The following is a 72,089-nucleotide window of genomic DNA, read 5'->3' as shown; positions in this document are numbered from 1 at the left end:
CCAGACATTAGGGCCGCAGTGGGAGTCAGTGGGGCATGCCGGCGTCTCCGCTTGTTTTGGGAAAGCACCAATTCTGGACCACCCAAACTGCCCCTTCTCCGGAGCTTACTTGGGAATCCTGACAAGGAGTTGGCAGCCTTTCCTGCCCTCCCGGTAACCCCCTTGGGCCATGTACTCAAGTACCACAAGTCATCACTGTTGGGACTAAGCTGGAGACGCCCAGGTTCTCCCATGCTGAGGGGAGACGGAGCTGCCATCCACTTTCCCACAAGGCTCTTGGCGTGGGTTGCACTGACCCCAGCCTAAATGGGTTTGCAGTAAGTCGGTCCCCTTCCTGGCCAAGCCAGGCGTCTCACTCTCAGCACGGCTGGTTCTGGGGTCTGGAGAATGCTTGCATGGGTCTGTGCTAAGAATGGCAGGGTGGTTTGCAGCTTCCTGACCTCTGTCCACGCGAGTACCATTCAACCATGCGACAGTGACAACCAGACCGCCTCCAAATATACTACCTGGAGCTGGAGGAAGAAGGAAAAGCACCTCCTCTGTCTGAGAATATCCTCCCCCATTTTGAATTCATTTTAAAACCATCATTTCATATAAAAATTCAAGCAATGATAAAATTAAAAGAATGAGTAATAAATCACACCCACCACGCTTTTCCAATAATTAACGATTATTTTGGTAATCTTTCATCTGTCTTCTCTCACGATGTCATCCGTTGTTTCTTCCATATTTACCTCTGTCTATTTGTCTGCTGTTTGAAAGCAAATCTCAGGCACCTTGTCATTTCTCTCATAAATATTTAAGCAGTTGTCCCTGAAAGAGAAGCTTAAAATGAGTGCACTATCATCACATCTGCAAGGGATTCCCTAATGTGATTGAGCACTCAGCCCACGTTCGGATCTCTGCGATTTTATCGCATTATGGAACCTTTTAGAAAAACATAGATTTGTTCAAATTGGATCCGATCAAATCAGGGAGTGCATTTCAAATTCTTTTAATCTTTGTTTTCTCGATTTTTTTTCATGCCGATGACACATCTTTTAGCTGCTGTGAGTGAGAGGTGCTGGGCCATGTTTTGAGGCAAAAAGAAGAGAGCTTCTGAATATTGGTATGAAATGTTCTTCCCAGAAGAATGTAAATTAATACTGTGTCCACTGGAGTGGTCTTCATAACTGACTGGGTCACTCCGCTGCCTTAGTTCCTTGTACATTAGTAGCTTAACTTCATTATCAAGTGTTTACATGCTCAAAAGTTAAATACAGCACAGTGTAGACTACATTAGGATATTCAGGACAGTTTATATAACTCGAGGAGAAAGGCAATCATACACTCTGAGTTTCTCTGGCGGGCTTTCCTGTCACACAAGGTCAAGTGGACACGGAAAGGCATCTCCCGGCTCCGCTGCTTTGCCCGGCTGTCCATCCAGATGTTTGGCTATCTAATGTAATTTGTTAGCTAGTGGTCCTCTTAATCAGGCATGCACTTGAGTTTTAGTGACATGTCTAGACTTTAGATACTGACTCCGTTTTTGTGTTTACAAATTTATTCTATAGCCGAAAAGAACAGGATTTATTTTCTTTGGGAAAGTAACCTCCGGGTGGTGGGAAAAATTATATACCTAGCATTGTTGTTTGCCTGTAGATGGTGCCGTTTGTTTTCCTCTCTTGAAATGTTTGCCTTCCTCGTGACATGGAAAATATTCAGAGATATACTGTGCGTGCACTGGCATGCATCTCTCCTTGCCCTTGGGTAGAAATCCAGTGTCCATGGAAGAATGTGGCATTTGATTGAAAGTCAGAAAGCCTGGTAGTTTTTCAACGCTCCAGTTCACAGTTCTGCCTGAAGTGAATGTCGCCAACTGTGGACAGTGTGCTTTCCTTGAGAATCTGAGACAAGTTGCTGGTTAATGTCTCTGAAACAGCCTGTTAAGACTGTTGCTACAAATTAGAGTCTGGATCATTCCAAAACCCAGATAGATTCCTTTCATCCTCCAGATGGCCGTCTGATTGGGAGCTGGGCAGGATCAGGTTTCAGGTTGTGACTTAATGATTCAGGACAATATTTATGGTTATTACTTGACAGAGGGCAGTGGGGAAAATTAAAGCACAGCCCCATGCTTCATTTATGACAAAAAACAAATTCATGGCAGGACTGCGGATTAGAGGTGGCATCTTGGAGCTGCAGGCAAAGCCCAGGTACAGTTCTAAGAGGGTCTGTCTGAGCGGGTGCAGTCAGACTGGCAAATCCAGACCTCAAACTCTCAGTGAAAGCATCACCCATGGAAAGAATGAAGTCACCCTCCAGGAAAGACGCAGCTGTGTGTGAGGGATTTCAGCTCAGAGTACAGCGCTGCTCTGCTCGTGTAGTGATCGCACGAGTTAACTAACACCACCTGCAACACACTTTTCACTTTATTATTAAGCTTGGCACTATTGACGGGAGAAAATAATTATGCTTGCCAGTTGTGAGCATTTTGTTTCTACAGTGTGCGATTTCTACATAAGCCTCTAAAACATGTTCTATATAATATCCTATATATTTCTTACATCGCTCCTGAATTTTGAGAATTCTTCAATTGAGTGATATTGGGGGGAAAAAAAGACAGGCTAAGAGGAGGCCTGGGAAGGGGTTAAGTAAGCCTTGATTCCATTCATGGAAGCATAGATCAGCTAGGGGAAAAGCCAGAGGAAAGTTTGCCCCTTTCCACTAACCCTCTGCTCCCTGTGGGACCTGAGAATATGCTCATATTCCTCTGTGAGGAGACAGAAAACTGAGCCGCACGCTACGAATGCATTTGACCAACTGTGACATTTTTTAAATAAGGTTTTAACTGGTTTTATTACACCAACTGTGTAATTTCAAAATGACTCTGTCATCTATTATATCTATTATAAACAAGTACTTTGTTTAACCAGGCCAATAATAACCTTCACCGACAGAGACGGCTGGGATTTGAGAGAACCAAGTTCTCTGATTGTTTAGATAAGGGGAGGGAGAGTCTTTGGCTAGGAAAAGCAAAGGAAGCATGGTTTTGAAAGAAAAAAAATTAAATATGTCATGCTATTCCCAATAATTTGATTTTTCCCCCTTTGCTGTGTGCAGGAAAGGTGCCCGCTTGCTGAAGCCCACCTCACATGAGTGCCATCTTGGTTATGGCTTGCACTGTCCATGGCTCCCAGCTTCCAAAGGCACAAACCTATGTGAATGCCATCCAGGGTGCTTTGGAATGGGCCATGCTAGACTCTTCCCTGTGTATGACCTGAGGGAGCTGTCGTTCTCCAAATTCATCTAGATGGTGGGAATGACAGTGCCAGTCTCATGAGGTTGTGAAGAAGTCTTGGTGACCCTGCATGCCTGAGACGTGGGGAAGTACTCCATAACTAAAAGCATTCTTCTGATCTCCATAGAGAAAACACACTCCGTGGGGCATAGGCTGTGCCGTCTATGCCTCAGAATACACAGTTTATAGCTTAACGTAGAATCTATAAACCCAAGGGTTCCCAGACACCCGCTGCTCTCTCAGCTATTGCCTCCTCCCAAGCGATCCCACTTTGTCCGAGTGGACCACACGTCTGCTGTGGTGCCGTGCTCATAATGTGCCTTCTTAACGTTGTCTGTGTGTTTTTCTGGAGTCACAGAGCAGACTGACAACTTGAAGCTTACCTAATTTAGCTTCTGGGACAAAGTGTCTACCTTCCTGGGAGGCTTAGAGGCTGTGTGACTTGGTAAAGACTCTTAAGAAAGCTTGAAGCCATCCAAGCCTCCCAACGCACAGATAACATTGGTGTATACACATGTGACTCTTACCTAAGCCTTCACTCCCAACATACACGCAGTCATGTACGTGATCACACTTACACACGCACGCAACCCACTGTTACACACTCACACAACTCACTCTCATAATACACATACTCATGCATACTCACATGCTCTTTCTCTCTCACACGCACACACACACACACACACACACACACACACACACACACCCCTCTGAGATTTAGAGTTCTGTGTAGATCTATCAGTTCTAGACTTTCTAGCATTCCCAGAAGGTAACTGACAGTTGTTGAGTCTTTTAAGAGCAGGAAAAGCTCTGGACATGTCAGCAAACAAACACGCTATCAAGTAGCCTCTCTTTCAGTTTCGCAGGCATAGCATACTGAGCTAAAAAGCAATATAGATAGGATTTTTATATTGGAAGATGAGTTGCACCCTGAATCGATGGCTGCTGCTTTCCTTCCTCATGGGCCTCGGCTATCCTTGGTGGGTGGGGGTGGGAGGGGGCTGGCATGTGCTGAGACACTCACACAGTGGGAAAGATTCCTTAGAACAGAAGACGGAGTATTTGGTGCTTTTTCCTGCAACACGGAGTGGAAGGATCCATTTAAGACAAACTGTCTTTAACTGCAACCAAGCTGGGGACCTAACCCTGCAGATTTTCAAGCCTGCTGGCGGGGGACAAGGCACAGACCCAAATGGAAAGCAGTGCAGAACCCTCAGGGAGAGGTAGACGCAGTGGAGGCCAGTTCGCCAATTAGGGAAGAAGCGAAACAGATGACGCCTGACACGGGCTGGAGAAAGAGGAGAGTTTCAAATACACACTGAATTCTGTTTTCTCCAAAGGTCAGCTTTAATCAAGTTCCCATGTAAATATTACCAATATAAACCAAGTAATGGAGGTTAAATGGCTGCTCTTGAGGTCACTGACTCTTGGTCAAGCTGGAAGATTTCACGTGAAATGGACCAGTTGTAATATACCTGGAGGGCCTCATGCCCAGCCATGAAACCTGAGCCCCTGCCTCCTCTGGCTGTTAGATGGAGTGAGGAGCGATGGGAAGAGGGGGCAGGGCAGAGCCCAGATGCACAGGGGCTCTGAGGATTTCCTAAACACGTAAGAGCTTAGACTCTGTGGCTGAGGGTAAAGGAGCAATCGCATGCACGTTTGATATATAGGTTAGTACTTCCTGTTTGCTGATGTCATCGTGGAGGGACACCTAGCAGTCCTAAGAGCACCTCTCTTTGGTTCTACTGGTCTTTCATGCATTTTTGACTACTTTGCAGAAGTGTTACAAGATCTTGCTTCAGAGGCAGAGCCTCTGTGTCCAACTAGAGGCGACCCTGGCCTGGAGGTCTCTATCCCTAATGTATAGGGGAGAAAACTGAGGTACCAAGGTCAGATATTTTGGCTAAGGCTGTAGGGTTGTAGGACAGGACTTGACTTCAGGTCTGATGTCAGTCTGTGCCTTTAGCCACACAATTCAAATACTTTCTCTAACTGGCATCCTTAAACTTGAATCTTCTCAGAGCGCACCGGGTTGACCTCTTTTGTTTTTAACTGACTTCTAAGTACATCAGCTTACCACCTAAATGTCAGAGTTGCTTCCTTTGATGGTGGTCTTCAAATCAGAGATGTGGAAAGATCCTCACATAGTTAAACCCTAGAGATAAAGCCATGTGCATAGCACACACACATCACAGACAGTGGGAAGGATGTTGGGCTAGCTCCTGAGAGTAGCAAGGGAACCTTCCAGCAGCGACTGCTTACTAGTTCTAGGAACTTCACCATTCCCACACACACTGCCTTGCTCACCCCTGAACGGCATGATGGGACAGTATGAGACTCTGGCAGTGTTTGCTTTGATGCCTTCTCTGCTTCTACAGGAAATGGCCTGAGGATCCGAGACTTCTGAAATGCTCCACCTGTCATCTCTATGGGCGTACCACACCATTAAACCCAGAGAGATAACTGTGTCATCTTTCTCAAGGCAAGAAGGCTTAGTAGGGCAGAGCCATGACACTGATGCTGTGTCTACAGAAGCTGTGCTCATCCAGCTCCACTTTCCTGGGACCGTGGATGTCAAACCCGATCTTCATTAAGGGGAGAAGTTGATGGTGTCCCCAGGAAGCCCTAAACCCTGTGCTTTCTGTTCTTCTGGTGCTGTTGTCTCTAAAGTTAAATTCTGCACAAGCAGTGTTTGCATGCCTAAATAAATCAACAACGGAAGCGAGAGCTCTTTATGACTCATACATGTCCTGCACGCAACAGGGATGAGAGATGATCAGTCACAGGGGATGGGGTTGGGGATTTAGCTCAGTGGTAGAGCGCTTACCTAGGAAGCGCAAGGCCCTGGGTTCGGTCCCCAGCTCTGAAAAAAAAGAACCAAAAAAAAAAAAATACCCAGGGGATGGAGACCTAAGTGGGTCCTGGTGTGACGTTTTGGGAAAATGGTTGGAAGGATGCCCTGGTTAAGAACTGAAGGTAGACCAGCAACTCAGAGGAAAATGGAGTGGAGAATAACTGAGAGAGAGCTGAGAGGCTCTCCTGGGGCTGGTGAGGTGGCTCAGTGTGGTACAATGATTGACAGTAAGCCTGACAACTTGAGCTAGAGTCCCCAAGACCCCGGGATTCACACTGTGGAATAATAGAACAAACACCTGCAACTTATTGTCTGACCTCCACATGACAGTCATATGTATGTTGCATGCAAACCTGTGTGTGTGCATGTGCACACAGAATAAATAGGCAAATGTAAGAATTAAAGAACTTCCTTTATGGGAGGTAGAGGCGTTTGCTTCCCTCCTCCTGCTCACAAAACACAAATGAATGATCAAAGAAAATGGCCAGGTCAGGCACGGTGTGGCCCACGAGGGAGGTGGAACTGGTGCTATGAGTTTGAGGTTACCCTGAAGTACCCTTGCTTCACAAAACAAAGCCAGAAAACCCAAAATAGCCCAGAGCAGCAGCATGAGGGGCTAAGGTTAGACAGCTAGCAGCTGTTCCTGTAGAAGACTGAACTACACAGACTCTTTAGTTCTGGTTCAAATTGCAGTCAGAGATGAGAGGTGGCAATGTGGGATCTTCTCAGGGGAAGAGACAGGAGAGAACGGGTCCCCGTGCTTACTAAGGACTCCAGAATTCCATGACTGTCCTTAATTATTAACTTGTGTGAGATTGGCTAAGTCACTTTGCACTGCTCTTGAATTCATTTTCCTCCTCCATAAAAACTGGTACACTGATCCAGAAAATACCTAAGGTTATCAAATGTCCTGTAGTAATTATTAACATCACACATCTCATTCCCAAATACCTAGGTTTAGAGCACACATTGTGTGGTTGCCTCCCTCACAGCCGTTACCATAACAACCTGACTTGAGATCAGTCAATGCTGATCCTCAGTACTGAAGAGACAGAAAGAGCCAAACAACCAGCTCTTTTTCTTCAAGAAAACAACAACAAAAATAGCTCTACTGTCTTAAACTGACCGTGCATATGGCTTCCTTGCCTGTTGCTTTCCAAGCATTAGCTAATGTGATGTACACGAACACTCTCGAGTTAGATACGGCTCTGGTACAACTGGGAACGCTGAGTCTCAAGAGAGTGGAATGTGGCTTGCGTAGATGTGAACCCAGGTCTTGAGATCTTGAGGTCGTTTTTCAGCTTCCTGTGATGCTGTGTTTTGGATGACGTGTTTTATCAACAGTCAGAGCACCAGTCCACCAAGGGCATGGTCTGGTTTTAGCAGCCAATCTTCTTGGTCGAGATAGCATTGTCCCTGTCAGTTCCAAACCACGTGACGCTGGTGCATTCAGATGAAATACCTTCCAAACTTGAGATGATTTTCCACGAGCACCTTTTTTTCCTTTCCTACGAAAACCTCTAGACACCTGCGCTACCGTTGCCTCTGGCACTCTTAAAGGTTACTATTTACTATACAAGGCCTACCTAGGGGTTACGGGGACATCACGATGTGATTAAATCACAAGGGTACTGTTACCCCAGCACAACAGCCGGTTCAGGGATAAGAGCAGCCCAGCACTCTGAGGTCACGCTCAGAACACAGGAAGGGCTGGAACGAAATGAAGGATCTGAGAACAAGGTATAAACACCTAAGCAGGGTTGCAAACAAGACCAGAAAGGAGGCGTCTGGGATCCGCTTCTGCTTCTGGTGACTTTCAGGGCAAGGCTTGAGGCCTCTTAGACTTTCAAAGGAAAGTAACCAGTGTCGAAAGAAGAGCTGGCCAACACAGCAAGGGCGTGGGTTGGAGCGGATTGTCCTCAAGCACTGGGAATGAACCGGTGGGGTGACCAGGCACTGTGCGCAAGTGCTTTTCACCTTTTGATTTTTCTTAAACGTTTTTCTCCTCCCCCTCCCCTCTTCCTCCTCTTCTTCCTCTTCCTCCTCTCCCTCCTCTCCCTCCTCTTATTTTTCTTCCTCCTCTCCCTCCTCTTCCTCTTCTTCCTTTTCCTCTTTCCCTCCTCCTTCCTCCTCAGCTATGTATGTCCTAGTGGGCATTAGCTGAAAACATTGCTGCCTTTTTATCTGGGACAGGCTCACAAGTAGCCTTTGGAAAAGCCACGTTTATTTTGGTTATGGTGTAAGTTTGGAAGGACAGAAGAGCTACATTGAGAAGGCTGCATGTTTATACGAGATGGAGAAAGAGAAAGGCTCCTGGAGTGCTCTGAGGACAAGTGAGTCCTGTTTCCTCACGCAGGATGAAGATGAAAATGTTATGACCTGGTTTACCCCAGTGCTATTTAGCACTTGCTGGCATGTTTGGGTTCTGAGCTATTGCTGTGCAAGGGCCACCATAGATTTTGAAGCAGTGTTTTTGCATGGGGTGGATTTTGTTGAGAGACACCGCATGCCTTCTGTGTTAGGAATGTTTCTCCATACTCACAACCCAGTGTCCCCTGCCACACCAGGTGGACCCTTGTGGGACTCAAAGCTAAGGCTCCCCGGAAGCTCTCCGAGGCGCACAGCTCTAGACCCTTCTAGAACAGAGTTAGCATATCCTTCTGAGGAACTGAACCTGACTCCCTGCTGGGTCGGGAGGAGCCCCTTCCTCCTGCTTCCTGGATGCTGTCCTTTCCGCCTTCCAGTAAATCACTTTGAACTTGGAGAAAACAGGAGGGACAGAGTACACCCAGGTGTCCTGAGTCATTAAGCACACTGGCTCCTCTGGGGGCCGACTAGATTCTCTGAGCTTTGACAGCGGTGAAATGTGACAAGAAAGTAAATATTCTTGTGCCCCACTTAACCGGAGGTCAGATGTCCCTCAACCTTCTGGAATTCAGCTTGAGGAGCAGGAAGGAAGCAAAACAGGCTGGAAGCGGCGGAAACACCAGTCACAGGGCGATGCACTTTAACTATGTCTAATTGACTCTTAATTAACGCACAGTCCTAATGAGCCCACTTATTTAGTCACTTGGGCCACAGCGAATTAAAAGCAGAAAATTGAGGGGGCTAAGGAAAAGGGAAAGAGAGATTAGTGGTAATCACACCAAAGGCGGTAGGAAATGAAGACAAACAGCTTGACACCAAAGGAGGAGATAAAAAGCAAGCTTTCAGAAAGAGGTCCCAGAATTAGCAAGGCCAGCAATCCTCAGCATCTGTAACGGGTCAAACGGCATTGCAAATCTGGAAAGCCCGAGGGCAACACCACCGCAGTGAATACACAGTTCCTGCCCTAAAAGTCAAGACATTGAGCGGGAAGGGGTTGAAGTATGGCCAAGTCCCCACCTCCCGAGTCCCACGGTTCTTCCACCATGGAATGATTTACCCTGGAAGCTTGTTGAAAATGGCTAGCACCCTCACAAGGCTCCACTCACTGTAATGCTGACTCAGAATCATGCTTTTGAGAAACGCTAACCCCTTCACCGTGCTGGGAGTCCTAACCTAGGCAATCACTCACCGCACTGGGCCTTGACTCATTTCAAACTAAAACTTTCAAGCTGCTCATTCTTCTGTCCCACAACTATTTCCTGGTCCGCCAAAAACTCTCTTCTAGTTTTCTGTTGACTGTGGGTAGCTGACTGGGTTCTGCCAAGGTCTTCTGCTTCATGGAGTGGCATCTGGTCATCCTCATGGGAAACAAAAGAGCTGGCGGAGCCGGTTCAGTCAGCGTCTCTCCTTTCTCTTAGCTATCCAGCCTATCAAAGACAGTGGGGAAGCCCCAGCGGATGGGCAGCTCTATTGGGCTATACAAGTGCTAATAAGCAAATATATGGCTTATGTCATAAAACACAAAAGGTGCAGATTATCTAATTTTTTTTTTTAAGGAAAGATGATTTCACTTTTAAGAACACTCGTATAAAGTTTAGGATAAGTTCCATTCCATCTATTTAAGAATATTAGCTATTTGGATACTAAATTTACTTCATTATAAGTTCTGGAGGCTCGGTATATTTTCCGGCTTATGGCCCAGAACTATTTTCAGATGAATGAATGGATGAATGAATGAATGAATGAATGAATGTCTTGGGATTTGAAATAACTAAGTTTTGGGTTTTTGGGGATGTTTATCTCTGCAGAATCTCCCTTCCTTTCAAGATGGTTAGCAATTACAGTACAATGACTGTAGAAAATAGGGGGTGAAACTGAGAAATAGTATTCATATTCGTCAAAACCACCTGTTAGGATTTAGGGAGTATGTTTAATATTTATGAAACTCAGAAAACCTCCTGGGCAAGAGAATGACTCACAGCTCACGAAAAGGTAAAATCATGTGCCATTGTGTAACAGGTATGTGTTAAATACCATATGTGTTCTTGAAGTTGTGTATGTAAAACATTCTTTAGGGGTCAGTAGTCATTTCCTTTACCAAGGATATTCTTTGTCGGATGTAATTAACTCAACTAACTTCTGTCTTTTTCTTTTCCATCTACAGGAAAGCAATGCTCTGAAAATTAATATTTACTAATTTATTAATATTTACTTTCTTTACAAAAATGCTTAAAATTTTGTTAGCTTCACAGATATGCAATCTGTGGCTTAGGCCCTGTGAAGAGTCACTTTGTAAAGTGACAAGCGTGTGTTCCTTTAGTTTCTTGCTCGCTGAAATGACCAAACCCCTACTTCTGGGATCTGCACAGCCATATTGGCACTCCATGCTCAATAGGGAGCTAAAATAAAGAGTCATCCACAAACAGACACAGTAGACCTTGGAAGACACAGAGTAGGGGACAGATGATTTACGTAGCCCCTTGGTTCCCAAACTTGCTGGTACCTCTTGGTACCTCTTCACATTCTTGATAGTTAGTGATGGCCGGGCTATGATTATAAACATTAATCATATTGTGCACAAATGTTCTAGACGCAACAATACAGATTATATTGGTCATAAAGATGATGGAATCATTCTGACTTGTTGTCTTCAGAAAATCTACACTCTACGTGAGTAGAGACTAACATTTGAGCCATTGTTATGAGGTTATTTTTAATATACCAACCCTGGAAGGGTCTCAGAACCCCCAGGTCCCCACACAGCACTGTGAACTACTGATATCACTCATTCCAGAGACAAAACACTCATCCACAGTAGTCTCCAGAGGAGCCTGGACAAGTGACAGAACAGTGACACTGGTTGGTGGAGGCTGGGGGAATTTCATGTGGGCAGCGTCTGCCTCGTGACAACTCCCGCCTGCAGTGCAACAAGCACACACCGTGAAGAGCCAGTGTGGGGGACACGGTATTTAGAGAGTGGCCTTTTCACCTCTGAAATACTTGAAAGTGGTGACCTTCTCTTCCTGAGATGACCCCTGACACAGTGACCAGTGTTCCAGTGCATTCTTTGTGGTGTCTACCTCTGGAAATCATTAGCTTCTGCGTGTAGTAAAGAATTCGGGGCTCAGTGGCTTCAAAGTTGCTTCAAAACTCAGTCCTTAAAAATCCATGAACTGTGTCAGATGCAGCACAAATCAGATATCCACTGAGAAAATGCTCGACTTTATATTGTTTAAGTTTGTAATCACTTGATGTTATAAATGTTCATTGAATGAACGACAACTAAAGCCTGACATTGACTATGACTTGCTATAGGCTTAGAGAAGCCGATCTTGTCTTAGGGCAGAATGGAAATTCTTTCCTCTTTCCAGTAGAGAGGGGCACTGGGTGGATTCACTCCTCATAGATAGTTGTTCTGAGATTGGTGCAATGGCTGCGGCAGTGCTAGCTATGGGATGGCATGAAAGGTAGGATGCCTTATTCCAAAAGCACAGAAGTGCATTTTATGCTTTATGAATGTGTTAATGGTTTTTTTAATCGCTGATCCCTTAAAAGTAAAGAAAACATAATTTTAAAATTGCTATCACAATCATTACTCATCATTTTTACATGCTATAGACCTGGTTTTAAATGCACATGTGTGTGGAATTGGTAACATTATACAGGTTTGTTTTCTCCTTCCTTCTCCTTTTATTTCTTCCCTTCATCCCTCTCTCCGTTCTTCCCTCCCTTTCTTCTTTCCATTTTTCTTGTTTTTTCAATTTTTTTTAAAAATAGAGTTTCACCACATATCCAAGGTTATCCTTGAACTCATGAATCTCCTGTCTCAGACTAGTAAACACTGTGGTTATTCCATGCTCTTGCCTATAATATGGTTTCACAGCTCATACATGTCCAAGGACAAAGTCTGGGACATCACCAACTCCCGTCAGACTACCTTAAACAGAGTCTAAAAGAGAGAGTCAAACAGGAGGCGCCACCAGAAGTAAGAATTTGTTGAGTTACATGGGATTGATCTTAAGGTTGTTCTTATGAGGCCCATTAACAGATAAGAATATGGAGAACCAGAGAGATAAGGAACTCACTGGGCTACAGTGCTAATTAAAGCTTGGTATTTTTTTTTAACCTTTTAGATTTCTTTTTTATGGGTCCAACCTGAAGAAACACTCCACATGGCCAAATCTAATATTGTCGCTAAAGCTGCTATGAGAAACTGCAGCCCAGCAGAAGGGAGTGGGGCCAGCAATTTCTTGGACCAGAGGCAGGGTATATAATGCACAATCAAGACCAAAGGCTACTGTCATGGCGGAAACAATCCCCATCATATTGTATGGGGCAAGATAGAGGGAGCTGAGAGGTGAACAGAGACTTCCAGCTTTGGAAATAGATCCACACAGCCTGCAGTCCTGCAAAGGGCATCCTTTATCACCCACAGCAAGCTCAAGGACATGAAGAACCTTACCGTGATCTCTTTGGTATTTACAATATCCCTAAAGGTGACACCCCTGCTCATCTCGCATTGCTAGCTCTATGGTTCTGAGTTGCTGGGACAAAGCCTGCTGGAGGGAGAACTGCCCCACTTCACATCCCCACGCTGGCTCGGACACATGCTGCAAATGAAGCAGCTTCCCACTGTCTATCCGTCTCCCACTTTCCTCATTTGGTCAAACCACACGCTCAGTACTGGGAGCTTCCGTTTTCTCCCTTATCTTGAACATCACGTACTGTTCCAGCCCATAGTCAGCCACCCAGGAAGCATGTTGTTCCTGGTCAGCCATATGGCCACACTGTTGAAAAGCCCTGTAAGTCATATTATCTGTACCACATTAAAAAAGATCTACGAGAACTTGAGACTCACAGTGTGGTTGGTTTCATCCTTATCTTTGGCCTGCTTACCTCATAATAAATGTGAAGAGAAAAACGGGTAAAGCAAGAGAGGGCATGTAAGGACACTGGCGGGGTTGGTGACCGAGCGGGGGCCTCTTCTCTTATCTCTATCAAGATTTCCTAGGCTCGGTTATAATATAGCAGTTCCATGTGTCGGGCTTCACTCCATTTGGGGCCAACGGGGAATCCAAACTTGTCAGTCCTTATGCTGTAATCAACTTGTTATTCAAAACAGAGTCACAAGCTTATCACTTTTAATATTACTTGAAACATTTTTATTTTCCTTTTTTAAACTCCAATAACATCAATTATTTTGACGTTTATATGCAGGCATAAAAAGCTGTTGCTGTAAATGTGTCTTTCATGGGGAAAGACAAGAAACACACGCGGCATGTTCTAGATCTTGTGTTTGTATTTTTTTTTGAGGTGTCTTACCCCCTCCCTCAAATCTGTGCTTTAAGCCAGCTGTTTACCTTGAATTAGACTGAGAGAACCAGGAAATTCTAATGAAAACGGGTAAAAACACTTATAAAGAAGGCCGTGATTTGGGTCTCTTCCACTTAAGGGGCGGCGTTTTAGCCTTCTGTGGTCAGAATGGTTAATGGGGTATAATGGTCAGAGGAAATTAAGATGTCCATGGCATAGGAAGAAATAGACTTTTTCTTGCTGTCCTAGGAAGTTTACAAAGACAACTGGAATCTTGGATGGTGTGCATGTGCATGCGTGCACGTGTGTGCGTGACTGTGCATGCGTATGAATACGGGCATGTGATGTGAGTAGAAAGAAGGGACACTTTGCTTCAAATTACAGCTCACCCTGCACGCTTGTGTCTGTGAGACTTGAGCTCTATTCAGCTGTGCCTTGGCCGCTCAGCGCTGCTCTCTCCTGTGCCTTGGGATGGGCTTGGTTTTCGAAGGACCACGCACAACACTTTGCAAGTTACTCTCTGCCTCTTCTTGTCAGCTATTTTGCTTTGGGTCCCTTTGTGTCCTTATCTTCTTGATTTTTGTTGCCAGTCTCCAGGAGTTCAGAAGGAGATGGAGTTTTAGCCTGGGCTTTTCGATCCGCCTTAACCGGAGCTCCTTTAAACTTCACTATGACCTTCATGATGCAGATTCTGTTAATGTTCCCATAGGGGGTGGGGGTGCTGAGGCTGAAAGAAAGGAAGTGACTTGTCCAAGAAGACACAATGTATATAAGGAGTAACAAGACTACAAAGCAGTTGCTTATAATCAAACATGTTCCCTGCGTCACCTGTCTGTGCCTAGACTGTTTGGGGATGGAGTGAGGTATGACTTACGGGGAGCATGAAGTGGGGCTTCTGTGTTAGAAATGACATCTCTTAGTTTTGAGCAGACATGTGTCGCTGTGGAAAAGTCACAGGACTGAATAGTTTGATTCTGTTATAACATGTATGTTATACTTCAATTGTCTTAAAATAGAGAAGAAGGGATGAACAAACGTGAAGACAAAGCAAAGTGTACAACCAACGATCCGCTGACAGCTATCTGCCTGGGGCTCAGTAGGTAGGAATCTACCACAGACAACACCTCTAACTCATGAAACTTGGCTCAGGCAGAGTGCCGGAAAGAGCATCCCAGTCAGACCATCCGGACTTGAGGCTGCCACAGAATGAGAATGGGGAAGTCCCATGAGCTCTGCCATGTTTTAATGTGCTTATCTATAAACAGGGATAGTTTAGTCCTTTGCTGAGCTAGGCTAATCCATGTAAGGATTTGGGTACGAAGAGAGCCTCTCGGTGCCATGGAAAGATTGGTAATTAGGTGTGCCTATTGGCACAGGCTGGGTAGGCAGCGCCATGGTCACATGGCAACTGTGATCCTGTTTTACCAAACCAAGTGTAGGGATTAAAAGCCTTTTTTTTGTTAGCAGGCCCAGGTATATCCCTTTTCCTGGTAAAAAGCTCTTTTCAAACAAATTGTATGACCAGATGTGTTAGCCAACTGACACTAATAAATCCACCAGCTTTCCTTGGCTCAGAGGGTGCAGACAATCCTAAGAGTACTTCCTTGTCTTTGGTGTAAATCTTGTGTTCCATAAGTACAATTCTGAAGTGAAAATGAGCGAGCCTCTATCACTCCCTGGAGTTTATGACAACGGTGAATTCCAGGAAGACACAAGGGAGGAGAGGAAGAAGTTAAAAGTCTTGGGTAATATGACAGGCACTGCATCTTCCCACTGGCTGATGTGTTGTAAATCCATGGAGTCTAAGTCTTGGTTGCATGCTCCACCATACAGGGCAAGCCCACAGTGCTTCCAGGATGAGTCCTTCCACTCTATGCGTCTATGCGGGATAGCCTGCCCTTCCTCACAAAGGCTCATTCTAATTGTGCCAATGGTCAGCTAGGCTTGCCATGATTCTGTCAAAGCAGACAAATTAAACATGTCAGGTGACATGTGGGGGAAAAAAAGGTTTTCTGATTTATTGTGGAACTTTTTACGGATAAGAGTTATTTCTTTTGGCTGGGTACCTACTCTCAGTCTTGGTCACATTTCCAGGGGCCGCAGCCGTTCCTCTCGGATACTCTGGATGCTGAGATGTTTGTGTGCTTGTGTCGGTCTGCCTGTTTACACACCTGGGTACAGTCGGAAAGTGAGTGGTTACAAAGTGTTGATTAGGAGATGAGAATTAAGAGGGAGATTTCAACCTTCGCTCAAACTACCTCAGCTGAAGAAAAAGACTCAGTATGACATTGTTATTAAAAAAAGGCAAATCTGAAGGTTATGTGAATTGTACTGTGCATTTAGAGTCACACAAAGGAAGCTCTGTCCCATCCCACTTGTGTTAATACATGGGACGTGGTTGCATCTTTTTCTCTTGAATGAGTGAGTGAGTGAGTGAGTGTGTGTGTGTGTGTGTGTGTGTGTGTGTGTGTGTGTGTGTGTGTACCTCGTGGTACAGGAAGGTCAGATTTGGGGTGATCCTTCTCCCTCTCGCTTTTCAGATGTCACAGCCAGATGAAGGATAATTTAAGAAGCCCCAAGCTGGGTGATGGGTCTTGCAGAGCCGTCCGTTGGTTAGACCTGGGTGAAAGCTTAGACCAAGCAAGGTAATTTACGACCCAAGGCGAGCTCAGCTCCCTGTAGGCAGCAGTCTAAGTTCTCCAAAGAACTCCTGGTTTATGAGAGAGAACTGTAAGGCTGGAGACAGGATAAGTTATGGCTTTCCAGTGGCTTCCTCCCTCCCCTGTTCCTGGTGATATTTATTATTTGTAGGCAGGGATGAGAGGGTTCACTTTGCCAACTTTTGAACCCTCACCAAATTCATGGTTCTGAGCTTGACGCCATCCCTGAACCTCTCCGCACTGGAGTTCCGGTTTCCTTAAGCATCCCGTGGCTTCTCATTTGGAAAGAAAGGAGAAGAAATCTACGAGCTTCACTTTAAACCTGGAAACAATTCCTTAAACATCAAATGGGTCTCCCCTCCTTGAAATTGCAAAGTATTTTGATGAGTTGAATATAAATTAATTGAAAACATAAGCTGTAAGAATTCCCCCAGTTTATACATCAAGTTCACGGCTGAATTGAGCTTATGTTTTATAAGCTTCAAAGTTGATAAGAAATCATGGGATGAGAGAAGGGCCCCAACACCTTTGTTCTTTTGCGTTTTATTTCTATTGCCTTCTTTTCCTCCTTTAACGTAAAATGGGCTTCGGCAGAGCGCACAAGGCTGGAAAGGGGAAGAAGGAGCAGGAGGCGCTCTTATGCAGAGTTTTGCCAAGAAGGAACTCTGTATTAGGAAACAGGGTATTTTGGCTACAGATTTAAATTCTTGATTTAATGACTGTAACCTTAGGAGGTCGACATAACTTTGAAATCTGCGTGGCTGACTCTCCACCACACTGGAGCAGGCTCATCTCCTTCACACCTGCGGCTCCTTTGGCAAGTCCTCCCCAAACTTCAAGCCCTGTCCTCAGGAACCCTGTGAGGTTATTTGGGTCTAGTACTTTCTATGGCCAATCGCCTCTTATCCTTTGAAAGGATGCCCTGTGTGTATGGAGGCAGCTGTGCAGAGGCAGCCTGTGGAGAAGTGGGGGTGCCTGCGGCCATTTTGATGTGCTGCGCTCCCCGGTGAATGATGTACGAGGCTGCTGCGATCTCTGGATGCTGACTGGGAGGGGAATAGGTTTTGAGGGATGAGAGCGTGTGCCATATGGTATTGATCAAGAAATTTCTGCTGAATGAAGCTCTTAGAATCTGGGCCATCAGTGTTCATTAGATGCCCCCGCCCCCCAATGTCATTCTTCTCTCTATTGTGTATGGCTGCAGGGGTTAGTCACAAGTTCACATACTAAGTGGAACCACAGATAGAGTGGAACGTTTCATTGTCTTGCCGTCATTTCCCCCAGATACGCTTGGGAAGATGGCTCAAGATATTCATTCTATGGGCTTGCTATTACCTCACCTGAGAAAGATGGTCTTGGGGTGACCATCCCACTCAGGAGTTGAATGTGGGGGAGTGAGAAAGTCCATGGGACTCGGGGACATTGGGTTCAAAGTAGGTACCCTTAAGGGGCACCATGCATGGAAAAAAGAGTTCTTGGAGCCTTAGATACAGATGCTCTGGGGCAATAGGTATGGTCTGCATCCCAGGAGCAAGCAGCTTCAAACCTGCTCTCTACTCACTTGGGGAGAGGAAAACACAGTTCTGCGATGACAGAATGTGCCAAGAGGAGACTGACAAAAAAAATCCCTCTGCCCAGATGTGGCCCCGCCGTCCTGCTGCCAGCTGGGATTATCCAAAGTGGGTGTCCACAGAGAACACAGGCATTCTCTCCCACCGCAGACCGTCAAACCTCCCTATTCGACTGTTTGAAAAGCTGCAGAGAATTAAAACATAGGCGCTTTGGGAGGGGGTGGAGAAGGTCCTTTGGGGGCACTTTATTTGGTTTGGTCTCTATCTCCCTGCCTGGAATGTAGCAAAAACTAAGAGAAGTCAGCATGCAGAGAATAGGCCTTGCAAGAACTGAAACCCTCCTGCCAAAGTGAAGGGCAAGGAGGGTTTTTTTGAGCTCTGGTTTTATAATCATTTCTGTTTATAGTGGGAAAGAAAGCTCCCTCCTCTTGAATTGAGCACATGGAGTCTTTTCTTCCTTGCTCCTTCCTTACACAAACATTATAGGGCCCAGTCCTTCAATGCGGTATTTTTGAGGAGCTAATGTTAAACACAGATGAACTCTGCCACTTGAATGGGATGCCTGTGTCCCTTGTGCGGAGAAAGCGCCACTCACATGAGGGAGGAGATGATTGCGAATGGTTGGAAGGGGGCAGGGGAGGGAGGGGAGAAGCATGACTTTCTATGCTCTTTTGAAAGTCTGAAAACTGGCGTGAAGGATGGGAGGACACCAAAGCTGCTGCCTTGAGCACAGGGTCCTTTATCTCAGAAAACCCAGTGAGGGGAGAATGAAGTGAAGGGGAAAAGGCAGAAGTATAGAGGTCGTGAAGGAGCTGGTTTGAAGAGAGAGTCCCAGCCCTTGGCTCCTGTGGATGAACAGGGCTCTCTCCTAGACCTTGCTCCTCAGCCTCATCCTGCCTCGGCTCATGCTGGGCTGCACCATCCCATGGTGATGGTGGCCATGCTGTAGGAAGAGGAAGCCATTCCTCTCTCACAGATGGGGTTTAGAGTTGGATCCACTAGCCCCATGAGGTGTTGCCAGTGTTCAGACACTGAGTCTCTTCCTAATCTACACTGAAAGAGAACTTATGAGAAATTTTCCTCTTTCTTTACCACAGGAGAAACGTGAAAATGAAAAAGTTAATATTTTTGATGGGCACTTATTATACTCAGGTTACAGATATGGAGATAATATGTTTATCATTATGGCTTCTGCCGTGTCCCTTCGTGCACATCCTTTTCTGTAATAACAACACGGTAGGCAAGAGCTCCTCAGGAGAAGACGACAGCACAGACCCCTGATGAGAGTATTGCTGGGGACACTTGGGACAGTTGTTTTAGATGATTGTTTCCTTGAGCATTGAGCATGTCTCACTCTTAAATGACAAAATCTGACAAGCTGGCTACCTGGAAAATAACCGTGTGAGCACGGGGGCCGGGGGGGGGCCGCTGAGACAGATTCACAACGTTTTAACTGATATTCAAAACAGTGCTAAACTTAACTGGCTCGCTGGTGTTTGAGTCCCTGGCGCTATGTGGTCAGGTAAACATTTGAAATGTGGTTAGTCTGAATTAAAACATGCACTGGCTTTTGAGGGTCCTATAATTTAGAAAAAGTTAAGTATCCCATTGATAGCACTTCATATTTATTACATGTTGAAATACTTTGCGTGTATGCATTTCTTAAATTTAACAACTGCTTCTTTTTGCTTTATAAAATGCGGGTACTGGAAGATTTAAAATCACAGATGTGACCGCATTTGTGGCGTGCCCTGCTCTTTCATTGCATAGTGCAGGCACAGCTTTTGTAGAGTCCACGAGGCTATGCTACCAGGGACTCAGTATCTCCTTCCCAATCATATCATCGGGCCGTGACTGGCCTGAACTGGTCCTCCTGTCGTGTATGTTGGCAGGGAAAGTTACAAAACACTTTGAAATTGACAGGAGAAGAATTCCCGAGTAGCCTGCCCAAGGAACTCCTCTAGCTGTTTTTATCTTTTATTGTTAAATAAAGAGCTATTTTATAATCACGAAAGCTGCAGGACACTGATGATGATGGTGATAATTCTCGTTTAAAGGAATGCAGATATGTGTTTGGAAGGATAGCATTGATTACTGCCTTATGGAGAAAAGGGTTTGCCCCTTTTTATAAACACATCTCAGCCTTCCTTATTGTAGATGCATGTGGTTTGACCCCATTACAACGTCTCTCTCACCCCTTATTACTTAACAAATAAGAACCCTGGAGACCAGCTGACTGCATTTTCATATTTGAATCATGATTTGACTCTCTCTCTCTCTCTCTCTCTCTCTCTCTCTCTCTCTCTCTCTCTCTCTCTCCATTTCTTACTCCCTCCTCCTTTCCTCATTTTGCAATACTAGAAAATTCAGAGGTTCATGATGGCTTTTAATTAACTGTCCCATCCTTTCCTCTTCCTTCTAACTTTCCAGTTCCTTCTCTGGCTCCTTCTCAGGATGCTGTGCAGTTTTAGCAGCCGGAGAAGGCATAGCGTGTGTTTTTCTATAGGAAATGCCTCACCTGTTAGCCGGCTACTGATTAAACACTACTCCTCTGCTTAGCCTTGTGGCGCGTGCCTATGACACCAACACTGGAAGAAGCAGAAACAGGTGGGTCTCCACAAGTTCAAGGCCACGAGATCCGTATAAAAAGCTCCAACATAGCCAGATGCAGGTGGAGCCCCACGCCACCATCCCCACCATCAGACCCTCCTGTTCAGAACAAGTGCACTCGTGGCTCGTTTTTTAATTTTCTGAGTCAGCCAGAGAATCCACCTATCAGGTGAAACCTTTGATTCTAAGAGAAAGAAATGCTGAATCCCAGATAATGAAAGGGAAACGCAGCCTGTGGTGTGAAGACTGTTCACTGTGGGTATCCACCAAGTGTCCAGCAGGTAAACCCCCCACTTAATGGCAATACAACTTAGAAAAAAATGAGTTGAAAGTTTTGACAGTCTTGTTTGGATCCCTGTTTTTTGTTTATTTTATTTTGGTTTTTGTTTGTTTATTTTTGTGGGCTTTTTCTTTCTGAAAAGAGATTGACTCTTTCAAAGCAAGGTTAGATAAAGTAGGACAGACCCCCTCATTATCTATTTTACAGTTTCATGTATTCTTGTGAATTGAGTGAAGAAAAAAAAAACAGAATCAAATTGAAACTATAAAGCCAATAATTTTATGTACTCAAAAAAACAAAAAGCAGTTTAGAAGCACCATAACTTGGATGATATGTTTTGTTTCTTTTCTTCATTTTTCAAAATGAGAATTAACTTTTCTGTTTACTTTGGAAACATCATCAATGTCGTGAATGCTGGCCTCAGGATTTAAATTTCACCAAACAGGAGCTTGCTGACCTTTGACAAGCAGGGATGTATGATTTTATGAGTCTGTGTTTCTGAAAACGAAGCTGTCTTTGTGCAAAGGCAGATCTCACATCAAAACAACATCCCTCATTAGCGTCTTATACATTTCCTGTGTCTTTAGGGAAATAACATAGACAACCAGGGGATAGACACTTCGATTCACTATTTTAATAGCACAATTTTTATTTGATGACACACACACACAAAAAACTAAAGGATATTTTAATATGAAAATAAGAATGTTTTACAGCCATTTTAAACATTAAAATTCATTTAAAACAATCGGGAATCATGAAACATCTAACTTGACTGGAGGTGCCTTAGATTTTTTTATATTAAATACTTTTAAAAGTAACTATTCAAGAAGAATAAGAATTTTTATTACCGTTTGTTTCAGAGTAAGAGAAGCATGCATTCTAAGAAGTTGATATGATTAAATGAAAATGTGCGGTAAAATTTGAAAGATCTTTATGAAGCCTTTGAAGTTTCTTATAAAAATGTTTAGGTGCCTCATAGTTCTCAAATGGGAAAGAAATGACTAGCATGGTATATCGTCCGTCATTACCAGAAATAATGAAGCAGCATGATCTGAAATGAGGGAACCGGACTTTGTCCGGAAAACTTACTTCCTATCAAAGAAGTTTAATTTGAGTCATTTTTCACCATCTCCCAAGTAGATTTCACGTGTTCCTTTCTCTTACCAAGTGTCCACTGCTAAATAGAGGCAGGGCTACATAGATTGGTTCTTGGGAGCCAAGAATTATGAGGTCTTCTCTAGAAAACAACTTTACTTCTTTTTTATTAACCTGAAAGTAACTGAAGGTTCTAATTGGGGGTGGGGGGGTGATGTCTTTGTCCTTTGCTGTTCAGGAAGGAGCGCTCCCTACCCATGGCTACCTTCCATCAATGCTAGTGGCCAAGTGAACGTTATCACACACCGTTATGACATACAGCTCCATACAGCAGGAGGGTCTCCCATGTCAACATCCACATTATTCATAGGGAAGGGTAAATTCAGGAGCTACAGACAGCTGTAGGGTTTTTTTTTTAAAGTACCCGGAGTACCTGGAGTTGTCTGGCGATGTTTCATGCCAGCTTTTTGTCTTGGTTGAGGGGTGTTTATCAAACCTTCAAAGGTACCTTTGACTATTCTGTCAGGAGGAGTTCCGAGCTTCCTGGGCAGCAGGATTGATAAAGCTTGCTATTTGCCTCTATAATTTCTAGACGAAGTGAAGGTTTTTAAGAAACACCCTATTTTGTCCAGAAATGGCTATGGTCTGAAGACTGCAGCTTTTCTGCAGAAATTGTCACAGACAGCACATGTAAACCCAGGAAGGCTCAGACTTAACCCACATGCTGGATCATTTTCTCAAAAATAGAAGGCTTCCTTTCTTTTTAGGGTCATGCTAGCTTGCATTTGGCCTCCAGCCTTTCCTCCCTCCTCCCTCTGAACCAACTGAGGGAGAACTGTGGTACTTTCATCATACAAAGGGTTAAATGCCCTCGACACCATGGGCAGAATGCAGCACTCTGATCTAGCTAAGAATATAATCAGTTTTTCTCTTACAATGCATCTGTATTAAGAATCAGATTCAAAAGGAATATTGTGCTGTTGATAATTTACAAGGTCACACCCTGTGTTTCTAACAAAAGTAGGAGCAAGAAAGTGATGCCTTTCTTCCAATCAACCACAACAGAGAGGACATTATCAAAGGCTGTATTTGCTAGAATCTGCACTATCTGGTTCCCCATTTCACAAATCGATCCCTGGTTCCTAAATCAAAGGCTTACGTGCAGTCAAGCAGGGGATGAATGCAGTGCAATGCATCCTGGGAGTCACCAACACACCAGGGAGGGGAGCCTAAGCTCTAAGGGAAGGTGCTGGAAGAGAAAAGGTGGCAGGAAGATTTTTCTCTAATGGTTTGAGGTTCCTCTGACAGCACTGTTTCCCTGATCCGAAAGCATATGGAAACCTGCTCAAGAAGTGGGGACATTTCCGAGGTAAGATTGCTGAGAGCTACAGAGAAAGAAGGTCTTCAAACGAGGGTGCCTCTCGCTTTCCTGGTTCCTGTCTCTGCATCGCCCCCGAGTGACAGCCCTGACAACAGATGACGACCCTTTTCCAGATGCTTTGGTGACTTTCTGACCTGCCCCCAAGAGTTAATAGTAACTACCTTTCAACTCAGACTTTCCTGTTTGAAAAACAATGAAACATTTATGTTTCACGATTCTGCAAAGTCACTGTTCCTGAGGTGAGCAAGCCGATTTGCACAGATAATGAACGAAGCTGAGCTCTTTTTCATAGAGACATAAAGCTGCAGAGCAGGGATTTTTAAACACAAACTACCAACCTCCAAATCCTCCACTTTTCTGCATTCGGATGACAGTGGGTTAGGATAAGATGTACATGCTTTAGCCCGCTGTGTCTGCCTTTCCGAACGGGAGGCTGGAGAGATGTGATGTGCTTTTTTGTTTTTCTTTTCTCAAAATTAATCTTTGAAGAATCCAGAGCACTCCTGCGTTTATGGACTTATACATTATTTGCACTGTTTTGAAATATTCAGGGAGAGAGGAAATATAATTCTTTGCCTTTGAATAAGCTAACAGCAGTAGGCAAGGAACGGGAGCCAGCTGAGGCAGCCTGATTGCTCCATACTCAGATGCTGGCGTTCTGAGAGCTGGGCTGGTGGGAGGAGGGCTCAGCATTGTGTACATTGTGCCTGGAATCAGCACCAGCCCACAGGGGCCCCAGGAGTTCCCTCCTGTATCACTTTATCCCATAGCCACTTAGGTGCTCTGGCGGGAACTCAGCCAGGATAACCAGTGCTTGGCTTGCCAGATTAATCCTGGCCACTTCTATTTCACAAGTGGAAAATAAAGCAAAGAAAGTTGTCCGATACCTAAACAGAAGAAAAAAATCAAAGGAAGATGTCAGGATCTTCCTACGATGCTAGTGGCTTTTTCTACAGAATAGCCTTATAGCTAAACTCAAAGGGAAAATTATTAGAGAAAAGAAAAGTTTGAAGTTACTTTTTATTGTTTTATTAAATATCAGGCTGCCTATCCAAAGGGGGAATTAATTCTCTCTGATACAGGATTTTCTTTCAATAGCAGATTGGTGTGTCCGTGGAAATGTGCCTTACTGGGTTGTTGTTGTTGTTGTTTTTCTGTGTCTTCAAAGATGCGTGGTTCTAACTGTCAGGGAGGGACCCCAAAATGCCAGTGATCTTTTCTCTTAACTGCCTCCCCTCCACCAGCCCTGATGTTTGAGCATCGGCGGTTCAGTTGTGGACCTCCACCAAGCCCAGCGCCTGCTCCATGGCGCTTTGCGGAGATTCATCAGAACAATAGGCCAGCATTTGGGAGAAGGTAGTCATTCTACAATTCTGCTTTCCTACCATCTGTCCCCTGATTTCTTTCAACTACGAGGCTAGTCACTGACTTTGGAATACGGGCAGAATACCAGGGCTCTGGAGTGCTCTGCGTGCAGTTCAAAGGAGTAGGCATGCTCGTGAACTCTACAGCTGCCTCTTACCACACGAAGTAGACTGCTGGGTAGAGATGCACCTCACCATTGTAATGGAAACACGTTAAGCTCTCAAGAGTTGGCCTGTGTTTCTGTGAGCTGGAAGGGAGCTGCCTCATGGCTCCATGGGAGAGAGAGGACATAGGCCTCAAAGGCGAAGGGGGGATGTCTTGTCAGTCTTCTCATCCAGAACACTCTTTATTCTCGAGAGAAGATCAGCAGTCTCGTCATCATCCTGCTAAGACTGCCCATCCTCGTCTTCCTCCAGTGTGTTCGCATGGTCCCTGAAGAGCCCAAGCCAGATGATAAAACCAGGAAGAAACAAGATGTCACATTTGGCCAATGAGTCAGACTTCCTGGCAGTACCTGAGTCACACCACTCTCCAGCGATTATTTTCTCTGTTCTCAGGCAATTCGTATTAATTGACACAATAAAGGTCTGAAAGCCCTAAAATGCAGGTCCAATTCCCACCTCTGACACTAAGGGGCTAAACAACCTGCAAGCGGATGGGTAGAAAAAGCGACAACAAAAATTTTCCATCTGCAAAATGCTTGCCACTGGGACACGGGGTGGCATTAAAAAAAAGATGTCTCCCAAATGCTAATTATTCACCAGTCGCTGTTCCAGACTGCGTCCCTTGGTATCCGTGGGCTGATTGCTTGAAGTCAATGATGCTGCTTTAAAATCTCAGTGTGTGCTTCAGAAGAGTAAAATTTCAAAAGGCATCAGAGATACAGAATAGAGGATGTGGGAAAAAAAAAAAACTCAGGCAAGAATCCTGACAACCTCTCCTTCGCTTTTTAAGAAGGAAATCAAGACCCAGAGAGATCAGTGACCCAATCAAGGTCATAGTGGGGGTCACAGCAAAGTCAATGAGGTGCTGTGCTTTGGTGTAGATCTGAATCCTGCTTCTTTCCATGTGCTGGTTTCCCACCACCGTCCCCTCGGAGGGCTTTCTCATGCTGTGAGATTCCTTTTCCTGGCCCTACACGGATGACTGGGGCCGTATGTAAGGCCCTTTTGTGATCTTGCTGGATCCCAACAGGTAGAAAGCTCATTTCTTGATGACAGGGCTGCCAATCCTCCTATCGGCTGCCAAGGCTGTGGAAAATGGAAATAAACAAAGCCCGACAACTCTGTTCCCGTGTTGTGACCCTGTCACCTCTCCTGCCATTTCCAACTTGGCTTCTCCCCGAGCAGCCTTCTGTTATTCAAGTCAGCAGGACTTCCGGGCACCAGGCAGCATGTGCCCGCCTGCCAGAGGAGTATTTGCATGGTGGGGTGCAGGTGGGTTTAAGTGCTGGGAAGTGCAGCCTGTGATGGCCACAGAAGGGACTCTGAGGCTCTTCAAGGTTTCTTGGTCTAGAGACTTCCTCCCAAAGATTCCTTCTCTCGGTTTTTAAACAGTCATGCCCTGGAATCACTAATGCTCTCACCCTGGTTGAAAAGTTGTTTCTTGAGATCTTCATGGAACCACTTTATTCTGGGATGTTCTTACCCGATAGGCAGCTTTAAGAAGAACCTAAGTAATGAATTTAAACAAATTAAATGTAGCTTAAGGATTATGGTTGGATGACAATAGACATCCTACCTCAAGTTGACCTACTTTCTACAGAGATGTTCACACAGCATCCTTCACAGTCTCGACAAAGGAAGAGCAGCACAGATAGATTGTCAGTGGACGCCTAGGTGAACTAAATGTCTTACTCTTACTCAATGAACTGGTGCCCAGCAATGAAGACAAAGTGGTGACATTTGGAATGTGGACCACTCTTAAAAGGTTATGCTAAGTGGCTGTCCCCTGAGAATCTCCACCCTAGCAGCTGACTCAGACAGATGCAGACACCCAAAGTCAAACAGTGGATGGAGACTCTTATGGAAGAAGAGGAGGAAGGATTGTGGGCCCAGAAGAGAGTAGGAACTCTACAGGACAACTCAACTAACCTGGACTATTGAGGCTGTCAGAGACTGAACCACCAACCAAAGGGAGAACATACACAGGCTAGACCTAGGCCTCGTCACACGCATGTAGATGATGTTCAGCTTGGCCTTCATGTGGGTCTGGAGCAACTGGATCGGGGCTACCCTAAAAGCTGTTGCCTGTACATGGAATATGGTCTTCTAGCTGGGCTGCCTTGTCTGGCTTGGTGGAAGAGAATGTGCCTAGCCACACAGAGACTTGATATGTCAGGGGGTGCGGGGCAGGGATACCCAGGGGCCTCCACCTGCTCATAGAAGGCGGTTGGGGGAAGAGTTGTGAGGGGTGGCTGACACCAGGCAGTGAGTGAGATGTAAAGTGAACAAATTAAAAAAAAAGGTTATGTTAAGTGAAAAAAGCCAGACAAAACAGACCACAGTCTGAGTGATTCCACTTCTGTGGAATGCCCTACAAGGGAAACAAGAAACAGAAAGCAGATTGGTGGTTATCAAGGGAGTTAGGGGATTATAAGTGAGTGTGAGGTTTCCTTTTGGGGGTGATGCAGATGATCTAAACAGACAGATATTGTGGCTTCCCCACTCTTTAAGTTCACTACAAGTTATTGACCCAGCTATGTTGTGTAAATTGTCTGGTCCGTGCGTTACAAAGAGCATCGCCCCATCAGATGCCCCATCGCCCAGCACGGAAGACATCTTTGGAGTACTTGGACACCCACTTGGCTCAGTCCTTCAGGTCCCCTCATCCTAACTGTCCCCCAACGGGAAGCAAGTGACCTTCAAATCAGGGCAGTGGCCTTGCTGATGAAGCAGTTTACCCTTACAAGGTGAAGTCTGGCGGGACCTTGATTCAGGGACAAACACATTTGGCGACAAGCCGTGGCAGCAATTTAGGTCTGCAATTAAGACACATTTAAAGTGTTTGGGACAAATGTTGACTCAGTTGTAAAGTCTTTGAAGACATAGCATCGCACAAGGCCCATGCACAATGGCCGCATGGTCGTATTTATTTATGCAATGTTACTGTCTGTAAAACACCCCCCCCCCAACTAGAACTTTTCCAACAAGTACCGGGACTCTCAGCAGGGGAGACTAGAATTGGGTCTGAATAATGCATTCAAGATAATTTCAGGAGAAAAAAAATTACCCTTTAACAAGGACCACATTCCTCCAGTTTTCCGTTATATATGATTCACTATTTTGCAAATGCTGATGTCTGAAGAATGCATTGAACGAGGCAAAAGTTGAAGATAGCCCCTGTGGATAAGACCTAATGGACACCATCCTGAAATAATATGGAGAGCTCAACCCCCAGACATGTGTCTTCAATTTAAAATAATTCAGCAATCATGTTCAACTAGAACCTGATTACACAAAATGGGACTTTTTAACTCCCAGACTTGGATCAAGTTTTGAGGCCCCAAATGCAGGAGGGGGATGGTATGTGACGTGTCTATATATCCCAGATCTTGTGATTAAGTGGTCCACACACATATTTAAGTGCTGCTTTGAGCTTATCAAGGTGCCCGGCACCGTTTCCCACCTATAAATATTAGCTTGCTTTATGAGAAACCAGGTGAAAGTCCTGGCTGAGATACAAGGGGAAGAAAACGGAAAATAACTAGCACCTCTTGGCTGACATTATTGTTTCCAAAATGCCAAACTAAGGTCTCGGTCTCCACTCTCTCAGAGGTTGGGGAGGAAAACCTCTGGCCAGCGTTCCTCAAGGTTGGTACTGGGTGACCTAGTACAGAGACTGAGCACACAGTGTCCCCTGAGCCTTGAAGATGGGTTGTTCCTTGATGAGTTTTCGCTTTGTTGCTGGCCGACTCTTCTCTCTGGTGACCGAGTAGGGTCTCCTTCCGCAGAGACACGTAGGCCTCTGTCTGTGTTATGACTGCTGAGATGCTGGGAGGTCCTCTCGAGCGTCTTTGATAGGCTGCCCAGTCCAGAGCTGCTATCGTTACTAGGTAGTTAGTTCTTGAAATCCCTTTGATCAGAAGAAGTCATAACCATAAAATGCTTCGTGAATCACCAGCAATGGCCGTTAGGGGATAAGACTGTCAGATACGGTACAAACACCCAGTACAATTTGAATTTCAGATCTACCACACATGTGTTCGTGTCACCAGGAGAGAGCGGTACATTTGTTTGTAAGCAGAGACCTTAAAGCCTTAAGATATGATGGTCTAAGAACTAGGCAGAAAAAATATGCTTGACAAGATATCTAGGCTTTGCTTTTTAATGGGCATGTACAGACGGTGAGTTTTCACACAGTGCAGATGGTTCCTTGTATGCCTTCATTTGCAGGGACTGTGGTTAAGTGTGGTTACCCATCACTCCCAGGTAGTGACTGAAGGACACACTCCTTCCTGCCACCTTTTAGTCTAACTTCTGGGTGCGATGGTGGTGGCCAACGAGTTCTCCCAGAAGGTGCACCAGGTCAGGGAGTTGAAGGTGGTGCTGAGGTGTCTGCAAACTGATTTGTTCCAAGAAGTTGGTTACTAAAACTAGAAGAGCCACCCATAAGCCAGAGAGGACTGATGCTCCTCCTGGTCCCTCCTAGACATCATAGGTAATCACCGGGGGAAAGGGTGGGCTACTGATTGCTAACCACAAAATGCAAACAGAAAAGCTGTCTTTCAGACAGCATAGCACCTTAGGAGCCAGGTCTAGCACAGCATTTGGGAAGGGGTGGAAAGAGCTCACACTCCAGCTTGTAGCCCAAAGAGGACTCACCTCTCAAGACGCTACTTTGTGCAAGAATCAAACTAAAGTGTGTAAGAATACGTGGACGGGAATATAGGTTGAAAATGGCAAGTGTGTAGAAATACATAACAGAGTACAATGTGCCTTCAACAAGCCACCTGGGCTTCCCAGAAGCACCGTTTACGCAGCAGAGAACAGCAGACGCATGGGACTTTGTACCCAAGAGCTCAGAGGAGCAGCTTGTAACTTTGTGTTTTTTCTCAGTGATGGATATGGGTGTTATTAGTGTTATCTTTTAAGGCTTCCTCCCAAAATCTAGCTAACTGTGCCTGGCAGAGCTGGTCAGATTGCTGCTGGTAAATCTCTCCCAGCTGAAGTCTGAAGACAGAATCTGCAGAGCATTTGGAAGTGAAGGGACCCAGAGTGACCCTTGAGTTTGACAGGGCACGTCCTCTAACCCCCTCGTGGCACAGCCTCTTCAACTTCTCATGGGGCCACAGAAAGCCCAGGTGCTGTGTCGAGAGCAGAGTGAGAGGTTTGTAACGGTGTGTACCCTTGACATTCAAGCCTTGCCTCCGATGCTCTTCCGAACATTTGTTTCTGCAAGAACATGGCAAGGATTTCACTCCCTATCTCCAGGCATGTCAGCTGACCATCATTATTAAGCTTTGTAACCAGAAGTGTGTGAGCCTCCAGTGGTGCTTTCTTAGGTCCTCACAGTGGCAGTTGAACCCAGCATCTACTCAGTGATTTCAACAGATCAACAACAATGGCAGCCAGTGATGCCTAGAAGCCCATATTTCTCAGTGCACCACACTGCAACCATCGGAGGCTTTGGAGTTATCTAAATTTGGTTTTATGCAATGCATTTGGAAGAGTGTGGGTGAGAAGAGTCACCCCTCTTATTTGCAGAGGACGCCTTCAAAGATCCCCATGGAAGTCTAAAGTCACAATAGTACCAAATCCTCTCCACTATGTTTTCCTATGTGCCCTGCAGCACTGACTCAGGGCAGCAGACACTTACTTCTTTGTTTGATGTCCTGAGACTTTCTCTGCACCACCGTGACTCATGAACTCTGAGGTTATTAAACAGGGGTTTCTTGAATACAGCACTGCTCAAATACAGTCTGATTAATAATCACGACGACTGTGTAGCTAATGAGAGTGGAAACACTGGATAAAGAGGATTCCCGTTCTAGGCAGGAGGCGGGTGCTGTGAGATCCCACCAGGCGATCCAGAGGGTTTACAATCTGAAACCTATAAACTGCTCAGAGACTTTTCCATTGATGCTTTCAGACTGTGGCTGGGTCACAGGTGACCAGAATCATATATGCTGGTAGTTGTAGGGTGAAAAGGGTGTTTAAATGAAGACGTATTGACAGAGGTAAAGTCAGCAGGCATTTCCAAACGTGTTTCTGTAGCCCCGGGAAGATTTGAAACCATGTACGATGTCCTAATTTCAGCTTAGAATCTACATTTTTTTAAATCATGAGTTGTAACAGCTATTCTGGACATAATTTTATTGTACCATGTTTTGGGTACTGACATTAAAACCTTTTGTGGCTGCTTCAGATGTAGCCACAGAATCTATTCAATTTGATGCTTTTTATTTTTTTGCATGTATCTGCATGTGTGTGTGGTGCGTGTATGTTGACACATGTGAGAGTACACATGTGTATGCTAGTGAGCATGTATGTGTGTGGAGGCCTGAGGCCAACATTTCGAGTCTTTCTTGTTCCATTTCCACCGTATTCTTTAAGGCGGTACCTCCCGATTGAGCCGGGACGCTGCCATTTCAGCACTCTGCCCTGCCAGTTTGCTCCAGGGTCTTCACCTCAGTTAGAACTGCAGGCGAGCCACTGTGCCCATCTGGCGTTTACACAGACGCTGTGCATCCAAATTCTGGTCCTCGACCCATTGCCCACCAAGACGTCTTCCCAGTTCCCATACTTGCTGGTTTTCTTAAGTGTATAGGAAAAAAAACTCTCGGAATTTTACAGTATTTCCTTATTTCCATAAATGAATAATTTATATTCTACTCTTCTCATATTATTTCAATCCTCCGGAATGTATTTTTATGCCTAAAAACTTTTATTGAACACTCCATTTTACTCGCCTGCTACAAAAATATGTATATAACCTGAAATTAATATTTTTACTCATTAAGCCTAAATGATCAGTATTAAAATTCTACCGCTGATGTTTAATGGCAACCCATTCTGAACCTTAATGATAATATCGAGCGAGAAGTAGAAATTACTGGATATTTGCCTCCTAATGGGATGAAAGAAGGTTTTTATTCAAATCAGTCAGAATTCAAATAAGGTCTCTGTGAAATGACTGATGGATACAGTGCTGACATCCCCCGCTCTCTTTTGTTTTGTGTGTTTATCACTGAGGTAGGATCTCACCACGCAGCCCAGGCTGACCTGAAACTCACTCTTCACCCCAAGCTGGCTAAGAACTTGTGACCTCCCAGCCTCAGTCCTTCCATCTTTAAAGGTCATCTCTTGCTCACTTTCTCCTCCATATGGGAGCAGAGGAAGAGGAAGCTGCTTTCCTATGGCAGCTCAGAAGCAAAGGGGAAACAAGGAAGACCTGGGATTCCCCATTCATGCCTCCAGGGACTTCTCCAATGGCCTGCCTTCCTTCTTCCTCTAGGTCCCACTTCCTAAGGGCTCCATCGCCTACTAACATGGCACGATGGGGACCAAGGAATCAATGCACAACACTATAAGGACATTTGCAGAAGCAGATGCACTCACAGGGACAGGCTTACTCATTAGTCTCTCTACAGGGCACATCTCAGGAATACCTGTTGTCCTAAATGCATACTTTGCCCAAGACAAACATTAGTTCCCTTACAGAGAATCACGTGAACCCTCTGTGAAGAGCATCTCACTGGGAGACAAAATGTTGTCTTCTTGGCACTTCAGCTTGAGGGGGGAGAGAGTTCAAAGATGAGACCACTAAGTCAGTGTGGCAAGGTGGAAGAGCCCGGGTTTGTGAAGCCCAAGGCTCGCTTCAGGACTGCACTGAAAGAGAGACACAAATCAAAGAGGCCAAAAAAAAAAGGGGGGGGGCACAGGGAACCCAGCCACAGAGAGGGGCAGGGCTCCGGGGGCAGCTTGAACTGGAGAACACTACAGACAACCTCACCAAGACCTGACCTGGTGTCTCTCTGCCTCTTGGATTTCATCCTGCTCATATGTTCTCATTCTCAGGTTCTATCGTAACAAGGTGGCTGCTGGGAGGGCGAGAGAGATGACCCAGTGCTTAAGAGAACACATTGCTCTTCCAGAGAGGCTGGTTTCAATTCCTAGCACTTACATGGTAGCTCATAACTATGTGTAACTGCAATTCTAGGAGATCCAACACCCTCTCTTGACCTCCTCAGATACCAAGGATGAACATGTGCACACATATACACATATATACACACAAAATGATGGTGGTAGTGGTAATGATGATGATGATGATGATGATGATGACGATGATGATGGCTGATGTGTCCCCTTGGAAACTTCCTTCTTTCTCTGCAGTAAAAGTAGCCTCCACTTTTTCCCCCTTCAGCTGATGACTGCTGGTGGTGCGTGCCTGACTCTTAAATGGTATAGGATGCTCTAGTTGACCTAATTGATGTATCCCAAGTCACGCATCCTTTCAAGGTCCTACGAAAGAAAGCCAGAGTCATCCCCACACAAGAGTGAATGCACACCGATAGCCAAGAGACAGCTCCCGATACCCTAGGTTCACCCACTGCTTAATAGATCGAATAGCCTAGTGGGTGGTGGAGCTGAGCAATAGAATGGATGGAAATGAGATGGACGGAACAGAATCAAAGCTTGGTGTGGCCGAGATTAAAAGCAATGAGTGCCACCAGTGAAGAGAGCAGGGTCCTGCTGGAGTGCAGATACGGGTACACAAGTCCTCCGCACAGGCTGACAAAAGGAAGAAGGAGTGTGTGAGATCTGGTTTGGAGCAATACTTCCAATGTCTCATGTCCAGAGGATCCTTCTATAGTAAGCACGCACATCATCATCCCACTGCCTGAGCCGTAGAACCTCTGCCTGGGGCAGCCTGAGTTCTAGAAGTCAGGGGACAAGCCTCAGGATTACTGACGCACGCACCTCAGCAGAACAAAGGCGTGCTCACAGGGTCTAAGCAAGCACGCACATGTATTTTCACAGAAGGTGACAAGCCTAGCACGGGCTGTACATGTTTCCCTGTACTTGACTAGGAGGTGTTTGGGGACTGAGGCACACCCCATGTGGCCAAGCAGTGACGGAATGGTGACCAAAATAAAACTGTTCTTTTTTTTTTTTTTTTCAACAAGAGATTCTATGCTAAGGAGATGCAGAAATGTTGAGAGTCAGGAGGGGCAGGATGAGAAACGGATCCGTTCAAAGAGGCTGTGGCTCAGACTGCTTGGATCAGAAACTGCCTTCGAAATCCTTTTATTTATTTGTCGTGCTGGTAGAGATGAAAACTGGGGCCTCACACACGCGAGGTAAGTAATCATCCCCAGGACTGTAGTCTAGTCCCTTCATCTGGGGCTTTTAAGTCAGGCCAACCGGGTTGAACCCCAGCTCTGCTACTTACTCTGTGTAATGTTAAGGAAGTCTCTGCTTCTTCCTCTACAAACAGATGCTCGTTAATTATAGCAACAGGCTTGCGTTTGCGCCTAACATAGACCTGGATCGCTTGCCTTGACCTTCTGAAGCTCAACTAGAACCTAAGCTCTTTAAACAAAAGAGCTCACTAGGCTGTCCAGAATAACACACACACACACACACACACACACACACACACACACACACACACACACACACACACAGACTTCAATTCCAGGAGCACATTTTCCTCCACTCCCCACCACCTTTTTCTTAGAACCAGATGAGCACAAAGCTGTTTGACGGCTTTTGAATTTACAGAGTCCCCCCACCTTCTGCCCCCAACTCTTTTGAGCATCTCGGGCCAGATGAATTCTCCACGTCAGCAGAATTTTACATATGTTATGCAAAAGTACATCACTGAAACACAGAGCAAAAGACATAAATAATGCAAATTGAACATCCATCTTAACCCCAGCCAGATGAGGTGGGGTGGGGCTACAATTAGCTAGGGAGAGCTGACAATGGCTATTGTGGCGACATAATCTATGGGAGGTGTCCGGTTACAACCAGCGCATTTGCAGGGCAGAAATATGGTGCCCGATAAAGGGAAAGGACAAAGAGAAACGGTGAAGGGCCAGAAAACATGGTCGGCAGACAGATAAACAGAACCCCCTGAGATGGACAGGCAGGGGGAGGCACACACAAGGGAAGGCCAGCTTTGGTTTTGAGTCAGGGCAGAAAATGGCAGTGTTGTCCTTGAAATCCCTGCTGTGGGGTCATGATCAAGCTGTTGATTCTGTTGCAGTCTAAATTACAAAGGACTGCAATTATATGTGGAAAATTGTCCGGCCGTGTCCCCCGAGCAGATGGGAAGGCCGTGGCGGCAGATGATATGAAGTTAGCAAGCTGCCGGCCCTTCCCTCCTTGGCGTGGGCAGAGGCTGCCTGGGCACCGAGGCCAGCATCATCGAGAACAAAACAGCCACTTTAAAAACAGCCTGTTGTCTGTTTACTTAAGACTCAAGTCATCAGCTGGTTTGAACACTTGGTCCCCGGCAGAGGAAGAAGTGTGGGGAGTTTTCTTATCGCTTGCCACCTACTCTGGCAACCCTGAATTGTGTCCTTGTGTTGCGAGTTCTGCCCTGGGCACAGGTAGGACAGTGGAAAGGAATATCAATCTGGCTCTCCGGTGAAGGATGCCAGCCCCCTTGCTTCTGGAGGCTGTGCTGGCCAGAGTTAGCTGCAATCACAGTACAAAGCTTCACTGCAAGGTTTTCCTGGAGAGGTACTCTAGGCACACAGAGAAGAGGCAAGCAGCCCGAGGAGAATGGTCCTCACCAAATGGCCTGGGGGGTGGTAGGGAGTAGAGCCAGCCTGTTCTGATCAGCAGCTGCTGGGGAGCCAACCCGAGTTGCCAGCAAGTCCTGATTATTTGGAGGCTCATATCCCGGGAGAATCATCACCCAGCAGAGAGAGCCTCAACATTATCACAATCATCACCAAACTTAGTAATGACAATCAACAGTCTCGGTTCTGGTCATAAAAACAAGCAAATGGAAAGCTAATGCTTACAGTGTGCCTGGCATCATGCTAAATACTTAAAGAATCTGTGCGTTGAGGAGCGTGCTTCTGTTAGTTTTACTTCAGTAGTAAAAGGGATTGTGGTGCAGAGGGAGTCGTCTCTCCAAGGCCACTGAGTAGCCTAACCACTCTTCATTCTTCCCAGGAGTTGCCTCTAACGTCATTTCTGCAGCTCAGCTCTTGGCTGGCCTGACGTCTTGCTTGACAGCGTCCTCGTTCTGTGATCAGGTCTCAAGATAACACGTGTAACTCATAGATGACTCATGCTCTTGGAACTCTTGGGCTGCTGGGTGCAGAAGCCTGGTCTGGCCTGCTAGAGGATGAGAAGTCATGTGGAACAGATATGCACTGTCCCAATATAGATCAGTCTATTCCAGCCAGGGGCCCTGGCCTCATGAGAAAGTCTAGACCACTGATTCTCAACCTTTCTACCGCTGCAACCCTTTAATGCAGTTCCTCGTGTTGAGTGTTCCTACTCCATAGCTGTAATTTTGCTACTGCTATGAATTGTAATGTAAATATTTTTGGAGATAGAGGTTTGGGAATCAATGGTCTAACCATATTCTGGTGAGCATGGCCACCCACACTGGCAGGACATCCAGTGAATCTCCTAACCTATAAACAAGGATGCCTGGTATTGTTCTAGGCTACTAAGATTTGGGATGGTTGTTACTCAGCAACAAAAACAAAAACAAACAAAAACAAAACAAGCATTCTACCCTAGCTTTCTTGCTCCAAAAGCCCCTTCAACCTTTACTAGTGATAACACATCCTTCTGCGCCCTTTGTTCACCACATATGCAATTCTGTTGTTTTTTCCAAGTGGGTTCTAATAGCAGATGTTGCCGGTTGTCCATGGTGTTCACTTTCTGGCAGAGCCCCTGAGACACAAGAGCCTTCTCCCCCGACCTCCAGGGAAAAATCCCAATTGAAAAAGCCAATAGTGGTGGCTGCAGGACTTTCGTCAGACACTGGCTGGGATGACCTTCTGACCTGTTTCTGACTGAGATGGATGGCCCAACTGAGAGTCTTTCTGGAAAAATGCTCCTCTTGCTTATGCCACAAATACCAAAATGGATTTAAAAAATAGTTGTACCCTGCTCACCAGCTCTCAACAGAAAGGCCTGGCTGAGGCTGGCCCACATGTCGAGGACGGCACAGCATGGACCTGTAGGAAAAGCATCTTGATATTACTGGGAGGCAAAAGCATGCCTGGGACCCAGACAATGCCTCTTTTGGTTGCTCCATTTTGTTCAAGACGGTTCTAAATATTTAAAACATTACTGTTATTTTAACCTTGCAACCAAAGGTGTTTTGAAGGAAAGTATTGCAGACATCAGTGGAAAGGACCCTGGCCACTCACTCTTGTTTCTCATAAACACACACAGAAGACACTGAAGTGCATTTTCTGAAGGCCTGGCCTCTTGGTACTCCATATTGAGAACCTACCTTGGCACTTTGGGCTGACTTCAGAAGAAAGTAGTGGCTTGGGGCTCATGTAGGATGACTGCAGGATGGGGTAGAGGGAGAATAATTTGGAGGAAGTTCTGGGGAGCATGGTAGCGTGTAGTCAGAGGTCCAAGGGAGTACTAGATAGATGGTCTACCAAAATGTGCTCACCTTCTAGTTGGTTCCAAATTTCTTCCTCATTCTTCCATGCTCAGGAATCACATAGGCTACCCTTTATTTGTAGTTGTCACTCAAACGTTGACACCTGGGATGGCTAAGATGCAGATCAATTAAACAGACGGCTACCATGGCACTAGGACAGGAGCTGGGAAGCCTCGGGTTTATATCATGGGGAGATCTTAACGGAGAGAAGATTGTTGGGTAGAAGCCAGGCCAACTATGTAAGAATAAATGGATAAGCGATCAAGACAGTGACTCTATTTCAACCAGGTCGGAATGATTTCCCAAGCATTTACACAAATGTCAACAGCTTGTTCAGCCATACTGGGTTACCTCAGACAAGCCTGGCTAATAATGCAGAGTGCCATTTTTGTGGCTCTGTCTGTGGTGCCAGTCTGAGCGCTGAGAGCACAGGGACACAAGGTGTGGATATGCTGGGTGTGCTGAGCACCCCGCACAAGCCACAGCATGCCAGCCACCTATGGAGCAAACAACAGAATCACAGAGTCAACCTCGAAGCCCTTTCATGTCCTCTGGTCTAGACTCTGAATGAGGAGGACTTTGAATGATCACAGTACCTCTACTTCAATGACCTCTTCAGAAGAGCATTATGGAGACCAGGTGACCCTGGAGGTTCCATCTAAAGAATACATTGAGTTCTGGAGGAGAGCAGATGGGAGAGAAGCCTGGGACAGCAGCAACACTTGTGCCCCAAGGGCACTTGGAGCATGCTGTGCCCAGACTGCTGGCTTCCTTTGTTGTTAGTGACTTCACCATTCTCAGAAAGAGAACATCCCTGGCTCACTCTTCACAAACTCTGTCCCCAGATCTTCTGAAACTCCCCACGTAGTCCTAAAGCCTGGTTCCTGGATCTTTCCCCAAACTTGAAACGATGTGAGACCATGGCAGGATTCCAGACCATCCCCACTGAGGGCACAGGTGAGAAAGTGATTAATAAGCGACTGAAGGCGTCCCCCCTTTGCAAGTGCTTTTAGTAAGGGGAACAGGAAATAAAATCCAAAGTCATAATAATTTGAGTTCAAGTACAATTTTGTTGCTTATAAATCAGAGGCTTTCCTTTATAGAAAATTTCAGTTTCTTATGTCTTAGTGGCCATCACCAAACCCAGGCCAAGGGCTTGCCAGCTGGTCAAATTCTCCTTACAGTCCCCCACATGCTCTGTATCCTGTAACTTCCCCTCCACTCCCTTCATGTCCTTCGCTTCCCCTTTTGTTTTAATATAGCAATAATTACACTCCAAGTATATAAGTATACTAATGTAATAAACACATGAACATCACTACTTAGGAGTATTCTTTGCTGTTTTTTTTTCCAGCCAGAGCCCTGTGCGAGCTTGGTATGCATTCTAACACCAAATGCAACCCCAGTCAAGAAACACTCTTCGCATGGATTCGAAACATTAGCTTACATTGTTTCCTTTTTATTTTTTTCCGGCTACATCATACCCTGGTAGATCATCACGTGAGGGATCTTGCTGAACAAAGATTTGTGTTGCTCTTTTCTAGACATACCCTACAGAAAGCGAAAGGACCTATTTGGAGCAAGTTCCTGGAAGGAAAGAGCGTCTACATGCAGTGGGTGCCTCCCTTGGCCTACCTTCTCCTTATCTGGTGTAATGAGCATTTACTGAGGCCAGCACAGAGCTCCAGAGTGGCGGAGTCAGAGGTTGTCTGTTAGGGAAAATAGGCTTAGAGAGGTTACAGGAGATGTAAGAAAGGCAGCATCATGAACGCTATGTCCACCTTCCCAGAATTTGTCCCTCTCTCCCTTCAAGTACAACATACTCTGAGTCCACTTCCAAATCCAGTGAGTCTTATTGGTCTGAGCCACTCCTGACCATACTTTGGACAGTGATTGGTTCAGATACCCTGGATCTCAGCCCACCCGTGCAGGGCATACCCTTCTTTCTCCTTCCTGTTTCTAAAAAGAAAGCCGAAAGCTCGTACTACCATCCGCAGCCACCGTGCAGCCCTAAAGGGAACTGTGGTCTTAGTCTCAGGATGAAAGTGAACCAGTGGACTGGGGAGAAGAGCCGCCATTGGACCAGCGTCATACTGGACCACAGGCAAAGCAGGCTTCTGCATGGCTTTTACCTGAAGGAAGCAATCAGAAGTTGTTTTATTCTTGGCACAGCTACGCCCATCTTCTGCTTAGGCCTGTTGCTAAGTAGATTAAGTTTACTTTGGAGCAGATACTGTGATACTTCAGACAATGTGTTGGTTGACTGCAATGGCTACCCTGTGGATGTTGTATACAGTGTGGATACATTAGGTGAAGGAATGATTCATCTCCTGGTTGGGGCTGGGAGGGAGATGTCATTACATTGCAGGGAATGGTATACAATTTAAAACGTACGGAGTCTTTGTTTATGGAATTTTCCATTCATCATTTTTGGAGTGGTATTGGCTGTGGGTAGCAGAAACAGTAGAGGTGAATCTGTATGTCTCAAAGAACCTCTCCCAGAAGGGCTCTGGTCAAGGGAGGCTTTACAGAGCAGCGACTTAAGGAGGGAGCAGACATGTTCGTACCCAGCACCTCTGCCATTGTTCAGTGCTTGATGTATTGAACATGTAAGAATGCTAAACTTCTCTGCCTGCAATCTAATTTGTACAAGTGCTTAGCGAGAATGCTGGATTTATCAGAGCTTGAAGTGAGAAATATTAAAAAATAAATCACAGCTAGTAAAATCCTAGCGCTACCAGGAGATCCATTTGGAAAGACAGTTAGCAAAGTAAATTTGAGGCACATCCATCAAGCCTTGAAACCATGGGAAAGGCCCATCCACATGGGCTTCCTTTCAGCCAGCCCAAGAGGATCTTGTAATATAAAGCCGGGAACAGCTGACTCCTGATAATTAGCAAGGAGATCCTTGGGAATTTTAATAAAATGTATAAGAAGATAAAAACAAAATGGCAGCTTAAGCAATGAGATCTAGTGGATAGTTTTAAGCCTTCCTTTCTCTTGTAGGAGATGATAGTTTTAAGTCTTCCCTTCTCCTGGTCCTTACCCTCTTGAGTGCGCTGCATGGGGCCTGGAAGGGTTCTTGATCTAGCTTGCCCACTGAGCCTGATGTTTCCAGGCCTAGATACTAAGTCTTTTACTCAGACCTGTGGCTTACTTAGGTGGTTCTCTGACAATAGAGAGCTTCTCCTGTTGTCTCCCTGGATGTCCTGTTGTCTCCCTGGATGCCTATACATGAGAGTTGTTTACAGGCCTTTGGGAGGACATCTGCTAACCCAGTCTGATCCTCACACAACTTCAGTCCTCCTAAATTCTGACGGTTCTAGTTCATCTTCTAGTCTTCCAACCACTTAGAAACCTGAGCCCTTTGGTCACTGGGCTGACCTACCCCATTGATATATAATATCACACTAGGTCTATGTCTATAGCCCTGGGTGTTTACCTGGGGCCTAGGACCTATCACTTCTTCCTTCGCAGGCGTTGCTACTGCATGAGAAAGACTGAACCCTTCTCACTGGTGGGTTTATATTCCCCCAAAATGCATTACTGTGGGATCATGATTAGAAGGCTGTACTCAGACTGTCTTGGTTGAATAGAGTTTTGTGGTTTTCAGGCTGTCACAGAATGAGATCTGGGCTCCCACAGCTCCTCCCGACACATGTGGCAGGTACCTGCGGATCATATATATGGATGTCACAACGGTGTCATATTATAAAATCTCCACGGAGGTATTTTCAGTTTCTGAACTTGCCTTGCCACAGACCAGTAAGAAATGGCTGCCATCTGTAGTGAGGGTGAACCTCACACCTGTTCTATCAGTACCCTTTGGGTGGTTTCTCAAGTCAGCGGCACCAGCATCATTTGGGGATTTGTTCCAAAATGCAAATTCTCCAACCCTAAGAGGAGCTGAGGGATTCAGGAACTTGGAAGTTGAGCCCTAGCACTCAGGACTTCTGCTGGCCTTCCAGCACCGCGAGGAATCTGCCAGAAGAACAGGAGAACTGTTTTCATACAGCTGGGCCAGGAGAAGAGCTGACATCGGGGGTGAGGGTCAGGGGACGGGGGTTCTACCTTTAGAGTCATAAGTACCAGTCAAAGGAAATGGAGACATCTGTCTCAAGGACCTATTGAACTTAAAAAACAAAGCTTTGAACTGTATTAGTCTTGAAGTCAATGAACAGCACCCACAGACATTTACTTCTAGACTCACCTTAACCATGCCCACAGTTTGAATTTTCAAAGTTAATCTTTGATGGACTTAAGTGTGAGAGACCCTTTTAGAGGGACTCCATGTTTATTTCCCCTTCTTTCTCAGGGAGATGCCAAGTGTAACCTGAGGTCCAGTCTTAGCTCCCTCTCCTTCTTTAGTCTCAGCTCTCCATAAATAGAAATAACAATTAAGTTAACCCCACAGACATTTTAAAGGATTAGATGGCTGGAGAAAGAAAGCCTTTAACGTGGTAACTATTACTGTAAGTCTTCATCTACCACAGAGTGCTTCTCGATTGGCTCAGTGGTGCTTCCTTGGCATGATCACCCAAAGTCAGAGCCAGAGCCTCAAATGGAGACGCCTAAGGGAGAATTCCCACCGCTGGACTAAGCTTACATTCCGCTTCATGAGCTGGCTTTGAAGGAAGCAATGGCTTTCTCGCCCAAGTACATCTCATCCTTGGAATATGACAGTTGATGGCGGCATGACCACGAAGCCCAAAAGCACTAGTCAGACATGTGTCCAGCTCCGCAGAGAGGGGCACACTAGAACGAGGCCCCAAAGCCCTGTCTGCCAAGTCTCCCTATCTGCAAGGAGCCCTGTGGAATTCTGGAACTCCGAGCAGGTCTTGCGCATTCTGTCTCCCAGCCTTCTGTTCCCGTCTTCCTGTCTCCTTACGTCAAATTGTCTTAATATGTAAGGGCTTTCAGGAAATTCAGTTTTCAAGAGGGAACAAAGCAGCCCTGAGCTGGCAAACGCCCTGCATTTCAGAGGTGACGCTAACCACAGAAACATACTATTATTTTTGCAATTTCCAATTGTCCCTGGAAGCACTTTGCTGTGGAGACCAGTGCCAGCTATTAAGTGGAGGAGCTCATTTTGGTGCCAGAATTAGCTGAAATTAAGATCCTTTGACATCTTCGTGCAGAAAAAAGTCAGTTTCAGTAGAGACAATTCGGGATTTAATAGATTGTGACAGGTTATAAAATTCTATGCATTTGAAAGAAAAGCTTTGTCGGTGGAATAATGTGTTTCTAATTTACACATAATAGGTCCATGGAGCTGTGACTAGAAGAACATTAAAGTAATGAGGAAATTCCAGTTATGGACACCTTGTGCAGCGATCGCTGAGATTATGATCAGGCCAGTCGTTCCCCCAGTACCTTGCATAACAAGAGCCAAAAAAGAAGGGATCTGGTACAAAGAAAGGACCAGGAGAGCAATAGGTTTCAGGATAGGGAGAGAAGGGAGCATTTGAGAGAATTCTGCTCACCCTTGGGGAAGGAGACGTTTTGAAAAGTGCTGTGCTGACTGGATCCCACCTCTCCAAGGGCCATGTTGGCGCTGTGCCACAGAGAAGGAACAGTTGCCAGTGGCATCAACAGCAGAAGCAGCAATGCTATTTTTTTGTGACTAAAACTCTTCCCTAATAAAAAGGGGGAACATTTTACTCTCTCTCCGTTCTTTTAGCCTACCAAGCCCCCCTTGCCAACCACCCATGAAGAACACAATACAAAACAGCACCGTCGGACGGTTCCATTATTGAAAGCAGTCTTGCTGCGTTACTCAAAATATCCAGTGGAGGACAAGTGTGTAGCGTGTCACCCAATACAACTCTAGGCAGACATTCTCACGCCACAAGTGGATGCAGAGGCAGGAAACGCACCTCAGGCAGAAAAGCAAAGGACACTCCCAACAGAAGGCGTACGGTCTACGCTAGTGCCGGTGCGTGCTTTCCTGTTCTTTTCGGAGATCGGTTTCTCAAAACCGTAAGGCGATATAAACTAGAACCCTACATTCTGAGCTGAGGAAGATGGGGAAGGCGAGCTAGGCTGCATTTAACATATAGGTAGTTAATAAACTTTGGCCTCCCAGGGTGGTAGGAGAAATAGCACTTCCCCATAAAAGATTTATTGCTTTTACTGTATTTGATCACCCTCTAACTGTCAGGCAGTTTCTAGGCTCCCTGTGATCTCTACTGCTTTGTTTACGCTCAGATGGCCTTCTGGGGGAGCAGTTGATATGCAGGTGTGTGTGTGTGTGTGTGTGTGTGTGTGTATTTATATATTTATATACACATATGCATGTGTGTAAATATACTTTATGTGCAAATATACTATTTATACACATATATACATATACACAATAGATTTCAAAAGAATCTATTGGACGCCACCACGTACCTAGAACTCTGTGAAGGTGATGGGTTTACAGCTGCAGGATAACCATAGAACCACAGAAGAGCAGAAAAGTCCGAATATTTTTTTTAAAGAAAAAGGAAAGAAAACGCATTGGGTTACAGCTCTCTGCTTCCAGAGCCCATCTTCCCTTGGCTAATCCAACAGGCACAAGGCTTAGCTACACATTCCACTTCTGCCTTCCTCATTGAAAAGGATTCTGGATTTAGTTAGGGCATAACATGAAAGAACTGTAGCGAAAGGGGGAGAGACACTTTGCTTCAGCTTCCAGAGAGCCCAGCTCCCTGCGGATTGATTGCAATGTGGCTTGCAGGCCACTGTGATCCCTCCCAGAGCAGAGGCATGCACCAGGCCACCTCTCTTGCTTCCTTGCAGAGCCTCTTATCCGGGAGTCTGAGGGTTGGGAGGAATCTTAAAAGTTTCGTGGTCTTATCCGCACCCCATCCACATCTCACATCTGTGTCTCTTAAAGGACCAAATGTAGTTATCAAACGAAAGGCAGTGGTTTGTGAAGGATGAGAATGGCCTGGCTCAGCTGTATGCAGTGAGATTTACAGAGAGAACCCACAGATGAATTCTAAGGTGCAGCCCGTCCAAGTGGCCCGTCGCAGTGTGAGTTATATCCCAGACGGACTGGCTGGACCAGAGCGTCCCTGTCACAACGCCCTTCAACTCTGAAGTTCTGCCCAGGCACACACGTGCTATTTGCTGCTCCCTTTTCTATAATCCTTATTTCTTGAAAGTGCCTACACAGCTCATGTGGTTTTTTAAAGTCTCCATTCCTAAAATGCGCCATCTTCTTTTGCAAACTCCGTGAGCAGAATCATTCATCAGTATAGGACTCTCATCAAGGTACCCAGAAGTAATCCACCTTCAATGCCTTACATGACTCCTCATGTAAGGAATGTAAGAGCAAAAAGACTGTTCAATGCCTCAATAAAATCTGGCCTGTAATTTTTAAAAGTCATAAAAAACATATATACCCTTTGACTTTGCAGTTCAGCTTCTAGGAACTCACGTCAAAAAGCATGGCTATTAACCAAATATCGAATATCATTTAAGGTAATTGCCATTAGCTTGACTTTATAAATAACGCCTCACATCAGGGACTAGAGAGATAGCTCAGAGGTACACTGCTCCTCCAGGGGACCCAAGTTTGATTCCTAGCTCTCATGTCACAGGCAGCTCATGACTACTTAGAGCCCTAGCAGCAGGGGATCTGATGCCCTCTTCTGGCTTCTGAGAGCACTGCATGTCCGTGTGTGCACACAGACAGACAACATACACACGTAAATAATAAAACAAATCTTTAAAAGCATCACGCGTGGCTTAATGCGGCCACTACTTATTCTTAACTTAGGACATAGTTCGAGGTGAAAGGTTAACTTCCTTATGCGATTTAAGCGCCCCGACTCACTCTACCTTGCAGTTGTACTCTGAATGTCAGAATCCTCCTGTGGACTCCTCCTCACGGATGAATGAGGAGAAGGAACAAAGAGAAATAGCTGAATTCACCAAGGACGCTGCTCACACAATTAAGACTGTCTTTTCTGTCATTGCCAGAAGCTGGTAATGTAGCCACGGAAACAGCGAAGGGTGCTTTGAAGTATTATCTTCAACTGTGCTTACTCAATGGCTTATTCACAGATCATTTGAGTAGAGAATGTATATCCATAAACACAACACTTATACAGCCGTTGAAAATGAGGCTGTCATTCCGGCCAGCTAGATTTTGTTGTCCAAACAGTGCTGTGCAGGCTGCTAGGGGAAACGTCATCAAAACTCTTCTCTAGATGTGAAAACGATGAACTACAAGATCAACCTTCTGGGCAAGATTGCAATACTGGCACTCCTATTATGGAGGTAGCCAAGTGCTCTCTCGTTGGACTTAGAGCCTGCTCCACAAGAGAGAGTCCATGCCTGGAAACCTGGTCAGAAACCTATGCCCCAGAGGGGAACTGCATACATTGTTTAGCTGAACTGACGTAACATTGACCTGTCCTGTTCATGTTTATATCCACAGACAAAAGCCCCCCTCAGGTTTAATCCGAGAAGCTTCTCTCTCCAGCAACAGATGCAGAGATTCAAGGCTGCACAACGTGCCGAGCTTGGGTGACAGATGGTTGGTCAGACCCTAAGCAAGGCGTGCACACTGCTTCCTCTCAAGTTCACAGAACGCTGGAAGAGAGAGGAGAGGAGGAATATAAGAGCCACATGGAGGGAGAAAGGCTGTGAAATGCCATCTTCTGGGCAAGGCACTGCTATTGCAGTCACAAGCTCACTGTAGCCAAGAATGGACCAGTCAAAAGGCAGGCATGGGCAGAAGAGAGTTTCACCTCTTAACTGCTAAGCCATTTGCTACTCATAGATTCAGGGAGAGGGGAGTCCTTCCCTTCAGCTGTGCTGCCATTCACTGCTGGGATCAGGTGGATAGCTCAATCCAATGCTCATGCAGATGACACAGGTTAAAGTAAAGATGATTACCAGGCTAGCCCAAAAGTCATGAGCCTGCAAATGGGACCAGCAGAATTAATGACCGGGGGAAGTGGCGTGTATGGGTGGCAGATAAGAGAAGGTTGGTGAACAAGGTACTCAGAATACATTCTATACATATATGGAATGCCCAGTGAGCAAACTAACCAACAAATAACAAAGCCATGAGCTTGGTGGTGTAGGCCTATAATCTCAGCTCACCAGAAGACCGAGACAGGAGGAGCTTCAATTTTAGGCCGGATTGGGCTACAAAGTGAGGTCAGGCTGATTCTGGTCAATCTAATGAGATCTCATCTCAAATTATTTTTAGAAGAGCAGGCAGTGGCTGGGACTCTTCCATATCATGCACAGGGCACTAGTTTTAACCCCAGCTTGGGAGGAGGAGGGGGTAGTTCTGTACACCTCTGCTCTGTTCTAGTGCAGCCTGGGCTGACATAGCCAGACCCTGTGTTACAGACTAGAAGTGTCACAGGAAAGGAAATATTATAGGAACATGGTAGATTTCCCAGTGATTGGGTCATGAGCCTGTACACATCTCTAGTGATAAGACCCCTGTGAGACACAGATGGTGTATCATTTCAGGATATAATCAATACAAGTTAAATGATAAAGTATACATTTCATGTTTTATCGATCTCTCTATGTAATGTCTTTAAAATCTGCATGGATTTCTCAAGATGGTATCGTTTGAACCAGACACACGCTAGGCACTCAGTAGATGCACATAGCCAGCGGCTATGGAATGGGTAGCAGTGTGAGAGGGGGCCCAGCGTAGGTATGGGAGGCAGCAGTGTGAGGGAAACAGGAGGACATTGTCTAAGACACAGGTGGTGTCAAAATGCCATTGAGAACAGTATCCACTGCTAACACTGTTTGTCATTTTCATTTCCACGTTAACCACCAGGGGTCACTAGAGAGGAAAAAGTGGATTTCTTTCTTTCTTTCTTTTTTGTTTTTAAGGAACCGCTATTTTTTTAAGGAACCGCTATGGCTGAGGCCTGAAGGAGGTATTTACAAGTACAGATGCTCCTTGGTTTCTAATGGGACTATGGCTCCAATGTAACCATTGTAAATTGAAAATACAGCGAATCAAAATTATGTTTGTAAATGAAACTATGAAATATCAGTAGCCAGGCAAGATCCTCCAACATGGAGTCTATTTAGTGATAACTGTATGCAGTTCACAGAACGTACTCAGTACCGGATCAGAAATAAAATACAGGCTGGTGGTGTGCACACCCTTTGTGAATTGTGTGCATTTTTAAATTTAAACCAGCATATATTGAACTCCGTGTTTGGGATGGGGGTCGGAACGAATTTGCATGTTGGGCTGGGGTGGTGGTCGAAAGAATGCATGTTGGTCTGCTAGAGAATAGAAAAGGAACAGCAAGGAGAACACTGGGGTCAAATTCAGAAGCGGCTTGAACTCTAGAGCGTGTGCCGGGAAGAGTAATAGCTACTCAGTGTCGGGGGCAGAGATCCCCAGTGTATGCCTCAGTCTGAGATAGCCACTAATAGGGTACCCATTTCACAGATGAGGACATGAAGGCAGAGAGATATATGGCGTGTAACAAAATCTGAATTCTGCCTGTCCTGCCTGTTTGGAGTTTCACTGCATGGGCAGAAGGACCCTGAGCACAGAACGTGTGGAAAACGCTATCTTAGAGCAGTTGTAATTGATGCTGGGGAGAAGGGTGGCCAGGAGTAGCTAGTTTAAGCCTTTAATCAGAGGAAACTGTGATTAGACTCACAGTAACCCAGAGGCGATTTGGAAATACCAGGCTTCCCCGGTTAGTTTGTCAGGATGTAACATTCCAGAGACAGATGACCAAATGGCAAAAGGGCCAAGGGATTTGGCAGAGCGGGCATTGTGGCCACATCCTCGTCTTATGGAAGATGTAGCACGTTCACGTGAACGATGTGTCTCATGGTAAACCTTGGCACCACACCAGGACTTTTAATTTCCCCATTCATCGGCTTTTCCACCATTAACCAATTAAGAAATCTGGAGCCATAGATATTTGGGCTGGAACCAAACTCGGTTATTAAAAAATATCCCCACACCATAGCACCTCTGTTTTGGACAAATAATGCCTGTTCCACTTCCCTGTGGCTTCCATAAACAGTCATCTTATTTGTTCTTCCTCCCTCCCTCACAAGAAGGAAGGTAGACCAAAATAATCCTCATTACTTAGGTAAACTGAGGCATGTGGGAATGGGACTCATTTCTGAGTCAAATCCTCTATTGTCCATTTTTTGAAATCAAAGTTTATTTTATATTTAAAAATTAAGTAAAAGTTAATATGGGTACTGAACTAAAAGAATCAAACTCCTTAATAGATTTTTTTTTTTTTTTTTTTTTGAGCAGAGAGCTTTACAAACGTCATTATTTAGATTCTAAAGGTTAGGGATCGTCTGAAATGCATCAAAAGGAAGACTGTTCCGCAATAAATGAGAAATGGCATGTTTTCGGTTGTTCTGTTTTGGATATGGTGACTGCAGGTTAATCTTGCTCAGCAGACACACCAAGGGACTGTTTTAACCTGTGCAACCAGCACAAAGCCAAAACAGGCATCGTAGACGGGTTGCGTAGCACCACCAGAGGGCGCAGGAATCACCCGCTGTTGTAAAAGAAAATAGACACCAGGTGGCGCCACTCGGCCATTTTCCTTCAATATGGGTTTAACGTACTGTTTTATTCCTTTGTTTAGCAGGGGAGTTAATGGGTTGGTTTTAGCTGTGTAAAACACGTTTCTACTTTCCTAGCCTCTTACTAACCTGTCAGGCTTCTGTGACTTTCCTGTCTGAAAGTGTGGTACAAAAGGGAACTCATTTGCCGAAACCTACCTTGCCCACAGCATGCAGGTGAGTTAGCACACAGAGCTTCTCAGGACCAAGCGTATTCCAGATTAAGTTTTCTTTTTCGGTCTTTTGCCGGCTTTCTGGAATTTTCATTTTAGTTTGATCTTTAGGAGACAGAATTCTAAATTCTACCAGAGCTACAAAATAAAGACGGAAGCAGGAGAGAAGCGGTATCATCACAAGAGCTGTGGATTGGATTTTGGGTTGGTTGTATGGAATAGTTTGCCCAGCATTACCCCTTAGTGAGTTAGGGGTCCATCTGTGAGCTGTTCCCCTGCCTGGTGTCTCCCTCTAAGTATCGTCAAAGATGTCTTCCCACCTTAGAAGTCTACGAGGTCATGTGTAAGCATAGCAGTGCCCCTTTGCCCTTCCTAAATACAATTCTCCAGTATGTCTAGCAACTGATGCCAATTAGAAGCTATAGATGGTTCTCGGAGGCATAACACATGCAAGTGGCAAGGGCAGTTTGATTGTCAATCCATCTTCTGTGGCTGAAGTCCTTCTGAGAACAGTTAGAATAGGGAGAGAGATTTGCTCCATCCTTCCTGCCTGAGAAGTGCTAACCCACCAGTCAGTAGACAGGAACGGCGCTCAGTGTTAAGCACTGGGATGGGTATGTGGAGACATACACAGCCAGCCGCTGCTACTTTAGACCCTCAGAGGGACAAGTTGTCCACTGTTGGAGAGTTAACAAAAATGGAGTTACCAAATGAAATGGTGTTTTCCTTACCTGATTCCTGGCTCGATTTTGCCCACAGTTAAGTCACGATGGGAGGTGCACATTTTTTTCCAGAATTCTCCAATTTGGTAAACAGAAGAGCTGAGAAGAGATATTTCACATTCTCTGTTAGCTGATAGCAGATGTTAGACCTCATGATCAAAGGTGCTATACTCTCTATGAAGCAGCAGAATCTCTCTCTCTCTCTCTCTCTCTCTCTCTCTCTCTCACACACACACACACACACACACACACACACACACACACACACACTGTGTTACTAGCCTTAACAATATCTAAAAGCCTGCAGTGGGCACCAGAAGGGAGTCTTTGATACTATCCCCCAGAGTTGAATCCTCCTGCGTGCACTCACCAACCTAAATGTTGCCTGGGGAGCCCTTGCAAAGGCTATTGGTGGGAACAAAGGCTTTTTGCTAATCTCTTACAGAGAAGTGTTTTTGTCTCATCTGCTTGGTGCATGTTTTATGTGTGCCATGCTGGTGAAGGTGTACGGAGACAGATGATTACGTCACCCACTGAATACCATAGCTGCCAAAAAGGTGCAAACGTGAATGATTCCGTAGGTAATGTCCTCTGAGCTGGGCTTGGTAGAACTGTAGAGTGTTACTCTGAGCTCTGACGCACCCACAGATAATCTGGCAAGCACAGCCCCCCTCTATCCCGGCATGAGATGGACAGGGTGTGTGGAGGCAGCAGATTGACTGGTGCGCTACTCAAAGTTAGGAGGCTGAGGTGGTGGGACGTCCACAGGGTGAGGGATGCTGCTGAGGCCACTGAAGTGTAAAAGTTCACGAGAGGAATCATTGCAAGCCTCTGTAATGCAAGATGGAGCCCACAGCAGTAGCACACAAGGTGTGGGGATTCCCAGAGGTGCTTGACCAGTCATCTTCTAGGTTAAACCAGGGACTTTGCAAAGGCTGTTTGTTGCTAATGAACACCGAAGCATGTTAGTACATGGATAGAATAGATATCTTTGCATCAAATTAGCTTGGAAAATGCTTTATTGAACAGAATCAATTAAATTTCTTTCATACCCAGGAGGCTTTAATTGGCTACAATCGTAATGACTTAAAAGGAGAAGCCGTCATGTTGGGCTTCCCAAACGTCTTTAATGTAGCACTCTCAAACATTCAAGTTCTGAACCATTTTTTAAAAAAAGAATATCCCATAATATCTAGAATATCTCAGGATGAGTCTTAAGAGAAACACTTTTTGAAAGACAACACCATAATGCATCCTAATTTACTTTTTATTAAATTCTATCTGGCAATTCTCAGCCTAAGATTTTAGAGGACAGAGTTGATACAAAAGTGAAAGATTCAACACACCAACGGGTTTGGTGAGGGCAAAGCAAAACTGGAAGGAGCTGGAAGGATGCCCCCCACCTCTTTTTCTTTATTTATTTGATGCTGATGGTTCAGAATCTTGAACATTATCTTAAAGGATATAGGCTGTAGAAGCCCCGTTTTTAGATTATTATTCTGCCACTCATCTATGCTGAGTCATCTCTGAGGCCCACACATGGGTCTCAGCTACAGCGGCCCTACATGGTGGTGACGAGTGGGTGGGTCGGGGGACGGGATGATGACTTGGACCTACGTGGACTGTCCGACTAACTATACCTTCTGTTGTGAAGACAGGAAGAACAAACACAGCTTCTAGTTTCCACAGCAAAGACAGTGCCAATTGATATTACACAGTAAAATGCAACGAGATTAAATCAATAACATCTGCAATAAGGCATAATGAAGGTAAAATTATATCTCTGGCTTCCTCAACAGCTGTGAATCTATTTTTAATGATCCTCATTTTTGGCAGTCAGCTAACAACTTCTAAAACGTCCTAGAAATCGGATTGTTAAGCAGATGAGCGCTGCAGTGGCTGAGCGTGTCATTAATCAGCTGCGGATCCATCTGCACAGGCGAGCTGGAAGCATGGGGAAACTCACCCACTACTCCCAGCGCTGAGCACCCCACTCTCAGACTGTGGGCAACCTTGCAAATGCTGAGAACAGCAAGGCAGGGACATCGGGAGGAAAACGGGTGATTTCTAGGAGGGGCTTGGAGGTTTGAAACCGGGAAAGAGGGACTTCCGGTGGAAATGGAGTTAGCTTCCTGTCTCCTTTGGAGGATTTCTTTACCCAGGAGCCAGCAGGAGCAGGGCTCTAACTAATCTTTCCATTCAAAAGTCAGGACAATTTCCATGGGACAGCAGCTTCTCCACCATGTACGTCAGGTTATGGTGACACTTGGAGCTATCCTTGCTCATCATATCTGCTTATACCTCTGCTTCTGAGGTTGCTTCCTAGTATTTGTGCTGGGAGATGGGGACCGATCTCTTCGAGCTAGCGGAGATAGGGTCAATGACTGGTGGTAGCTCATACTGTCCCCTCTATGGGTCTTATACTCCACGGGCATCTATCTAGGCTCTCTAATTAAGCTTACTAGCCTCAGAAGGTCCCTAGCCAGAAGATTCCACAGAAGATAGAAACTCACCTCTCAGATTCCCCCAGCATTGGGTGGAGGTCTGTGCCCAGGAAGAGGAGCGTGGTCCTGTGGGGAGGGGAGTTTGGGTTTCCCTGTGCTGAGACTCTTCTTACACGGTGAGGAGACTCCTGAACAGAAGGTGTTGCCATAGCTGCCCAGACCAGCTTGGTAGATGGGGCTGGGCCCACGGCAGAGCCTGCTCTCGGCTGCTGTACCTGCTGGCCGCGAGTTTTATTTTTAAAGCAGAGGCTGGGCTGTAGCAGGGATCAAGATTAGAGAGGAAAGTGGCTGCAGAATTTGGCTCTTGACAAAGGATAAGAAGGTGAGTGGACAGCTCTAGTCAGCAAGAGCACAGCTCCAAGTTGCTGACTGTGTGAGTAGAAACGCTGTCCATCAGAGGGGAGACTAGGAGGTGGGGAGGGAGTTCTGCTGTGATGGGACAGACAGTATGATGAAACACGGATCACACAGAGGGTGATAGCGTCGGCAGTGATCCCATGCTCAAATGACAGAGGCAGGCGAATCGTGAGTTCAAAGCCAACTTGAGCTATGTGGAGATTCTGTATCTCAAAAATTATATATAACCCCAAAATAAAAACAAGTGGCTAAAAGCCCACAAGACACAGAGTGCTCTTGGAAACTAAGGCACCCAGAGATTTGGGGGGTGGGGGTGGGAGGGAATGGGGTTCCTGTGAAGTAGACAAAAGATGGTCTAAAGTAGAAAGTGGGGAACCCTGGGAGAAATGGGAAAGTTGCTTTCATGAGACAGACGGGGGCCTGGATAGTGAATGAACTACAGAGTCCGGGAGCTTAGCATTAGTAAGAGGGACTCTTGGGTGGCCTAGTCTCTGTGCACTGGACCAGGCCCTGATTGACATGCCAGGAGAGTGGTGATCCTTGGGCAGGCAACTGACATGCTTTGCCTGGCTTCTTTTGCCCTATTGGGTACCAGTTCCAGAACCCCCACATGAGTCAAAGGATGACGTGAATTATCTAGCATGGCCTGTTACAGGCATATGGGTCTCATAGAATGGGGATGAAGGGATAGTTTTTACTGCTCTGGGACCTAACCCTCCATCTTGTTTAACTGCTGGTTGATGCCCATTGCCAAGGATGTGATCCAGAGTTGCCAAGGCTTCGCCTCACCTGTTCTTTCACTTCGGGTTAATTGGCTCTCCGGTTTAAAGGGGCTCTGAGGCTAGACCCAGGTTTGTGGACACATCCTCCCAGCAAGAACACACCTTCCATTGTTTGTATGATCAGGGATGTTGCCAAGAGAGGCAGGGGAAAAGCAAGGGCAGGGGATTTTATTTGGGGAGATTTTTTTTTTAATTTAATGTTTTACTTATTCACTTTACATCCTGCTCACTACATTTCCACCTCTGTCACTCCCTACCACAGTCCTTCCCCTATCCTCTCCTCTCCTCTCCTCTCCTCTCCTCTCCTCTCCTCTCCTCTCCTCTCCTCTCCTCTCCTCTCCTCTCCTCTGAGTGGATGGGGACCCCTGGTTATTCCCCTACCCTGGCACCTCAAATCTCTACAAGACTTGGCACTTCCTCTCCCTCTGAGGCCAAATAGGGCAGCCCAGCTAGAAGAAGATATCCCAGGGACAGGCAACAGTGTTTGGGATAGCCTTGGGGGTGGGATTTAAGGAAGCACTACTTATCTTAGGTGTGGTAGCTCAGGACAGAAATCCCAGCACCAGGAGGCAAAGGCACAAGGAGAATTCAAGGCCATTTGCATTCAACAAATGGTGTCAGACTGCAGCAAGAAAGGAGGAAGGCCACAGGGTCCTACTGACACAGTGAGGAGTGGAAATGCCTGTAGAGTCAAAGACCAAGGGAGCTGCAGCCTGGTAAGTAGGGGAAATGGTATGCACAGAGGACAGCTCCTTACACACCAACACACAGGCACACAGACACACACAGAGACACACAGATACACAGACCAACAGAGAGACAGACACACCGACACACAGAGACACAGAGACACACAGATACACAGACAGAGAGACAGACACACCAACACACAGACACACAGAGACACACAGATACACAGACAGAGAGACAGACACACCAACACACAGACACACAGAGACACACAGATACACAGACAGACAGAGAGACAGACACACCAACACACAGACACACAGAGACACACAGATACACAGACAGACAGAGAGACAGACACACTGACACACAGACACACAGAGACACACAGAGACACACAGATACACAGACAGACAGAGAGACAGACACACCGACACACAGACACACAGATACACAGACAGACAGAGAGACAGACACACCGACACACAGGTACACAGAGACACACAGATACACAGACAGACAGAGAGACAGACACACCAACACACAGACACACAGAGACACACAGATACACAGACAGACAGAGAGACAGACACACTGACACACAGACACACAGAGACACACAGAGACACACAGATACACAGACAGAGAGACAGACACACCGACACACAGGTACACAGAGACACACAGATACACAGACAGACAGAGAGACAGACACACCAACACACAGACACACAGAGACACACAGATACACAGACAGACAGAGAGACAGACACACCAACACACAGACACACAGAGACACACAGATACACAGACAGACAGACACACAGACACACAGACAGACACACAGACACATAGGCACAGACACACATACACACACAGGCACTCAGACACACAGGCACACAAACACACACAGACAGACACAGACACACAGACAGGCACACAGACACATAGGCACATTAGGCTTTGAAGGCCTCAGAGTCAACTTCACTTCCAGAAAAGCAGTCAAAAGGAAGGAAGGTTGGGTAGAAGACAGAGGGTCAGACTGAACAGTCTCAGAAACTACGGACCAGGGAGTCGATGGGCACCACAGAGTGTACCAAAGTCCTGACCACTAAGCAAAGCCCTGGGTTCAGTCTTCATGAAAAAGAATTAACTGTTGCCTTCAGTCACCATTCTACATTCTAGCTGTCTCCGAACAGCCCTCCTAAGAATAGTTCACAAATAGTCCACTGTAACACTACTAGATAATGAGATGTGTTTTTTAAGGAAAAGCCCCACCAAAATGTCTATGTTTGTTTCTTGATTTACCTTTCTGAATATTCCACACTTGCACCTTACCTGTCTGGCCTGTCTGGCCTGTCTAAACTGCAGCATCTGGTGACCACAGATGGCTGAAGTGACAGGCAGTGTAGAGGAACTAGCAGGCTCAAGCATCACACTTTCACCACTGAAGGCTGGAGGTTCAAAACCAGCCTGGTTCTTTACAGAAGTCACTGCCCCTCTGCCAAGCAAGATTGTTCTCAAGACAGAGCACAGACTTTTCCCTCTTGTCTGGTCACACAGGTACTGGGAGCTCAGTTTGCATGTAAGGGACTTGTGTGGTCATGGAGAATGTGTCTGTTGTCTGCATCCCATAAAATGAATTGTACTTGATATTGAATGATTCCTATTCATTGACTGTGGAAAGTATTCTAACTGAAGGGTTAACATGTTTTAGAATGTCAAATCCTTTATATTTTCCCCATATGCCCTTCCAAATGGTTCAGCTTATTAATTCTTTGTGTTTTGGGAACTTGAGGTGGAGGCCTAGAATAACTTTGGCCACTCTTCCTCAGCCACCATTCATCTTGACTTTAGAGACAGGGTCTCTTACTTGACTTGGGCTCTTCATGGGCTAGGCTGGCTGGTCGCTGAGCCCCAGGGACCTCACTCACTGCTTCACCAGTGCATGCTAACACACCTGGCTTTTTACTTGGGTTCTGGGGACCAAATCTGGAACCTTGTGTTTGTGACAATTATTTTCTGGACAGACCCATCTACCAGCCCCGAATGGAGGAAGTCTTCACATGTACTCTCTGAATGGTCTACATATAGTCTGAGAGTTTGTGGTGTGTTTTCTGGCTTCGCTATTATTTGAAATGTACCCAGCATGGAGACCCGCAAGGAACTACGGTTGCCAGCATCTGTGAAGCTGATCTCGGCAGAGTCACCATGCACAGGTCGAGAAGCTCTGATGTGGTGCAATCCTCACTTGATGGCATATCATATGCAATTATGATGCAATATTATGATTTTGTAAACTTGATTTAAAAATAGTTTGGTAGCTGCATTTTACTGTAATTACTTGTAAGTTCACGGCTGATATTTTATGTATTAAAAATGTGATTCTGACAGAGAAGTTCCTGGGTAGAGTGTGACCTCCAGAGAGGAGCCCTTGCCTCAGAGCCTGCTAAACATCTAAAGTCACCTTTCTGAATTATTTATTTCTGGGTTTTTCATATACTACATTTTGACCATGTTTCCTTTTCCCCAACTCTTCTCAGAGTCTCCCAGCTCTATGTTCATTTTTTCTCTCTCTTTAACACACACACACACACACACACACACACACACACAGATACACACAGACATACACACACATGCATATGCACACACACATACATACACATGCACACAGACACACACACGCACATGCACACACACACAGACATACACACACACACACAGATACACAAACACACACACATGCGCTCATGCACACACAGATACACACAGACATACACACACACAGACATACACACATACACACACACATACACACACACACACACACACAACTTGAAAATCAAAACAAACAAAAAATCCTCATAAGACAAAAGAAAGAAGCACCGTGGAGTCTGTTTTGTGTTAGCCAATTGCTCCCGGGTAAGGGGCCTGCCTCGGAGTGTGGCTGTTTACCCAGTGATACTCCGTTGGAGGAAACTGATTTTCCACCCCTAACGAAGGAGCTACTTGCCATGGATACCTGCTGGCCAAGGAGGAAAATCTATTTCATATTTTTAAAGTTGAAACAAAACTCATATGATAAAGTCTTCTGCATTGAACAATCTGCAAGCTTGAGCAGGTTGTGTTTCTGTCACTATCATTTCTTCCTAAGACTTCAGCACCCCAAAGGAACGTTCTCTGTTCATAGTCACAGCATCCTCCTCCCCTGGACCTGGCCACTAGGGTCTACCTTTTAGCTTCAGGATGTTGCCAGTCCTCACTTTCCCTCTGACTGGAATGGTGCCATCTGTGGCCATTTTTGCCTGCCTTCCCTGACTTAATCACTTCAAGGCCCACCCTCTAGGATCATGGGCCAGTGCTTTGTTACTTTTCATGGCTAGGTAATATTTCACACAGTAGACACACCACACATGCCTTATTGTGTATCCATCTGATCAAGTGTCTTCTCTGTCTTGGTTCCTGTGTTTTTGAAGTGGAGAGATGAGGGTGGATTTCAGCTAACTGATTACAGATTCTTGCTACGTCTGTGCTTTCTGTATAGGGCCTTGCTATATTATTTCACATAAATCTCTGCTTGCACGCATTCATAAGTGACTTGATATTAAAATCGGTCCATCAAACTCCCAATCATCCAGTTTCATCTTTTCCTATACTGAACAATCTAAGCCAGGCTTGGGGAATCTTACCTGAATTAGATGGGTGTGGTAAATGGTTTGGAATAGGATATACCTTTCTCCTCCACTATCTTTGCATAATTGTGGCAGTCATTCAAACTATTCTGGGCCAAGCACATCACAGAAGCAAGGACAGTCAACCGAAATCTTTCAAGAGGGTGCTGATCCTTGAGATCAGTTCAAGGGCTTTTTTAAGAACCCCAGTCCACTGTTCTGAAGGAGGTTTTATCTGTCATGTTAACATGTCAGCACCTCAGAAGAACCTGTTTCTAAAAGCTGAAAAAAGTGAAGGAGGCAAAGACTGGCAGTCCTCCCTCAGGCAGAAGCCAGAGCATGTCGATGTGTGGCAGTTCACTGGAGGGCTGAACCTGCTTCTTAACCTGCTCCTGCCTTTCATAAAAGCACTTGCTAACTGCTGTCAGAAACTGTTAGAGAAGCAAATAAGTGTTTACTTAGCTAAATTAAATAGTAAACTACACATTCTTAACTGACTCCCTCCCTCTCTTGATGCACACATCAAGGAAGGGGTGAGCCCTGTTCCTCCTCCTCACTGCCTGGGCACAGCACTGAGGTCCGCTGGACTCCACTCAGTCTAGTCCTCCATTCTCTCCACACTCCCCACCATATGGGTCATGAATTTCAAGTCTATGCCTGACACCCTGCACTAGACTCTCCTCTCCTCTCTCTCTCTCTCTCTCTCTCTCTCTCTCTCTCTCTCTCTCTCTCTCTCTCTCTCTCTGTCCCTTTCTTTCTTTCCCCCTCTCTCTTTCCTTCTCCCCTCTCTGTATGTTTCTTGGCCCCAATGTATTTCGACAAACCCTCAGGCTTGTCCTTTGGGCTCAGGCTCCTCCTGGCTACAATTTACTCTTTTCTTTGTCTTGTCCTTACTAGACTCTAGCCTAACATTCTAGACCATCATGCTCTTTGTTTATCTGCCAGGCTTGACTGAAGCATCCTTAATTCATCTTTATGACTTTGGGTGATACGAACAGCAATCCTAGTGACATCTTGGGGTTTTTGCTTGTTTATTTGGTTGGTTGATTTTTTTTTTAATACATGCTTTCCCATGCTCAAAGACTCTCTGTTGCCAAGAAATGCTGAACACATTGCCGACAACAAGACAAAGTCGTATCATCTTGAGAGGGCCCAGAAAGCCCACTTTAGTTGTAAATGACTCTCCCTTCATTGATGGATGCTCATGTCTGAAATTCTACCTTAAAGTCATTTTCTGTTGGATCATTTAGTGCCATCCTCTTGCAATATAACACATTCTCAAATATGCCAGCATCTTTCATGTACATCCTAATGAGAATGGTTTTATTTAAAATCCTATTCTAAGGACAACCACGTGAGAGAAGGAAGAGGCTGCTCTTTGTTTTGAATGTGTACGTGTGAGTGGCCTGTGTGCACGTGTGTGTGTGTATGTGTGTGTGTGTGTGTGCATGTGTATGCGCGCACACACACATGTGGAGGCCACAGGTTGGTATTGAATGTCTTCCTCAGTTGCTTCCCACATTATTTATTTACCTCAAAGCTCACTGACTCAGTTAGCCTCTCTCAGATTGCCCTACGAAGTCCCTGTTTCTCCCCACCTGGGTATTAGGACCATGGGAGGGCTGCCATGTTCCCCCTCACTGTTCACATGGGCTTTTGGAGGTTTGAACACAGGTCCTCATGCTTGTGCAGCAATCACTTTATCAACTGAGCCACCTCCCCAAGCCCTGAAAGGGATCTCAACTCTATAACAACTAAGGTTTTGGCTGGTGGGCCTGGCATGGAAAAGTACAGAATATAGCCGGGGAACATTTGAGTTTTCAGGGCAGGGTCCTTCGGGGTATATGGGAAATGCAGGGCAGCATTTTCTTACCTGTGTCTTTTCTAGAGTGACCCCAGAGCAGAGGTTAGTATGGGTGGTCTGGCAGTCTTAGCAGTCACCTAGCTCACACAGGGGCAAGGAATTCCTTTCTCACAGCAACAGGGCTCTCTGCTGAAGATGCTTGGACAGCCGATGAGTGGTGCCAGCAACATTAAAGAATTAGATCCTTAACAATCCGGTCCCGAGATTCACAGGCCATGAGATTCACAGAGTGAGCCGTGTGTACATCAGCAGCACAAAGCCGTGAGTTCTGCACAAATGCAACATGACACGAGCTTCTGAGGCTTCAATTTTACTAGACAATAACAAATTTAAAATGTTGCTTTCAAATTAAAATGCGCATGACTGTATCATGGACCAGAGAGCAGCAGTCACATGAATTAAAGCAAATTCTGAAGGAAATAAATTCGACCTCAGAAAAGAGTGTGCGCAGATATCAGTGATCATCCAGGAGTAGACTTCACATCGGATTGTCCCCAGAATCAGCAACAAGACGCCAAACCAAGCTTCGAAGAACAGTGATTCTGGGCTTCTGGCTCCCTTTTCAAGTGAAGGCTGCTCCATATGCCAAGGTAGCCAGGGGTCAGGACGGGTCAGCTAATTTGCATCTGAGATCTTTAACCACTGTCCTTTATAGCACCTTGATAGTGCATATATGTACACACACACACACACACACACACACACACACACACACACACACACACATATTAAGAGACCCTCCCCTCAGAAAACAAAGTGGGAGGCTGGGAAGACTGCTCAGAGGTTAAAGGGCTTGCTGCTCTTGCAGAAGACCTGAGTTCAGTTCCCAGCACCCATACAACTACCTGTAACTCCAGTTCTGGGAGATCTGATGCCCTCTTCTGGCTTTTGTAGGCACTGCACTGATACACACAGACACATACATACACATAGGAATAATTAATCAAAATGAAATAAGTCTTGAAAAGCATGCAGGGAGGAACACTGGTCTGGGTCTCTTGAGCAAAGCTTCTGATTGGAAAGACTCTTATTTATGCTGAGATTGACTTCACTTGTAGTTTTAATGTTAAAATACTTTCTAATATTAAAGACAGATTTATAGTAACTGTTAACTTTAATACATGACAAAGTAGAAGAACAACTGAAAGCCCATGTATTTCTCCCTACCACCACACAACTTTAAAAACGCCACTTTACAGCCTCATGAAAATTTAAGGGGTAGGGGCATTGGAAGTCTCTGCTGTGGACCACCCTGGGTGTGGGAGAAAGAAAATAACTTCCAGATTAGACGTTACCTGGAATTTTTCTCCAGACTACAGACCCCGGCTTCCCTGATCGATTGTCTTTATGTCTTGTAGGTGATGATCCCGCACATGAGGCTATAAGGCCCCCTGGAAAGTATAAAGGGTCTCCAACACCTTATGCTGGCTTGGGGTGAGGATGTTTAAAAGCATGAGCTTCAACGTTGCATTGGCAGTGGTGGGGAATCCAGTATCATGAAGCCACCCCCTTCATTGGCCCAGACAGGGCCAACAATGTTGTGTCTTGTTGTGTGGTTGGCTATGGCGACCTCAGGGTTCCTAGAACTGTCACAGAGCAACTGCTGTGCTTCCTGGGGATGTCCTGACAGAGCAGAGTCATCTGTCCTCCTGTGGCTCAGGGGCACGTCAGTTCCCACTTGCTTCCTCCCGGCCTCAGTCTCCCTCCCCGTCTCTTCTCCCAGAAGGCTTTGTAACTCACTTCTACCCCAATGACACCTGCTCTCGACCTTCCCTAGCATTCATTGCCAAGAGAACTCTAAGATCTGGAGGTGTAAATAACTTTTCTTGTGACTCTTTCTGTTTATTGCAATGGAGGCAAGGTACCCATAATGAATTCCAAAATGGTTATTTTTTATATCTCTTTTTCTTCTATGCTCAGCTGTTAAAGCCTTCAATACGGTAATCAGATAATATGCATTTAAAAAAGAAAAAAGTAACCAAACCACCAGCACAGTACATGGTAGACGGTAAGTTCAACAAATGTTCAATAAAAATAAGTTGCATAAAGTTTTCAGTCTTCAAATGATGGTCACACTTTTTCATAATGAGGTCTTAACTGAGCAAAGTTTATCTCCAGGGTAGCAAGTCCAGAGGAAAGGCATTAAACCATGCTGAAATCACAGAGAATGGGCAATTCACACAGTACCCATGGGGAAAGTACAAAAGAGACAGCAACCCATGGAAGCCAACCCCACAGCAATCCCTACTGATGTCTCCCAACAACATCCCTAGTCTTCTGCACAGCACCAGGCTCGAGGGGCCCTCATTTCCCTTTCTGAAAAATCTGAAGGGAAGAGTTAAGAGTGAGTTTTAAAGAAAGGTCTCTGAATAAAAAACTTTTTAGCTTTTCTTTGAACATCCAGACAACTCAATGAGACCCAGATGAAAACTGGCAATTTCCAAATCTGAAGGCCAGCCAGGGGCGTCTGCACCCCCTCACGTTTCTCCCAGTAACCCTGTGGTAAAGCCGTGATTGATTTGAAAAGAATTACAGCTATTATAAACCGTAATCAGGGGTGGATGAGAATAATTACGCAGGGAGAAGGGAAAGGCTGAAACATGGCTGAGCAGGGCTCTGATGGATGGGAAAGTCATTTCCTGGCTGTTAATGACTGATTTTCAACAATCAGCACACAGGCTGCGGTCCCAGTGGGAGGAGAAAAGAAGAGCTTTTCTTTCTTTTTCTTTCTTTGCTATACCCAGAGCTATTGATTTAACTTTACTGGTTTAAATCTGGATATCTAGTGCCTGTCCCCTCCATATAGCCTGGATTTTCTCTTTCAGGCATCCTCTCCCAGGGTGGGATTAGAGTTTGACTTTCAAATAAAGGCCACCAGGAAAAGTCATAGCGAGAGAAACTAGCTCAGAAGGACCCAGTACTTCTGGGGACTCTAGCATCCCAGGATGTCAGACCCTGGGAGCTACGGTAATCATCAAGCCAGATGAACCCGGAGCCAGGAGGTCACTGAGCCACAGGCATATGACACTAGGGGAAATTGCCCTGTGGGCTTGAAGCAGACAGGTCTCGTAAAACCAGCAAAGTTCCATTTGAGGGAAACAGCTTCTTTGAGTCGTGGGTGGAACTGACAGGCTCTCTTGCTTTCAGAGTCACGTGGTCTTACTGGGTTGACCACACAAGGTCAGAGAAGGCATGCACTGTAGGAGGAAATGCTTTGGTTTACAGACACCATGAGCACTCTAAATGGAAAGAGCAAGCAAAAGAGGGGTGGAGAGAGAGAGAGAGAGAGAGAGAGAGAGAGCAAGTAAACCATTGATGTTGCCATTTGCAGTCTTAATATAAGATAACCGATGGAGGTAGATTTGAAGTCACAAAACTAAAAGTCTTTGGTGAAAGACATTCTCATCCAGGGCTCCTGTGATTCTAAAGAGCCCTTTGGATACTTCAGTGGCAGGCAGGCTGGACATGGAATGAATCCCAACCTCAGGTACCTCACCACTTAAGGACAGAGTTCACTGGAAGAAAGAAGGGTATCCACTGAGCAGAGCCTGCCCCTGCAAGGCTAACTGCTGAAATGCAAGCTAAATGTCCAGATGCGCTTCGTCCCATCTTAATTAAATTTGAACTTCTTTGGGGGAAGGCACTAAAATACCTCAGTTCCTGGAAAACTCGTTTGACCTCAGAATTATTTGGATTCAGTTTAATGAAAATAGATAATGACCATGATTGGGGGGCACCCTCCTGGATTTTCCCTGGGTGGGTATTTTGGGGAACAAACTCTCCAGAGCCACTGGGTCTTCTTGACAACCCTGGACACAGCTGAGCTTTCTGTCTGGTTTCCTTTTTACTTTCTGGAGCTCTTTGCTGTAGGGTTGAGTCTCTTTCACTTTCAGACACGTTTCCCTGTGATGTTTTGTACAGTTGTCTTTGGGTCTGATGTTGCCAACCCCCGTTCAGGCCCATCTGCCACTTCCCTGTGGTCCTCTGTGCTTCTCCCATGCCCTGGGTTCCTAAGTAGCACCCCACAACAGCCCTTCCTAATTCAGGATGGATACAGGGAACGTAGTCATTCAGGCAGTCCAAGCCCTGTATCCCAAAGCCAGTGTGATTAGCCTTGAAGTGGACATGACTCTTAAAGAGACAACTGTCACTGTCACCTTTGCTGGAGTTTGTTTGTGGAAAATGATTGACAGTGGTATCTCTTTAATGTGAAACAATGGCTGTAGGGGTGTGGCTTTGAGTTATGTATACTTTTAAAAAGATGAGAGAGAGAGAGAGAGAGAGAGAGAGAGAGAGAGAGAGAGAGAGAGAAATATGGTGTCACCAAAGTCTCCTAATTCTAGTAGGGCCTCTTTATTATTCATAACCCTGGATTTCCCAGTTATGGATAATAATGGACTTCTTCCTTGTCTACAAGCTGGACAGACCCAGTGTCTTAGTCATTATTCTATTGCTAGGAAGAGACACCATGACCCCAGCCACTCCTATGGAAGAAAGCTTTTAATTGAGGGCCTACAGTTTCAGAGGGTGAGTCCGTTATCATCATGGCAGAGAGCATGGCAGGAGGCAGGCATGGCGCTGAAGAAGTGGCTGAGAGCTACATCCTGATCTGCAAGCAGAGAAGTAGAGAGAGTGGAGCGGGAGGGTGAGGAAGATATGAGTCTAGAAGTTCTGTTCCTTAGGGAACCCTGACTAATACCTCCCAGAAGGGGAAAGATCAAACCGGGCATTGCCTACTGGATGGTACCCAGTTCCAAGGCCTCCATCACTTCTCTGTCAACATCCTGCTCTCACTGCAGGCCTATACTCTGATTTGATCCACCAGAGGCTTCTGGCCTAGCATTGAGGATGGCACCCCTGGATTTTGATAGTCCCTTACCCAGCAAAGCAAGCACCCCTTTGAGGATGACTAATGAGCCTCTCTGCCTAGTTGATTCCATATCGGGCTATCATTTTCCTGTAGCCCTGCTGAAGGTGAGCCCCTGGGAATGGAGTTCCTCACTGCATGGGCTGTGGAATTCTGCTTTATTTCACCTGGAGCTCACAAGGCACAGGGAATTTTTCTTCCTAAAAAGGGTTTTCTTTCTTTCTTTCTTTCTTTCTTTCTTTCTTTCTTTTTCTTTCTGTTCTTTCTTCCTTCCTTTCTTCTTTTTTCTTTCTTTTTAAAGTGGGAACTTTCATGTTCTCAAGTTTAAAATATGACCATTATTTTAAGAAAAATGTCTCTATTTTCATTATTTTATTATAGAATGCTTTTTATGCATTTGGAAAAATTGCAGAACACATGATACTAACTAACACATGGTCTATCACTATCAAAATATGTACAGGGGATTTCGAGCTTTCTTCCTCACCTCCTCCCACTTCCCCAGTTACCTGGGCTGACCTTGGAGATGCCCTTGAATTAGGATGCTTGCAGAAGTCCTAGGAGATGATCTAAAAGCCATAGAAAGGTCGAATGAAAGATACAGGGTGAATCCTGCCATCTGCTTCCCGGGGCCCAGAGAAATCTTACAGCCAATGTACAACACCCTTGGAGTTCGTTTACTGTGTCTTATGGCCCTATGGAGTCACGGAACACTTGCTTCCACATAATGCTCATTACCATCCTGTGGAACAAGCTGAGCACATTTTAAAACCACAGCTGAATCACGAGAAAGGTGGACACCCCCTACCTGCCCCCGTGGTGTGGCTGGCGAGCTGTAAAGAGCATCTGGTTGGCTTGCCCTAAGGAGGGTGCCTGTGCAGGGGCTGGCCTGTGAAACTGCATGGATACAGTTCATGCTCGAGATGGCAGAGAATTGTATTACTGGATCTCCCACTGCTGTGTGGTTAAAAACACTTTGGTGTCTTGTTTCCCGGTGATTATCACCGGCATTGCCACTCGTGACGTCTACTAAACGTTTGCTGCTGCACTGCTGAACCTCTCACTTGAATTATCCTACTTAAACCCCCCCCCCCCCCCCGCACACTCCAGCAGCCCTTTCACATGCTTACCGAGGAGGAAACTGAGGATCAGATTAGCTCAGGGATGTGCTTGGGGCAGTCAGCTCCAAAGTGGTTAAGCTGGGACCCGAGTGCATGTGGTCTCATTAATCACCACATTCTGTTCTCTTTCAATAGCTCAGCTCCAAGACTTGCAAACATGCAGAGACCAAGTGAGCACAGCCCCAGACCTTATGCCCTTTCCTCAAAACAAATTTACAGCCCTATCCTATCTAAGTATCAAGCTGGCTTTCCTCTCTTTTGTCCTCTTTCCTTTTATTTGAGTTTAGGGCATTTCTTCTGGATGCCAAATGTTAAATTCGATGTCATATTGAAATACAGTGTTAAAACACAGACCCCCCCATCCAGGGAGCTAAAAGGACAATCCAAGGTTGCTGCAAGTAAATCAGTCACTGAAACATGGTTCCCCTTCCTCTGAGAACCCCAACAAGCTACATCCAGCTTGGTGGAAATTGGGAAGAACCTCCTGGAGGAAGTGGCTAGAGAGCTGAGCTTTGAAGATAGGCACTAACTCACTTGAAAACTGTGGAGGCAAGAGATGGCTGAGGGGCTGGAGACACAAGCCCTGGAGCTGAGATGGGCTGGGAGAAGTGGACAACGGACGGGCCCATGCTAGAGGAGACTGGGGGCGGAGGGACTGGCAGGGTCTAGAAGGGTCCTAGATGAGAGATTCTAGGCCAGTGAAGGAGATGGTTAAGTCTGGGTTCCTGAAAATTCCCTGATAGGGAGGCTGCCTGACGGGGAGAAGTTAGAAACGGAATTGGATTCAGAAGCAGGAATGATGAGAGACAAACTGCGAGTGGGTAGGAAATCATAGGCAGAGACATGTTTAAGAGTCTTAGATGGGCTTTAGTCCATATGTAAGGAGGAAAAATGACCACCGGGAATGTGATGGTAGTGACCGGGTACTGGAGTGGAAAGAGCAGAGCGTTCTGGGGAGGCTGGGAGCTTGAAGGACAGAGTAGAGGGTCAGAGGAAGTGGCCAGGAGACTGTGGGTGGGCCTGGTGACTCAGGTAACAGTACCTTTAAAACAATTTGGACTTTCATCTCAAGACCTCATCCAAAAAAAAGTATATGTTCTCCAATTTTGTCCAGATCTCAAATTTTACAAAAATCACCTCAATGCCATAGCTTCCTTGAATGGTGGAAGCAGCACATCATTATATCACGTGTTTAGGAAAACCAAGACAAAACACCAACTCTCCTACTGCTTGAGGTATTTTTATTGGGTGATTGTTTTCTTTGTATTTTAAAGTTGTTATTCAAAAGTTGCAAAGTAAAGAAATAGAGGCTGAAATTAACCAGACGTGAAGACAATCCACTGAGCCCCTCTACAGTTGGAGTAGGCATTCAGAACGGGAGCAGTGGAGCCTCACGCTGGGTCTTATATGTTCACCACTGGACGTATCTTATGCACTCCTCCATCTGCCCACGGCTTCAGAACTCCGTAAACTACTAGCCTGCTTTCTTTTTCCCTTCACTCATCTTCTTTCCCTTTCTTTTGTACGTATTTACTTAACTAGACATTACCTGTTCATTTGTTCTGCTGACATCTATGACTAGTACTGTAGGCCCATAAACAAGACAACAAAACTAGACCCCAAGGAGTGCTCATTTGAACTAGAGGGATTTGGGCATCAGAAACAAACATGTTGAGTGCAAAAAACTCCATTGGGATGATGCCTACTTCAAGCAAAAAGAAAATGTATGTAAAATTTTAGTTTGCACTATGGAGAAAAATTTAAATTGGTTGTAGAGCATTAGATGGAAGTCTGAATGTTGCATAGAATGATCTAGGAGGACACCTCTGAGAAGCTGAGACATTCAGTACTGGCCTGAAAGGAAAAGAATCAAGCCATGCTGTGTATCCAAGTAAAACTGGTTCAAGCAGAGGGATGTGTCTGTCTCTATGACTGGTTTAGGGAATACTACCACATGTTGATGGCTGGAAAATGAAGCCAAAGCAAGGACACTATGGAACTGCTGGGAAAATGCCTGAGCACGAAATTCCTGGGAGAGGAGCATGCGGGCCCACATTGAGGACTATTTGTATGTCTGGCACAGAGGTTACAGTGGTCCTGGTAGGGTTGCATTAGAGGGGCTGGGAAACAATTGGATCCCAGCCTGTTTTGAAAGCATGGCTGGAAACCAGTGCATCTGTAGGTTAAGATGTTTCCTAGCAAGCCTGACAACCTGAGGTAAGATGGAAGGAGAGAGCCAACGCCTCCTAGCTAGCCACTGACCTCCACAGGCTTGTGGTGCCCTGTGGGTGCGGCGTGCGTGCGTGCGTGCGTGCGTGCGTGCATGCGTGCGTGCGGGGACTGGAGGAATGTGGAATACTGCGGTCGGCTCCCCGTCTTCTATCTTCCGCTGAGAGATTGGAGCTTTAGTTCCAAGGCATGTACTGTGTTGGTTACCCAGATACTAACAGTTCACCTAATTGATACATAACTTTGTATCACGTCTTGTCCTTCCATTTCCCACTTGTTCTCTCAAAAAGAAAATTAAAGGAAGATGAAGAGAAGATATACTTCTTATTCTGCTTTTCCCCCAGCGATAGCCTTTTCATGTCAGAAAAAAAGAAGTAAGTGAGTTAAGCTGTGTATTTTGAATTTTGCTTGTGACAGAACTTGGCCAGAGGCTGCACTTTATTTGAACTTTGTGGCCAGTAGCCAAGAGAAATAAAATCGAATTAATGTTAATTTTTCTAACCCCTTTCTGTGCCTTTTCAGCAAAATAAAACTACCCATGAGAGAACTTGCCAAAAAAAAAAATTTAAACAGACCCTATACTACTAACTCCAGCCATTGATCTTGCAAAAATATTTCTCTACATGGTTCTGTTTAGTTATAGTTGATAAAATATCTTACCTTTCTCCTTCTCAGTGGATTTTTGTTAGTCTTTATTTCTTTGGAAGACTTGAACACAACATATGAGTTTGCTTGTACTGGGCTGTGGTGAGTACCTGGGTGTGCCTGGGCATTTAGCTGCTAACTTTCTGGGTGTAGAAAGCCAGCAGGATAGAAAACCAGCTGAGTTACTCAACTACATCTCCATTTGTTGGCCCCTTCAGTCTAAGAGATCATTAGGACAGCTCCTGGTGTCCAGCATTTCTAGAGGGGACCACTTATTGTTTATGAACTTGGCATTAATGGATGTCCTTGTTGCTCTGTCGGTAAGAGCCATTGGCTGCTACCACTCCTGGGCTGCTCTCTTACCAGTTTGTGAAACAGTTGAACTGTGGGTGAGAACAGTAGTCTCTTAGAGGTGCAACCTTTTCCACAACAGAATGCTGTAAGGCAGGGCCTTATGCTGTGATAGCTCATAGTGGTTGGAAAAACTCTTACCTTATCAACCCCTTTCCCCAAGCTTAGAACAACCAAAATCAAAAATCAGAGCAAGCAAAGCAAAAGAAATGCAATCTTCCATGCATCTCTGATGCCTCCAACAGTACAGTATTTTAAGAACCAGGACCCCCTAGGTCAAGAGAGTGAAGAGACGGCTCAGAGTCATCCAGCGAGAGAACATCAGAGCTCAGCTTTGCGTAGGAGATGGCTTTGTAATTGCCATGAAGTCACAAACACATCGTTTTGTACTTGCATTAGAATAATTTCTCAGTTGAGATTATGAATTAGGGCAGTGCCCTAATTAAATTACCACCTCATAGACTTTCTCTTATGTCGGTTCTCACCGGGAAGGTATGGAGTAGAAATTTCTGGTGTCTTTGGGGATTCAGTTGTGTCATGTGCTGTTTTTTTTTTTTTTCTGGAAGCTGTCTTATGCAAGGACGTTTTGTTGAGGCAGACATGTGAGAGGATGTTTTGCTGAGAACAGACACATGGTGTCTTTCTGGAAGCTTCATGGTGAAAGGGCATGTGATGTTTTGAAAGAATACAAATATAACCCCACAGGCAGTGAGAGGACGCTCTTGCATTGGTTTGCCTTGCAACGCTCCCCCAGTCTTTGCTGACGATGCTCTTGCATTGGTAAGCCTTGCGGCATTCATCTGGTCTTCCTTGATCTTGTGACTTCACAGAGAGTAACTCGCCAAAGAGACTGTTGTGGTGTTCCAGCAGTCTCTCAGACTTGTGCCAGTCTCGGGGAGCCTCAGGGTTACTTATGGATTGAGCCTCCACTGCTGGTTTGTGTTTGATGACACTATTGAACTGGACAGCTGATATCCTGGCAACGAAGATTGGAATTGCCCCAAGAACTACTTCTAAACAGGTCCACACACCCTTTGTCCTATTTACCATCTTCCTCCCCTACCTTTGTTTGGTGATCTATAAGGGAGGTTGAAGCATTTAAGAACCCTTGTTAAAGTGGGTTTTGACAAATCAGAGCCTGCAAAGACAAGGGGTGGGTGGAGGAGAACCATAAGACACGCATTAGAGCATCACAGAAATGAGAGCAGGGCAGTGAGCAAGAGCTGTGAAGCAGTGAGCCCTCCTTTCATCTGTCTGGACACCTTGAGAGCTGTTCCTACTGAGGACCCTGTTGGGAGTCCCCTGCAGAACCTATTTGATAGGGCGTCTTTGCCGTTTGTTTTCGTCTCTTCCCACAAAGCTCGGTAACCAGCTGCCAACCATTCTCTGGGTTCTCTGAGGACACACGGAAATGTGATGTTCTACCTCTCACCATGGATGTTGGCCCATCTCACTCATTTCTTCAGAAACATCCCAGGCCATTCAAGAGCAGCGTTGAAAGCTACAACTTCTTAGCACAGAACCAGAGCCCTTTCAGGATGAGCCCAAGGTGAGATCAAGAAAAGGGTCATATGTTCTGAAGACACATTGTAGAATCTGGTGATGCTGTTCCAAGACTGACCCTTTGTTTCAGAAATTACCTTATGTGAGAAATTTCACTGTGACAGACTGTCCACTATACATAGGATTTTTGTGTGTATTTGCTTTTATGAATTCATCTTCAATGCCTTCGAAATCAGTGGGCTATTCTGAGAATTTAGTGGGAGCGAACCCTCTTCTGGAAGCACACACTGACTTGTTCATGTACAAACACCCCCTGATGGGCAACTTCAGAGAGCTGTGGGCCATCTGGGAAGCACAAAAGTCAGGTCATTCCATCAAAATGTCACCTTAAGAATCCTGATTTGGACACGAATCTTGATTTGGATATGGCTTTTATGCCTCTAATATTATAAGAATGTTCTTAAAGGGCTGTGTTCCCAGCACTGTTGCTGTTCTGACTTAAGTTGCATTCCTTGTGTTAAAGGCAACACCAGCTTTCAGCTTCTTACAGTTTTTCCTCAAGTCCTTGACATGGTTACAAAGCATGTTTGAAGGGATCTAGTGTCAGGTCTGTCCTCTTCTAGGGAGAATGACTTTATTTTGTTTCATTAAAAATGCTTTTGTTTCTGTAGACCAATATTTGGAAGGTTATGAATATACATTCACTAATTCCAGCCTTTCCCGGTGGGTAGAAAGCATTAGGTTGTCACCACCTGACAATTCCAATCACAATTCAAAGCTTGAGCGGACAGCTGAGTCTGTTAGGTCAAGTTTAAGTCACAGTCTAGAAACAAGCTTTTCGGAGTTGTGCGTCTTGACTGTTCATCTTGCCACTCAACTAGATGGTTAGTTCCTATCTAGTTCCTCCTCACGCTCCTCAGTCCCCATCTCAGCTGAAGCTTCACTTCAGTACTAAACCTGGGCGGCCCAGAGGGAACTTTCACAGGCTACAGTGTCTGTATTCTCCCACCAGATGCACCTGTTCTGGGGTGCCACACATCCCTGGGTGCCATGGATGAGGTGCTTGAGATCAACCCTTTAGTGGTGTGTGGGGCCCTTCTCTCCCACTCAAAACAAGCTTGAGGGCCTGCCTATCTCTTCTTAAGTACCACTTATGCCCTGTCCAGCCTTATCCCATCCACACACAAACCTATTGTGATTCCCCACCCAAGGTTAGGCAGAACCTTTTCTTGACCTCACATCATACCCTTCTTATGACCAGATTGATCATCTCTGATTATGGCAAACTCCCTGAAACTGGTGACCTGGCTTCTCCCTTTCAGTTCTCCCCATTCTCCTCTGAATCCCCTCTAACCAGGGTTTCACTCACACCACTCTGTGAGAAAAGCTCTGTCAAGGTACCAATGAGCAGCATGGGAGGCTCAGTGGTGAATTGCCCACCCAGCTCTGTTTAACAAAGGCTCCACTGTGGGTCTTCTGAACAGTCAAATAGGCATCCTAAGAGAAGAGAAAAAAAGTCCCCAACAGCTTCCCAGATTTGAATCCATTGCATATGGAGCCCTACTTGGCATGACAACGTTTCAACATGAGTGAGCCATGCAAATAAAACGTAAGCGTATCCCTAGGTCTGTGCATT

The 72,089-nt window shown here is 45.5% G+C and overlaps 1 long non-coding RNA gene across 3 annotated transcripts; it reads right to left on the bottom strand.

Annotated features, from left to right (window-relative positions):
- Nucleotides 1-21,562: 21,562 nt before the first annotated feature.
- LOC102546824 (uncharacterized) lies at nucleotides 21,563-52,745 on the bottom strand. Of its 3 annotated transcripts, none has more exons than XR_015685997.1 (4): nucleotides 52,380-52,745; nucleotides 49,876-49,965; nucleotides 49,131-49,282; nucleotides 31,855-33,247 (listed from the first exon to the last, which is right to left on the bottom strand). It is a non-coding gene; the product is annotated as an uncharacterized LOC102546824 (long non-coding RNA). The 3 variants fall into 3 exon arrangements; XR_015685995.1 differs by lacking the exon at nucleotides 52,380-52,745 and adding an exon at nucleotides 51,833-51,954; XR_015685996.1 differs by lacking the exons at nucleotides 31,855-33,247; nucleotides 49,131-49,282; nucleotides 52,380-52,745 and adding exons at nucleotides 21,563-26,453; nucleotides 51,833-51,954.
- Between the last annotated feature and the right edge of the window lie 19,344 nt (nucleotides 52,746-72,089).

The sequence above is a fragment of the Rattus norvegicus genome, chromosome 4 (assembly GCF_021556685.1).
Source record: "Rattus norvegicus strain SHRSP/BbbUtx chromosome 4, alternate assembly SHRSP_T2T, whole genome shotgun sequence".
NCBI classification, from domain to species: domain Eukaryota; kingdom Metazoa; phylum Chordata; class Mammalia; order Rodentia; family Muridae; genus Rattus; species Rattus norvegicus.
The sequence above is the reverse complement of the archived record's forward strand: the minus strand, read 5'-3'. Positions and strand labels throughout refer to the sequence as shown.